Source organism: Nuphar pumila, chromosome 16 (assembly GCF_984573655.1).
Source record: "Nuphar pumila chromosome 16, dmNupPumi1.hap1.1, whole genome shotgun sequence".
NCBI lineage: Eukaryota > Viridiplantae > Streptophyta > Magnoliopsida > Nymphaeales > Nymphaeaceae > Nuphar > Nuphar pumila.
The window spans coordinates 61470667-61542755 of record NC_143264.1 but is presented as its reverse complement, the minus strand read 5'-3'; the positions used below and the strand labels follow the sequence as shown (position 1 = coordinate 61542755).

Below are 72089 nucleotides of genomic sequence, written 5' to 3'. Positions count from 1 at the left end.
ACGTAGCGACGGAACTATTCTGTCGTGAGATAGCGACGACACACTTTCTCTCGCCAAATCTGCCGCTAAAATACACGGTTATTACGACCAAACATTTTGTCGCTAAGTCGTCGTTAATTTGCGATGGATTGTGCGACGAAAACTATTCCGTCGATATTTTCGTAAATATTACGGTTCTTAGCGACGGATTTGTTTATCTCGTTAATCCGTCGATAATTAACGATGAAAAAATTTTGTCGCTAATATCCGTCGCTAATCCCCTATTTTCTTTTAGTGATTCCTACTGTTTTGAACATGTTATATTCATCTACGAGACATTTGTAAATGCAACTTTTTATAGCAAACATTTCTCACATATATATATATATATATATATATATATAGTAGTAATGATACACTGCTCGCGGAGTACTTACTATTAGCCAATGGCTAATAAGAATGCAAATAATAAGAATGCAAATCTCACTTTAACTATTCATGCATACCTTAAATGTTTCTCTCTCATCCTTTTTCTATGCAATTACCTTAGAAAGGAACTTTCTTTCTCATCCTTTCCCGTGCAAATGCCCTAAATGACTCCCTTTCTCTCATGATCATTTATCATACGGTGGTGGATATCAATTAAAATAGACATGGATGAAGCCATGTGCTGAGATATAATATTAATGTAGTTGCGTGTCTTTTTTGAGTCCTAATAAAAAAACGGTAGTCTCTCTCTACTGTTGAACGAGAGGTCCACTCATGTCTCTCTTTAATTATTTGGATCTACTATTGTCAACATCTGACCAAAATATATTTTACATCCTTACTACTTCGAATATGAATATTAACAGTATAAAAATCTACTTCTAAAATTTAGGCTTAAATCAATCCTATATCTGGTTTAAGTTTATTTTTTTTATTAAAACTCTAAAAAACATGCAAGTGAGCCCATTTTAACTAATATCCACTCCGTGTGAAAAAAGATGAGAGAGAGAGAGAGAGCAATTTAAGGCATTTGCTTAAATAAAGGATGAGAAAGAGAGTGGAATTGCATGAAAAAGGATGAGAAAGAGTGACATTTAAGGTATGCATATTTAAAGTGAGATATTTGCATTATTATTAGTCATTAGATCTCAAAAGATTCAACGACTAATAAGAAATAGGTACTTCGGGAACACCATATAATAAGAAATATGACCATCTTTGGGACATGCCTGTCAGTTTTTTGGGGCCAAGGCCTGGAGGGCAATCAGGTGCTTAATGCACAAATTTTGTGTCATGTGATTGCACCCAATCCGGACTCCCCGACCTAGGGCATGAACACTTCATTCAGTGCATAAGAAGTAGGGTTTCCATGTAGGGGTGTCAATGGATTCGGTTTACTCGATTTGACCCGAACCAAACCCTATAAGGTCCAGGTATATATGGTGACAAATAAGAAGACCCGATTAAGATCCAAGTTCAGACTCAAAGGTTCGATTAATACATGTATCCCAGTATAGATCAAGTTTCGATTAAAACCCATAAATTTTCAATGTAAAAATAATAAAAAATATTATTTTATCGTGTATGGTCGGTCTGATTTATGTAGTTCATATCGGATCCGGGTATGTTTTTTTATAATAAATCTGATTTGACTTGGGTCCAGACCTGATACCATACCCACAAATCTGATCCAAGTCTGATTCCACATGAGTTCGTTGACTCCCTACTTCCATGTTGGGCGCTCAACAAAATGACCTTTAAGTATTTAACACCACTCTTTTTGAATTGGCTCACTTTTTATATATATAATGGTTATACAAAACTTTTCTCACGTAGCCAGACTCAAAGATGATCATCTCTTTGGAAAAATAAAGAGAAAATTGTGTTACACAAGCCAATTGGTAAGGAATTTGTCAGCAACTTGCATACCCGATATGGTATAAGGACAATGATTGTAAGTACGACAAGCATAGCCACCAGTATCTAATCATGTCTTCAGTGAAAAACTTTTCATGAGATAGACAAAAAAAAATGGTGATGATGTAAATCATAGGAGGACAAAGACTACATATTATAAAATTGGTAGACTCTACTTTTCAACTTGTATTCACGATTTCTGGTTCAAGAATAATTTTCTCATGAGGCAATCTTTTCTTGAGAATTGATCGAGCATCTTTTCATGTTTCATGGTGGTATCTTTCTTTTAATTTTTGTAATAATATTTATGTGAATTCATGAAATATAGGTAAATAAATAGGATATTTATAATTTTAGTGGTAACTGGATTTGCGCAAATATATTTATGTGAATTTGTGAAGTATATGATTTCAGTTTTACTGAATGTTCAGTAATAAATTTATGCAAGCTAGTGATATCTGCATAAAAAAATGTGCAATCTTGGATTTAAGTGAGACTTTGCATTAGCCGATGAGTTGTATAATTTTTTTGCAATATCCCATCAAATCATAATTAGAAAGAATAAAAAGATTCTATCAAGGTTGAGTATTTGCGATTTGAGCATTGAGAGAATAGCAAAAATTATAAGTTTTATAAAAAATATATATCAAATTAGTCATACTGATCATTTTCTGAAGTTTGAGATCTAGTACTTAAAGCTTTGTAATGAATGGCAGCAATTTGGAGTTGTGAGGTCGCATTAATGTACCCCTAAATCTCATGGAATCATCTTTCTGAAAGGCTCTTTTCAGGATATAGCCAAAGAGAAGTGACCAATTCAAATTGTGGGAGACAAACACACACTAAAAACACAACAGATGATGAGGAAGAGGGGTGGAGATAGTGGGGCTTAAGTTAGGTTCAGGTTTTGTTAAAGCATAAAGGTTAATAAAGTTCCTGCATAATCATGAAGCCCAACTCACCAATAGACTAAAGTAAGCTGAGAGTAATGTTGCCTCTTTATCTCTTATAAATTTTATGATTAGGAGGATACACAAGCAGATATACGTGCGTGGGCTACATTTGTGGGACCATGACCAGCATAATACAATTTCAATACTGATGTTACTCATGTTACCTCCACACTTTATACTTTATATGAAACATCTAAATGATGGTACTTACAATGACAAATTCTCTTAACCTAGGGAAAATTCCATTTAAGGGCCAACCTTTTCTCCTTAATTTCAAATATGTGCCACACGTTTTCAAAATTACAAATATGGGCCAAACTTTTCTTGAAACCGGTCAAACAAAGGCCTGTATTTAGTATTATCTTTTAACTTGGGTTAAATCATAAGTCAAATTTCAATAGTGACCATCATTAAGAGTTCAAACCATAGTAGCCAGTTCCTTGGGAAGTGTCCTCTTCGGCAAATCGTGATTAATCGGTAAAAAAATGGCCAACATCATTGCTTGGGTTCCTTGGTAGATCATATGATTAATCGGCAAGATAAAAAATCATGATTAATCGGCATAAAAATCATCATTTACATTTTAATAACAAAAAACTAAAAGTAAATCTAGAAAATCTAAAAATTTTAAATTATAATGGCATATATTTAGGGGTGGCAATCGGTTCGGGTTGGCGGGTCAGCATACCTCAACCCGAACCCGACCCATTTAACAAACGGGTCGGCTGTGGCAAACACAAACTCGACCCATTTATTAAATGGGTAACCCGACACGACCCGCCAACCCGTTTAATAAATGGGTTGGGTCGGGTAAACGGGTTGGCGGGTTAGCAAGTGGGTTGGCGGGCGGGTCGGGTCGGGTAAACGGGTTGGCGGGTCGGCGGTTTGGCATACCCCTAACACGAACCTGACCCGTTTAATAAACGGGTTAGTTTAAGCCAAACCCGAACCCGCCTAAGAGTCGGGTTGGCGGGTCGTGTCAGGTTTTGCCACCCCTACATATATTCATTAAAATATTTCACAAAAGATAGCATAGAGGAAATGCACAGGTGACAATAACAAAAAGTTAGAACATGCACTTCATTGGTCACCATAAAAAAACAAATTATAAGTTTTTCTGAAAAAAAAATATTGTTATTTGGTTCAAAATATATTTCTTTGGAACCAAGGTTTTAGTAAAATAACTATTTCTTTTGCCTAGTTGTTTGAGAAAGTCTTTTGGAGGGAGAAACCTACTTTATAAAAAATGTTTAGTCACATATTTAGAAATATTCATAAGTTTAAAATGAAGAGAGTTGCCTTAGAGGGCAAGGCCCTCAAGGGGGCATTAGATCTTGGTCTTGTCAAATGTACTTTGAATATTAATATTAATGTTAATATTGATATTTATTTGGCTTTGGATTCGGTCCAAGGTTTTGGTTTGACCTATTGTAAAAAGATTTGGTGCTTGATTTTTCATTATATGTGAACTTCTTTGTTATATGCAACTTTTCTTTGTGTGCGATGTTCTTTTCTTTTTGGGTTAGCCTTGATGGTCTCTGCAAGTGGCACTTTTGTTTGGCACTTGGTTTGGGTACTTTAAAAACCAAGTTGAGAGAAAAAAAAGAGGTGTTTTTCCTCGACATTCTATTTTTTCCTATGAGGTTTTCTCCTTCATTATTGTAAAGTTGTTTAAGGTAACTATGTTGTGGTGACTAGCCTACCTCATGGCAGGGGTGGTTAGTATTGCACGAGAATGTGCAGGTTTGGTTGTATCCCAAAAGCGAAGTTGTGTACAACCCTACTTCAATCGGGTTGATTCTCGGTGGGACAACTATCACTTTTAAAAAAGCACCTTATTGTGTGCCTCCAAGCATTGTTCCCACTGATCGGAGCAAAAAGGATTTTAAATCTCCTATAATGGTTGCCATATAAATTGTGCAAAAATTTCCAACAAAAACTATATAAACTTAGAGGGAACCTGTCATGTGAAGGTATTTGGGCTTTTCATGAAAATTAATAAATCTCTCTAATCAATTTATAACACACTAAAAACTACCATTTATATGTTGAGAATTCTTTTAAAACTGAAACTTTGATAGAGACTCTGACCTCATGTGAAATCCCCTTGATTTTTCTAATTACTATGATTTACCGTAAGGAATACTAACAATTTACTGGCGAGGAACCGATCAAGTGATTTTTGGGTCTAATCGTTGTTGGTTCCTCAGCTTCAATGATTTTCCCGATTCATCGCCAATCACAATTACTATGGTTCAAACTATTTACTTTTTTATGAGGATGAATGAGTACTTTTCAATTTTAAGGGACAATACAAAAAACCAAAAATGGCAAAAAAGACTCACATTTTTCAATATGATGGATGTTGACATGAGATCTATGTTTGACACTTTCTAGGAAAAGTTTCATCGATATTTGAAATTTCAAAAACTTGTGGCCCATATTTAAAATTAAGGGGAAAATGTTGGCCCCTAAATGAAAATTTCCCTTAATCTAATAATAATGCACTTATCTAGGCATTAAATGATGTCTTAAGTACCCTAAGGCTTAGTGGGGTGGGGCCTTGGCCGCTAGATGCATGGTCAAGGTTCAATTCTCATGGTTGTCGCTCACTACAAGGATGAGGGTCAATAGTGGTGATTCTTTTAAGGCGAGAAAAAAACTCGTCGTTGTTGTTCAAGCAATAACGATGAGAGTTTTGTCCCCACTAATTGATAGGTAATAGCAACGACATAAATATCATGATATTATTACTCTACTACGACCATGAATCATGACGTTATTGCTTCATCAATAGTGGGTCTTGCCCTTGCACACATCTTGTCGTTATAAACATATCTATAGTGATGACATCTAGACGTCCTCATTAAAGACATATCTATAACAGTGAGATTCTTTGCCATTAAATATTATCATTAAAGTATTTTAATGGCAATATTTAATGACCATGGGATCTTATTGTTATAGATCAATAACGACGAGATCTGGATCATGCCGTTATAGGTTTTACTCGATAACAATGAAAGCTATGTCATCATTATAGAGTCATATTTAAAAGGGGCCTGACAGGCCCTTTATCTCTCTTTCTCTATCTCTTTGTTGTCTTGTGAGACTACCGGCCTCCTCCCTGATCGGGTGACACTGCCGACAACCACCTCCTGATCCTCCTCCCTGCTTAGGTGATACCGTCGATGAGTTCTTCCACTTTGTATTTCACTGGTTTGTGCTCTCTCTCTCTCCTTATTTTTTAGGGTTTCAACATCTCTCTCTTTGATTTTCTAGGGTTTTAAGCTTCAAACTCACTCTCAACCACCAAGTTGCCCATATCCTTCACAAAGTGGCCTAACAATCCTATCAAGACAATGCACTTGGCTAATACTTCATATCTAACTCCGACTAGAGTCTATATCTATGGAAATCATGCCATTTAAGTATATTTTAATTTGTTCTCTTATTCATAAACAGTTACAAAGCATGCCCTACTATTTTTGAATTCCTATTTTCAATAAAAATCTCTACTTTTTTGTTTGCCCAATTTTCATAATCACCATGGTCTTCAAATGAATACAAACCTAGAATTATTCCAAGTGTTTATACTTGTGTCCTTTCACTGAACCACAATAGTAAAAAAGATAAAACAAAAATAAAATAAAAATTATTTTCTCTTCAATAAGTAGCTGTGGTGAAAAAAGTGTGCCCCTTTACATTATTGGAGCCCCACCATGTGGCAACAACAACAAAAATCATCAGTTAGCTGAAGAACATAACCTAATAGAAATGGAAGGCATAATCCACATAAACCGTCACCCTAATTCTTGATTCATCAATTTCTGTTGATGCTTTGTTATTATCATCATCAATTCACACCAACCTCTCTGAGTCATTGTTGCTCGGTACATTCCAAATTTTGATCCCAAAGTCTTGCAATGGGAAAGAAAACTAAAAAGAGCGGCCTCTCTCTCTCTCTATATATATATATATATATGTATGGGGATTAAAGTTTGCTACAATCTTTGTATGTGCAAACGACTTAACAAACTCTATTTTTTGGTATAAATGACCCCATGGATGTAACCTACTTGTTAATTTTTAGTGAGAACCATATTTTGAATTGCCAGAAACTAACTTTTGTATAGGTTTTTTTTTCTTACGATATAAAAATAAGTGGTTGTAAATGAACTAATTTTTTACTCAAAAAAACATATTGTTCATTGAAAAAGAAAACGTTGCAAGCATCATCTCCCACTAAATAGAGTATGTTGAACATATCTATAAGGTTAGATTGAGTCAAAATAACTTGTATGATGAGATTTCAACAAGATTGTACTTACAATGATATTTTTCAAAGTATAGGCCATATTTGTCACATAAGATAAAGGGATGATGTCAAAGTGGTTTTCTTTTTTGAAGAATTATCCCAATCATGTCTCTAATAATCTTATTCTATTTTTTCCCAAAATCAAAGGTCTAATTACTCTTGTTGCAAAGTTCCCATGTTGAATGGTTGAATTCATTGGGCCTCTTGAGAATCTTTGTTTGTGTCAAGTGGGATAATTGGATGAATTTCGTCTGACTCATCCAATGAACCTGATTAATATGAATAGACAATTATCGGTACCAATGTTGTCTTTTGTCCATTCCCCCATGGTAAAAACTTATGATGTGGTGATTTTAGATGCTTTACTTGAGTAAAATTAAGTTGAACTTTTTTATTACTTCAACATCACGATGCATCTTGGTTATGCTAGTTAAGAATTTGAAGATGGATTTCATTTTTATAATAATAACTACTTTAATCTTCAGAGTAAAAATAAAAAAATAATTGAAATTCATAAATACGCATGTGAGATCATTTTTTAGTGTAATTCAGATAACATCTAGAGTAAATTCTCACTTCAAACAATTCTGGCAACTATGGGTAGCAAACTAGTAATGCAGGCACACTTAATATATTTTTTGAAATGAATGCTTATGTACCTATGTAATTAGGTTCATAAATATATTTTTTGAAATGAATGCTTATGTGCCTATATGCTTATGTTTTGAATATGGATTGAACTTAGTTTAGAATTTTTGTGATTTGTTATTCTTGGATGAATTTAGTTAATCTTTTGATACGTGGGCCTTAGTAGGTCACATGTGTTGTTTTGGAATTCGTAAACACTGCAACATGTCTTTATCACAAACAGAAAAGTAAGACCTTGTGTTGTCAGAAAGTCTTAATTGGTTCGAGGTCTTATGGCTAGACCCAAAAATTGATATAAGTGCAATTGAACATCTAGCTATTGAAGAGTAAACAAAGCATCTAGGGTCACAAAAGAAGTGTAATGCAAGTGCATGTGTTATTGCTCTATTTTTTGCCTTTGTGTTCTTTCTCTCTCTTGAAAATGAGTTCAAAAATATATATGGCCCTTGTTTATGTTTCATAATTGTATGCTATCTTAACTCCATGATCTTGTTGTTGTCGTTTAGTTTATATATCTGCAATTTTTAAATTGGTTCTTGGTAATATATATCACATTTAATATTATTATTATATGATAGTGAATATTCTTGTATGATTCAATTTTGTACAGTGTAGCCTGATCTAATATTATTTGATACAGATGTTAACATATTCACAATGAGGATGCGGGCATTCTTCCTTCCTCAGGATCGGTTCACCACCTGCCAGCTAAGGTAAACAACTAATCGGGATCAACTTCAGATCACAGGTGGATAATACAAGGGAGGAAGAGTTGACCCCCCATACACCACAGGCAACTGCAGTTGTAAAGTCGTCTGTGATGGTCTCAGGTAAATATTAATCCAGTATTTTTTTATTATAATTAAAAAATTATTATTGTCATTCTTATTAATATTTCTTTTGTTTCTTATTACAAATTAGCAAATGCAAAATCTTTCCAATGCAAATGCAAGAAGGGAAAATGTGTAGCTGACTAAAAGGCAAATCAAGCAACAAAAGACGTCAGTAACCATCAACCCTGAGATAAAAGAAGTCATGAGAGAGGGCTCCTTTGTATTCTCTAGAAAGCTTTCGTGAATGAGCCATACTCACTCATAACTCGTGGAAGAAGGTCCCATATGATGAGAATATAGTGTTGTGTCAGGCAGTTTATGTAAGTATATTTTTTAACTATATTTTGATAAACAAATTAATCCATAAAAGGAGTGTTACTAATTATATTTTGATAATCTGATGCAAAAAGAGTTTGATTTAGATAAAGATATACCTGAACATCAGCGGTGCATGGAGAAGCAACTTCAACTATCATACTAAAGGGTACGAGAAGGTTTCTACAAGCATTACTAGAAGTTTCAAAACCACGATGTAGCAGAATAACATCCTTTTGAGGGATTCAACTCTGAAGTGTGGAAAGATATTTGAATGTTTTTCATTGAAGACTATTTAACAGTAAATATTGGATATATATTTATATGTAAATAAATATTCAAATTTTTAGATTTTTGTCCACTTTGTATCTCCAAAGGTATCATACGAGGGTGAGTTTCTTATTTTCTAAGTTTATTTTTTTCATATAGTATATTGTTAAATATGTTTGATCTAATAGATTTTTAATTAGTTATTTGCAAACTAAAATAGATGGACAGAAATCGACAGTGAGTGCATTTTACAAAAGGATGCACACCCATTTATATTGCATGATATTCATGTGTAGCGAAGCAGAAAACACCTTTGTAAGTAACTCATACTTTATAGTGCCACATTCATTCATTCTATTTTGTATATTATCATTAGTTACTAATAACTAATTATTAATGACATGCAAACGAAGTTGCAATCTGTGGAGATTGAAAATTCAACATCTTCTTCACAAGAAAATTCGTTGATGACTTAGAGAGACATTTTTGCCAAGGTATTCAAAGATCGATATAGACATGTGAGGAGAATGAGTGCATTTTTTCTCTATCCAAACTATCCTACTCCAGCCATACCCAAACTTCATAGCTATCTACTAAGCTGAAAGCGATACAACGGAGGTCAAGCAATTAAGAGATGAAATGGCATGAGAGAGAGCAGCGACTAGGAAGCTTAGATAGAAGATGCAAGCCTTAATGGATGCATAAAGATAGAACCCCCCATCCTAGATCTAAAACTTTAAAACTCTTTGCTTATATGAGAAGTATATATGTTTTGATGAATTAACTCTTTACTACAATTACTATAATTAAATTTTGATTTATGTGAATATTAGAAGTGTATATGTTTGTTGCAGGCTTGGAAATGATGAAATAAAATGTAAGGGTTTTGTATTTGAAATGTGTTTGTTGTAGACTTGGAGAGGATGTAGTGAATTTGTATTTAAAGTGTGTTTGTTGCAGGCTTGGAGCGCATGTAGAGGGAGTTTATATTTTTGAAGTGTATATTTTTTGAGCTGTATTTGAAGTTTTTGTTGAATGTATGTTTGAAGTGTGTTGAATATTTGTGGATATATGTTGAAGTTGAATGTTTGAAGTATATATTTAAAGTGTAATGTTATTTTGTTGAATGTGCGTTTCAGTTGTTAATTTTAGTATATTTGAAGTTTTTGTTGAAGTGCATATTTGAAGTGTATGTATTTGAATGTAAATTTTTTTAAACTAATTGATAGTTTTTAATTTATAGGTTTATAGCCTATAACAACGACATTCTTGTCTCACCGTTATAGGCGAGATTCTTTTCTCGCTGTTATAGTCAACCTATAACAATGAGTTAATTCTTCCTATTATAGCCTATAACGATGAGTTAATGCTCACCGCTATAGGCTATAATGGCAACAAAAGAATGTTATAACCTATAGGTAGCCTATAACAGCGATCCAAAGATCTCGCTGTTACAGGGTATCTTGCTGTTAAAACATTCTCGTCGGTATAGGCTAACTCGCCACTATTAGTGTTCCCAGTTTCAACAAGTAATCTCGTTGGTGTTGGGTCACCTTTAATGACAACCTATAAATGTCGTTGATCAACAAAGGCCATTTTTTTACGGTGACTTATGGGCGAGAATTATTGTCGTTATAGGCCAATATCTACAAAAAATAGAGCAATAGCGATGAAAAAAAATGCCACTATTGACTCTCATCCTTGTAGTGACCCCTCTCCTCTGCGCATACCAACGCCCATCATAGGTCTCGAGGGTAGGGGTCCTAGCCTCAGAGTTTTACACTGTCGGCATTATGATCGTAGGTATGGCAAGTTGAGCCAGCACGACCAGGTCTTCATCTCGGGTGTGGCATCTTTGGGTTATAAAAAAAAATGATGTCTTAAGTTTTTCTAGACAGCGACGAGAAGAAACCACCATTATGGTTCAAATGTCCCATTATAGGCCGCGAGGTGCCATGTTGACAGTAACTCTGTTCAGTAGGAATGCACACCGAACTGAGATTGGGCTCGTCCACTTCGTAAATGAGCCAAGCTTGAACCAGTGTATGAAGCTCGAACATTCATTGCAAACCCCATATATATAATATCTTTGCAAATATAATTCAAAACTGCATTGTTATTGTAATGGGTAGGGCGTTAAGTCTTTATTAAGAAGTGTTGTGTTTGAATCCCGCCTTTTGCGCCTTTTTTCATTGAGAATTTTTAGTTTTTGTAGAATTTTTTCAGTAATAATAATTAAAAGATGTTTTGGCTTAATGGTAGGTCCCTTGGTTAACGTTAAGGAGGTCGGGGGATCAAATCCCTCCTCTGCAAAAATCTTTTATAATAAATCTTGTTTAAGCTCGGCTCAAAACTGAGCCAAGTTCGCTCAACGCCTTACAAGCTCGGCTCCGAGCTTGGACAAAGTGATTTTGAACCGAGCCAAGTTTGAACATTCCAAGCTGGGCTCGTGTGCATCCCTACTGTTCAGTTGTCAACAATGTAAAACTGTATGAGTACTCTCTTTTGCCCACTGAAGATAGTTTTCCGTTAGCTTCAACCTTATGGCAAGGGACACGCACCTCAGGTATCAAACTTGTGTCATCCTTAAGCTTGAATGCCCTGAGACAAAACCCACGTACCCCGAGCTTGGAAATCTTATGTTCAAGGATTTAAACTATGCCAACTGGTTTAAATTTAGAAAATGACCGTCGGCTAATGCTTATAATAACAATCATAATATGATATAATGATGGTGATCATGAAATATACTTATTCACCGATCGTAAACCAATCAAAGTCTTATTTTCAGGTCCTTTTGACCATGTATACAATAATGGCAAGACAAGCACTCAGTTTTTTTTTTTATCCATATGTTTCTTTTCACCGCTGCCATCATCATTATCATAAAAGGTTAAAAATGTGCCAGGAAAGAATATACGTTATAGCAGGCGTAGTTTGACCAACACATTGACAATTATACGCTTGGAGGCATGTGGGTACCGGGTAATGCTAGGCGCCAAGGTTGGTTCATCATCTTCATTGGTCTGTAGTAGCAGAAGACAACAATAGGAATAACCTGATTTGCTGGACTGCAAGAATTTGCAAGTTGGTCATGATTGTCTGATCAGACTCAGGTCTATATCTAAGCCTTGTCTGATCAGACTCAGGTCAGATATTCCCTACTAAACTCCTAGCTTTGATTATAAAGCAAAATTTACCCCTAGTCTTCATTCAAAGACCTGCAGTAGACTCATAGGATATTGCAATTCAAAATGGTGCTTTTGTTTGGTTCCAGATGCACATATGACCTCAATCATTACATTGCAATCATTTCATTCATTAAAAAAAATGAGCATGCTCTTACATTGTAATCATTTCATTTATTCAAAAAAATAAACATGCTCATACATTGCATTCATTTCATTTATTAAAAAAATGAACATACTTATTCATTGCATTCATTAAAATAAATATATTTGCTCATACATTACATTCATTAAAAAAATAAATTTGCTCATATATTGCATTCATTTCATCTATTAAAAAAAATAAACTTGCTGATATATTGCATCAATTTTATTTATTCAAAAAAATACTCTAGTATACCGTTATTTGCATTTTCACATGTGGCCAACTTCACCACATACATTGCACTTATATCACATTTTTTTTTGTCTCTCCACCTTAAGTCGCCATGCCTTACAAACTACTTTTGGTGGACAAACATGTATAAGAGTCTATAGAGCGACGTATAAGACATTATCTGCCATAAAAAAATGTATATGCATTATATATATCTCAATACGATTCAACTGTAAAGAACTTGTCACAATAATCCTCTGGTAGTTTGCCCTCATACACCGTAACCATAAGATTCGTCATGGGCTTTGTGTCGACGTCGGTGGCAATGCACTACATGCATACGTAGTTGTTGTGTCTTTCTCTCCAGTTCCTCTAGTTTTTTCTTTTATCTTTGGCACTACAACACCTGATATATGTTGCTCGATATTCTTTTTTTTTCTCAAAAAGTTTCATCAACATTAGACGAAGTCTTTCAATAAGCGGAGTTAGGGGCTTGTCACGTATGACAAAAATCCATGAATTGAAGTTCTTTAATATATTAGACGTTAAGCACTTATATCTTTTTGCTGGAAAGTGACTTTTAGCCCAATGTTTCAGTTTCACGTCAGTGACAACATAATTGTATACGACTTCGTCTTGCTCCTAAATTTTTTAAAGAAAATAATTGTATTGTCATCTTGTGGTTGTTCGAGCTGCACTCCACCAAAGTGCGTTGAGTAGTGAACCAAATTTCTTATAAAAGTTCATTGTCAAATGCTTCATGTAATATCCAACACGACGTGTAGGCTATATGTGAGAGACAACATACTTTAGACCTTATGCCTATTTGAGATAATTGTAAGTGGTATTCTCTTATTATATTTGTCGAAGCAAATGAGTTCTTCCTTTAGATACTTCAAAAACTATACACATGAATCATTTGACTCCTTATCAATAAAAACAAATGCTACCGAAAACATCTCATTATAAGAATCAATACTATAGGCTAATAACAATATGCTTGTATATCTTTCTTTTAGGAATGCGACATCTACCATAAGAACTGAAAGGCATCCTTTTAAAAACTCATCGATGCTTGGATGGTTACTTATGAGCATGAGAGTTCAAAGGATAAGAACAGGTAGTGAAATCGATATTTATGATCTGTCTCAATGTATCCTAGCAATAATCGGTTAGCTTTCATCAAATGATCCAAATAGGCGGAAAGCATCCTGAATGACTCTTTGAATAAACCATATAGCACCTCCTTAGTTCATTCTTATCCACGAGTTATTCATGATCACATGATCTTTTAAAAACTCACAAAAGTGTTAGAGATCATTAAACCTTTTGCCAAAAGTAATTTCTCGATCGTTTGAGTTTGTTGTTAGCCATTGTAATTGTTCACAATCATTAAGTTGTTCGGTATACAAGTCATCATACAAACAAGATGCCTCAATTTCAATGATTTTCAATTGATCTCCATTATAGGATAATCCATCGAACGAGAACCTATTTAAACCATGTCTCATTAGTGTAATAATATAAAACAATTATATTGTTCGACAAATATTCATATAGGTTACACAACATAGCAAGAGTTCAACTTCTCAAATGCCATTTGTCCCACGTTATCACCGTCTTTCTCTTCTCCCATCGATATGATATAGTCATCATCATCTATAGCATATGATTCTTCATCATAGACGTAATAGCTGCTACCACTAATTGACCGTTCGGTTGCACAAACTAAATTAAAATTCATTATATCTATCGCTTTTGTTGCTTTCATGCATTCAACATTCCTGCATTTTCAAGATTCAAGATTAAACATAAAAACTTTACATCCATCATAAATTATAAGTATAAATTACAAAGTTTAACTTGTATTTAGTTTTTTTATTTGTTTGAAAAAGTTGGATGTCATTCAAATTACTACTATGATCATTGTCATTCAAATTACTGCGATAAAGATTGTTTCCATTCAAATTAATGTGATGAAGATCACTGGCATTGGTTTGCCCACATGGTTCAACATCCTCTACAATGGTCTTTTGATCATGTACAACATTAATTGTTTGTTCATTGCCTACACGACATGCATCTATATCCCTAATCAGTTCAGACAATTGCATGCCCTTCGTGTGCCTAAGCTGAATGTTTGGAACATCAACATCGTTCACTATTTAGGATAGTTTGATGATCGCCAAATGACTCAGCTTGATAGATGGTGTCTTAGATATATGCATATTCTCAACTTATTCTTTAACATTGTGAGCAACTAAGTAAATGTCATCACAAAATAACATTGATTTTACATCATCATTGTCCAATATATTCATCCATATATGTTGGTTATCTAAGTTCAAAGAAAAATTGTATTGGAGGATCATCGACTCTTACACATATTTGGTTTTACGAGACATCAAAGTCATAAACTGATTATAGTTAATGTATTTGGAGACGAATATAGATCTCCAAGTAAGGTGATCAGTGTTATGGTAGTGTACTATAACTATTTTAGAGTTCATCATTAACTACTTGCACCAACCGCACAACATATCATTCATCTAATGAAAATAACATGTAAGAAAATATTGTCAATATACAATTCATATGTTCAATTAACATAATTACCTACAACAATCATTCAGAAAACCAACCACCCATAACAACACCTTAACCCCTTATTCAATGATTGTGCACAGTAAACTAAAACAAAAACATTGAATATTAACTAAAAGATAAGCACACAAACATAAATACACTACAACATAAACAAATATATATAGAGTAATGGGTAGGTGGTTAATGAAATTGGGCCTTTTTTTAAATTTTAACCATACATATGTGATCCATGTACTTGATTTTATAGGAACCAGCCCCTGAAGTGTTCAATTTCAACACATGGGTGGGTTTTTATAAGGTTTAAAAAATCTATAGTACAAAATCTTTGTAAAATTTTTAGGCTCCAAATATCATTTTTTATCAAAAACACATGAACTCGGTGTGGATTCCTCCTAAATCGACCATGCCCAACACATTTATGGGATCAAAACTGTGATATATATATGTGTGTGTGTGTGTGTGTGTGTGCACCAAAAAAAAATCTATTGGCTGCTTGTTGGTAAAAACATATGTTAAAGTAATGTGTTGGATGAGCTAACACATGCGATTTGGGTGTGGGCATGGGTACCGTCATGCACTAGGTGTTGCATGGGTCAGATCGGGTCCAAACCCAACGAGGCCCACCAAGAAGCAAAATTGTTTTTTTCTTAACCAAGATCACAAAAAAGGGAGAGGGGCAACACCTCCTTCCCTACTTCCTCCCTCTCGTCTTGGTGCATAGAGAGCAAAAAAACCTATTAAGAAGTATCATTAAGCATATTTCATTAACCACCTACCCATTTCTTTATATATATATGTGAAAAAAAATCTAAACATAGTAAAGCCTAAACGATAAATCTGGTGATAAATATTAAGTAAAACACAAGAAATACACAAAAAAAATCTACAACAAGAACAACCAAACACAAATGCACATGAAGTTAAAATGAAAAAATTCATAATAAAATATAACAATATATATATAATTTGCATAAAACCCAACTTTAGACCTAACCGGGAAAGTCGATAAGAAGGATGATATCGCAACCTTGACAAAATGCAATAAAAAATTTTCAAGGGACTCACTTGGACAGGGAGAGAAAAAATGTTTAGGATTCTAGAGAGAAGGGTTACGGTTCTTTACAAAAACAAACAAAAAAGAGAAATAAATTTTAAAAAATGACTATATATGATTCAATAAAGCATACATACTTAGCTAAGTATTTGCGAAGTTCGCATATTTGAGAGCAAATATTTGAAAGAAAATCTGCATATTTCAAAACAAATTTGCATTTTTGTGAGAAACTTTGCATATTTGGAGAAACTTCGCACATTTGAAGAAACTTTGCATATTTGAAGAATATATATGTAAATTTAGTTAGGTATTTGTGAAGCTTCAAGTTTGGATTTAAAAGGATGTTCGCAAATATTATTATACGAACTTCGTGAGGCTTGCAAAAAAAACGTGCAAAACTCCTTTTAAGTGGGAGTTTGAAATATCGGACAAGCGAAGTGATATATTACGTGAATTTTATGAGTTTCACACATGCAAAGGGTAAAGAAGTCCTAACGAAGTTGGCTATTTGTGATTTTGGTCATCGGGCAAATTTTAAGATTTTAAGGAAACACCCATTTTCCGTTTTTATTAAAAGTAAAGATAAATTTTAACCAATCCTATGCAGTTGGCATAAGATGAAATGATGATGATGAAGTAGATCAACTGTCAATAACTTTTGCATTTCAAAAGTACAGCAAGCTTGCTAAAGTATAACTAACATGAGCCAACCAATATAATGAACCATGTGGTACTTGCATAATATGAGAGGAGAGTTCAAAAAATAAAGGGGGAAAAGTGAATTTGACTATGAAATCATATCTTTGTAAAGTTTGATGATCAGAATCAGTACGTTCTTACCCATCTTAACAGAATAAGTATTAACACTACATTTGTTCAAGGTAATTTGAGAGGAGAGTACCATGATAATTATCCAACCAGTCCTTTAGTAACAGTGTTCAACAAACACTGCAGATTGGCATGTTAGCAAGGTTTCTTGACTTTGAAAAAGAAAAAAGAAAAAAAAAGGCAAACTTAGAAAATATGTAGCAACGCTTCTAGCAGAGTCAAGGTTGTCTTGAGGGAACCGTGTCCAAGAAATCTAATTACAGGTTCTTAAAGAACCAATTCATGCATAGTTTAACCATGTCAAACTAACAATTTCTGGAAAATCCACTTTTATTTTCAAGAAAGAACCACCTGACAAGCAATGGGTCAATTATGAGTTTCTGTGTTTTCATTTAAATCATATAAATAAACCTTGTTTAAATAAAGAAACAGAAAAAAGGGAACTTTGACAGCCTAGAGAGCCATGATTGGACAAGACAATTCTCAAGCAAGTTATTATCATAAAAGAATCTACAATCTTAAGTGCAGCACTTTTGTATAGATCATGTATAAAATTTGCTTAAGAACCTGTGCAAGTAGTGCCACAGCATCTAAGATTTACAAATGCTGCCGACCCACATGTTATGGCTTTTGGATGGAACCAATGACCTTCCCCATGTGAAAGAAACCAACCACTGCCATGCCTAAAAAATGTACTCTGTGGGCCTACTTGGCTTCCCACAACATCATGATGTTCTTTAATCCAATGAAGGTGAGAGATAACTATGACAGAAAACAACAAAAATGCAGGATCATTCATTTCTAATTAAAAAACATCCAAGGCTCTCTCTCTCTCTCATGATAACAGTGATCGCTGGCTGTCACTAAAAAAGGATACTTCTGTAGTAAACTTAAAGTTGTAAAAAGCATCCAAAGTTCTGCGCATATATTTGAAAGCTACAGTTGTAATTATTCATGGGAGTGGGTCTACAACTCAATAAAGAATATTTATAAGCAATAAATTACTTTAACTTACAACTGTAGTGGGCTCTAAGCCTTTAATGTGAGTTTAATTTTCAACACACCATACAAAGTTTGTATATTTTAAATTTCTCCTTTAACTCTCTTAATCTAATACTCACTCACAGCAGACTATAATATTAGGTCGGTTATACCAGTCATAATCGTCTATGAGCATAGAAACTCATGTAGAATACCCCAATTCTACATTGTTGGTCAGATTATGAACCATACACTCCAAGTTATTCTCAGATCATCAAGCACTATAGTGAAACAACAAAGGGGACCCCACCAATAGCTAGTCGGGATGTCAAGCTCAAACTCGATATGGTTCATGCTACATCCTAACCATAAATAACTTTCAACTATCCATGGTTGTCTAGAATCTCAGATACTATGTGAATATAAAACCCTAAGTCATATCTTAATTCATTACCTTGAACCTTACTCTGAAGCTTGTGTTTTACTCGTTCTCCCACAAATGTCATCGTGAAATAATCACAACGGGTCTCATTCTTAATCTCAAAATTGTACTAGGGTTCACACTTTATATCATACCAAGCATGCAACGATGTAAAGTCTCTACATCATTAAATCTGACGGCCCACTCTCTAATTTGGTTGCACTCTGGCCATGAACCAGATAGCCATTTTTACAAGTCGTCACTTCTGGGATTTAAGGGATTAAGCATGCTAATCTAAATTTAAATTCAAACAGCATGGCTAAACTCAAGGGACTTAAGGCTAATCATAATTTTCATTACAATTCATGTCATCCAGAGCATATAACATAGATATGTTGTCAAAAAATAATCTTTTTTTTAGTATGCATGACATATCACGACCGATATTGTATATATTCATCTCATTGTAATTAACTCATACATGGTCATTCTATACATATCATGTTCACACTCAAGATACACATTTCTAAACATGCTAATATATAACAAACAATGCTAATATGCAAATATATAACAAACAATGCTAACATGCAACGCAACATAATTTATTCACAACTAAGGTTACTTATAATATCCCTTACCTCGAATGTGGATGTTGTACTCTAATTGCAATCGAGTATCAAGTGGCTCCAACAATAAAATCTAATCATCACGCATGCATGTTCATATTAATATATATACATTTTTTATATTTTAAAAAAAAATACCAAAATACTCCTCTAAAGGTGATCTGTCATAGCTCAATTTTTGTGCTCATGGTTTGATCAGAATCATAGGACAGGAAGATTATTCTATATAATACGAATCCAATGAACTAAACCTCGCTCAATTCTGAGTTTGGGGTGCGAAGTTATGCCCATTTTACCTAATTGATATTGGGTATACAAGGGTAATTTGGTCATTGCAACTTTGTGATTTGACCTGACTCATCCTAGGTCAAAACAAGTTTGCTCTGAGTTTAGAATATTAGGTTTACTAAACCTAGTCCAGACCCAACTGGGTTTGGGTTCAAACTCAATTGAATTCTCAAAAAAAATTATAATGGATCTGCTTACTAACATGTGTGGATCCATATCCAGTTTGGTGTAACTGAACTTGACCCAACTGATTCAACTAGGTTCAGTTCTATTTTAGTCAGGGACAAACTAGACTAATTCAGTTTTGTCTCAATCAGGAACAAAAACTAGATCCATACAAAATTACAAACTAGATCTAGATCCAGTTCTGACCTGGATCCAACACTATCAGACTTGATCCAGACCTAGTTCTGATTTTGATCCGGAACAAATCCATCCAGTTATGGATTGAATCTAGATCTAGTTATATGCTGGAGCCAGAACTGATCCAAATGGTTTTGAATTGGATCCAAATCTAGTTGTGATCTGGATCCAAGACTAACCCATCTAACTTTATACTAGATCCGAACCCAGTTCTATCTGGATCTGGTTCAACTAAGATCAGTCCAGGTCAACTGTCGGTGCAGCCTGAATGACCTAAAACGATCCAGCTTTAGTTTGAGCATATCCTTCTAGAACATTTTCTTAACATCCTTCTAGTTTGGTGAGCTTGAGTTGAGGCTCGAGAATAGTGCTCATCAAATATACCCAAAACTTTTTTCCCTTAAGGTTGTTCTCCATAGAAGAGGCCTACATCATGTAGTTGGTACCATTGAGTTTAAAGGAGAGATCAATTTTGTGATCATGCTCCATTTTGAATGAGAAAGAGAAAAGTTGAGAAGAATATGTCTGTTAGAATTTGGGACATTCAAAGTTCTATCATACGAGAAGAATGGAGGACACAAAGAGAAGGTGCTGCGGCATAAACCCATGATTCCCAATTCAGGAATCGACATAAACTATTCTCATTATATGTTATGACTAACATAAAGTTTAGGGTACTAAAATACCCTTTTACAACACAACGAAATTACAGGTAAGCCATTAATAAAGTGTGTCAACCCGATTTGGACTAAAATACATACATGACTTCTTTTCACCCTACCTCAAGTTGTACATGGTTTTGAACCATGAACAACTTGCTTTTTAACATCCAAAACATGTCATTGGTTAATCCTTTTGTGAACAGATCGACAACTTGATCAGTAGTTTGTATAAATTCAAGCTCAATCTCCTTTTCTTCCACCTTTTGCCTCACAAAGTGTTGATCTATCTCGATGTGTTTGGCACGACTGTGGTAAATAGGATTGAAGGACATATTGATGGTGCTTTGATTATCACATAAGAGAAGAGATCGAGAGACTGATTCTCCTACCTCTGTCAGTAGGTGCCTAATCCATGTAGCCTCAGTAGTGGCGGCTGCCATTGATCTATATTCGGCCTCTGTACTTGACCTGGCAATTGCTTTTTGTTTCTTACTATTCCATGATACCAGATTCATTCCAACAAAAACGCAATAGCCTGAGACTGACCTACGTTCATCTGGATCTCCCGCCCAGTCTGCATCAATGTAAACAATGAGCTCATGTGCATTCTGCCCCATTCATCCTCTTTCTATACAAAAGACCATCCCCAATGGTTCCCTTCAAATACCAAAGTATTCGTTTAACAACTTCCATATGCCCCACATGCGGCTCATGCATGAACTGGGATACTTGATTAATTGAGTAAACAATATCAGGTCGAATGAAAGTGAGATATTACATCATCCAGACTATGCAGCGATACTTCGTAGGATCCTCATATAAATCTCCATATTGAGAACTGAGTTTCTGGTGAAGAACACTGGGAGTTCCTAAAGGTTTGCACTCTTTCATATCCGCCTTGCTGAGAATATCGATGGTGTACTTATGTTGGGTGAGAGTCATTCCTTTAATGGTTCTATCAACTTCAACTCTAAAGAAGTATCGCAGTTTCCCAAGATCCTTCATTTTAAATCTCTGATTCAAGAGCTGCTTGACCTCTTCAACATGATCTTTGGAGTTACTTGTAATGATAATATCATCTACATATATCAATAACAGAGTAACTACGTCTTGGCTCTTGAATATAAACAGAGAGTGGTCAAGAAGAGATCGACTAAAGCCATATTTTTTTATTTTAAGAGAAAAACTGTCAAACCAAGAATGGGATGCCTGCTTCAACCCGTATATTGCTCTTTTTAGTTTGCACACGTATTTCTTAGGATCTCCTTCTGCATATCCAGTGGGTTGCTCCATGTATACTTTCTCTTTCAGATCTCCATGTAGAAAAGCATTTTTGACATCAAGTTGACTAAGTGTCCACTGATGTTCAATATCTAAGGATAATATGACTCTGATTGTCCCCATTTTTACAACTAGACTGAATCATAATCTTGTCCTTTCTCCTGTGTAAAACCCTTTGCAACAAGTCTCGCCTTATACCATTCGATAGTGTCATATGGTTTGTACTTTATTTTGTACACCCACTTGGACCCAACTACATTTCTATCAGGTGGTTTGAGAACAACATCCGAAGTACCATATTCATGAAGGGTCTCCATTTCTTCATTCATCGCTTCAATCCATCTTCTGGCATTTGTTGCCTGATAAAATATTATAGGCTCATTTTCCTTGCCCAAAGAAGTTAGAAAGAGTTGAAAATTCATCAAAAAAATTTCATAATTGACCCATCTTTCAATCGGATGACGAGAGCAAGTGGATCTTTTAACATCAAAAGTTAGGGAAGAAGTAGAAGGTGTATCCATCTCCTGATTAAAAATGGAGGGCACCTCTCTTTTTTATCGAGTATAAAGAGACACCTTTATACCTTTCTGGTTCCAAAGATGGTTCAATACTCTCTTGTGCAGTCAACTTATTAGCAGCATAGTCCCCCTATCCCTTTGAGCACAATCTGAAGGACAAACATCATTAATATTAGAGAAAAACTCAGAATTCAACCAGGGGTGATAGACTTCAACTCTATAATTTAATTCAGAAGAAGTGGCAGGTTGATGATCGAAGTTCAGTTGATCAAAGACAACATTTCTTGATATCTTGATGCGCTTACTCATAGGATCATAACACCATTATCCCTTATAATCATCTGCATATCCCACAAACCTGCATTTCAAGGTCTTGTCCTGAAACTTATGTCTCATTGAACTGTCAATATAAACATAACATGCATAACCAAACACACGCAAATCATGATAATTGGGATGAACTCCAAACAGGGAAAAGTAGAGATATTTGTTCTCCAAAATAGTCATGAGCAATCGATTTATCACATGAACTGCCGAATGAAAAACTTTTGCCCAAAGAGTAATGGGAAGATTGTTATTATTCATCATACTCATTGCACTCTCAGTAATATGGCGATGCTTCCTTTCAGCAATCACATTTTGTTGAGGTGTAAGAGGGCAAGGCATCCTTCTACTTATTCCATTACTTTGGAGAAAAGTAATAAAGTCATTTGAAAAGAACTCACCCCCTCCATCACATTGGAAACAGAGAATATTTTCAAAGAAATGATTTTTGACAAAGGAGTGAAAATTTTGAAACAACTTGAAAGTCTCAAACTTATATTTCATAAAGAAAATCCAGGTGTAACAAGAATAATTGTCAACAAATATAAGATAATATCTAATTCCAGATATAGAGGCAATTGGGACAGACCCTCAAACATCAGATCAGATAACTTCAAAAGGTCTTGCAGCTCTTTTATTAATAGAATGAAAAGGTAGAACATGACTCTTACATAAAAGATAGCTAGAAAATTTTTTGTCATCGACATTTAGCCTTAAACTAGACTTGGGAATGAAACTATCTGAGACAAGATTTTCAATGAAATGACTACTACAATGACCATGCCAAAGATTTGGCTTATTAGATTTAGAGACACTAAAGACACATTTAGGAATAACTGAAGATGACGATAAGGAGAGCTTCAAGTTGGGATCAACAGGGCGAACACGAGTAGAAGGATCTTCTTGAATAACATACATATTGCCCTGTCATTTTTCTTCAGCAAACGTCTCCCTCGTGCAAAGGTCCTTAACATGAATAGAAAAGAGAGTAAATTCAACTGAAGCATTGATATCATCAACAAGCTTAGAAACAGAAACAATATTTTTCTTGATATTAGGAGCATGAAGAACATTTGAAAGACTGAGAGAGGACTTAGACATAGGAATAACAGAGTTTCCAATGTGAGAAATAGAATAATGAGATCCATCTCCAGTGACTATGTTATTTCTACCAATGTAAGGAACAAGATTTAGGAGCTTACCAGCATCATCAGTAACATGAGTATCTGCCTTGGAGTCCACATACCAAGTACATTGATCATTCTGTTTCAGATTTAATCCTGTCAAAGCTAACAATAGCAACTCCTTTACTTCTCCACGGGCCTTTGAACTATCTATCCCCTTCTTCGCTTCTGTCTACGGTGATTTTCCTTTATTTTGAGGGTTGAAACAATCGTTAGCCTTGTTGTGCCCCTTTTTATTGCACAGAAAACAAGAAGTAATTGGCCTTTGTTTCTGTGAGTTGGGAGGTATATTGGGCGTAGGTAATATTCCACGACCTCCTTGTCCATTCCTTCCTTGTCCTCCCCTTCCTTGAAAATCATAACTTCCTCGTCCTCGTCCATAGGCTAGCCTTGTGGCAAGAACATCTTGTGTGCCTGCATGTACATGTGATTCTTCAGAGAACCCTTTCAAGGTTATCTCATATTGTAAAAGTTTTGCACGCAGATCTTCAAATTTGGGTAGATCAGGTAAACACAATAAGAAAATAACAATCATATGATAGTCAGGCCCTAACCCACTCAGAGTTTGTTGTACCATCTCTTTATCACTCGCTACACAACCCATCATTGTTAGTTGATCTGTAATAGTTTTCATTTTGTTCAAGTACTCCATGATAGTCATGGAGTCCTTTCTCAACATCTGAAATTCTCTTTTAAGAAACACCACCCTGGCTTGAGAAACCTGTGAATATGTCTGAACCAATCTATCCCACAGTTGCATGGCCGAACAGTCATCTGGAATTGTCACAAGCACCTCTTATGACAGTGTATAAGTGATATAAGCAACCAGCGCCTGGTTCCTTTTCATTCAGGTTATATACTCTAGGTTTCTGACATACACTATGGTAGATGCTCTGTTACTGTCCTTTTCTTCCTATGATATAAACTCTGTAGGGACTAGAATAGATTCATCCAGATGTCCAGAAAGATCTTGACTCCTTATGAAAGGAATTATCTGTCTCTTTCAAGTCAAGAAATTAGAATTATTCAACTTTTCAGACACAAGTTGACTAAGAAAACTTGAAGAAAGACCAGATTGGGAAGGGAACGAGTCCATGTTTCAAAAGGAAGAAGAATACAAGAAATGCAGATAAAAAAAAAGTAGAATGTCCGACACACAGCCCAACGATAACTTGAGAAATCAATATATCAAAGGCAACTTTTAGTCTCAAAGGAAATTCTACCACCTTTTTTTTTACAGGGACAAACTTTAATATTCTCCTTTTACAAACTGCAAGCAGTCATGCAAACGGATGAATGTAGTTAGAAATTCAATTTCCTTTGTAAAAAAAAATTCTTCAAGAATCAACTATATTGGGCTAAGTGAAGGGAAGTGGACAATCTGCAATTTTAGAGGACAGTGAAAGAAGCACAAGACTCAAGATAAGAGGAATAGGAAAATCAGAAAAAAAAATCACAAGAAACAAACCATAAAGCCTTTAGAATAAGAAAGTGTTCAGATTCAAACACGATGGGAAAATATGCAGATCATGGGCAGAAAGCAATGGATTGGGTGTATCAAAGAAAGGAAGAATCTCAGACTGACGTGAAGAACAGAAGAGTTTTAGGCACGTTAGAGGCAGAATAACAAAATTTCAGATTGACGTCAGGAATAAAAAGATTTCAAGAAAGAAGATATCAGCAATCAATAAGAGATAAAATGAAGAAAGGAATGTAGACTCAAGAAAAAGATACAGATGCAGATAAATTGAAGAAAGAGATGCAGTCGTAGGTTGGAAGAAAACAGAACAGAAAGAAGGATTAATTCTTGACTTGGGAGATTAGAAGATCTCTCTGGTCATACCTTTTGGAAGCAATCCCAGATCCAGATCTAGCGTGGCTATGATACCATGTTAGAATTTGGGACATCCAGAGTTCTATCATACAACAAGAAGGGAGGACACAAAGAGAAGGAGCTGCGGCAAAAACCCACGATTCCCAATTCAGGAATCGGCATAAACTATTCTCATTATATGTTATGACTAACACAAAGTTTAGGGTACTAAAATACCCTTTTACAACATAATGAAATTACAAGCCATTAATGAAGTGCATCAGCCCTGTACAAAATATCTTGTTTATGACAATTTTCAGAATCAGAACCTCTGACAAAAATTCTTAGAAACAGAACCTTGTTTTTGAAAATCAAGGAGGTCCCTAATAGAAAATAACAGAAACTATGTAGACTAAAATTATAATATAATCATAAACAATATTAAATAACACTTTAAAAGAGAAAAATGGAAGGGGAGGGGTTCTCGGCCCTTCTACTTCTCAAATGAAAAACCTTAAACCCCTTCTCTCTATTGTCCCTCTCTCATTCTTTTGGTCGATCATCCCTCTTCAGTAACCAAGATTTACCATTGGAGAATCCTTCCGACCGACGACCCTATTATGGGGATGTTGTTCACCCGTAATTGAGGATGGTGGCACCTTTTTTGGGCATTGAGGTTTTCTTGTTTCAAGGAAATCAACAAAGCTCTTTTTTCGTCTATATGGCCAGACAACGGGCACAGTTGAGCAGATGGGGGTTGATCACCCTCAACTCTCCAGTGGTAACAGTGCATCCGCTGGCGGTGATCAATGCATGTTACAACGTCTGCTTTATTTTTTCTTTTTCCCTTTGAGAATGTGGTTTTTCAAACCTTAGATCGATGGTGTCCGATTTGTTTGACTATCTGAACCCTATTCCAGGATTTGAAAAAAAAAATTGGCAACCTTGAGATTGAACCCTTTGTCGTTGATTGTCAACGACCAAAGGAGTGAATCCTTCTAGTCGTTTAGCCTCACCGCTTTCAATTTTTTGTAAAATAAAATTTTTGTTTGACAGGAAAACGAATGTGGCGGGTATTGTCAGACAATATTACTAACCCGAGAGAATATCGATCACCAGGAAAACAAAAATACGAGTACATTTTTTTTTGTACCCTAAATCAAAACTGGGTTTTCGCAATGGGAACCCCTGGTTCACCATTTGCCAAAACAAAAAATTACATGACATTTTTCATTAAATTTACCATTTTTTGTTTTTGTTTTTGGATTTTTATTTTTTCGGTGATGAATAATAATAATAATAAATCATCCATAATCTCGTCGATGAATAACCCAAGTTAAATTTCAAGGACGAAATTTTTTTGAGGAAAATATGTAAAACCCATAATTTTTCAAGATTTTACGATAAATAATAACAGATTAAGGTTAAAAATTTTTAAAATTAAGCTATAAATTTAATTATAATTCAAATATTATTTGGGGTTTAGAATAAAGTTCGAGTTGAGAATTTAGCCTGATCAGGGTTTTAAGTTTTACCAAATCTAATCTGAGTTTTAATGTTAGTCAAGATTCGAACTAAGTATATATTTTAATTTGAAATCTTATTGAATTTCGATTTCAATTTCTGAAGTTTTATTAATCTGAATTTTGATTCAGAAATTCAAATTCGGATCGGATTTGGATTTGAATTCAGATTCAATAATTGTCTAGAATATTATAATTGGATTTGGAGTTGATTCATATCTAATTTAAGACTTAATCGAATATTAGTTCCAGTTTGAAACCTAATGTACAAAAGCAAAATGAAATCAAATAGTCAATACGACAACAAGTCCTGCCAACTCAGGTAGTAATCGTTTCGAAGTGAATTATTGAGAAAATGATATTTTCAGAAGAAAATTTTTATAGTGATAATGCTATAGGGTCTATAGGGTTTAGAAAAAATTATTAATATGTAAAAGAAACCCCTACACGCCCCTAGGTCTCATCGACCCCATTGAGTTTCAAATTTTCCAGAAATTATTTTTGAAGAAGTTGAATTAACCCTTAAGAAATATAAATAATTTATATAAATGGACATTTACATTTGAATTTGTAAAGATTTGAATTTGAATTTAATTGAAATTCAAAGTTAATTTAGGCTTAAATGATATTTAGAATTTAAGTACAATTTAAGGTGAATGTGGAATTTTGAATTATATTTTTTTATAAAATTCGGAGTTAGCCCTAATGGAATTAATTAAAAATAAATAATTTAAAATGTTTAAGACTTTAAAATATATATTAATAAAATTTAATTAGGCATGGTTTAATTAAATTTCATTAGGCTTTTCTATCTTTGAAAATTCTCTGTTCTCTTAGAAATAAAAGAAGAAATAGAAAATTGAAATATCTATTGCAAAGGTAAAGTATCAAGCCATGATGCAACTACAGCTGTCATGGTTCAACTTCTTAAATATATGGGTGTTATGATCTTCTACAGCTTTATATTATGATAATCAAAGTGTTATGTATAACTAAGAATCATGAGTTCATAAGCGTAAAAATATATTGAGATAGATTGCCATTATGTGCATCAAGAGTATCTCAAGAGCACCATCTGTTCGCCATCTGTTTGTTTTGTATATCAGATTGTTAATATATTCACTAAAGCACAACCAAGAGCTCAACTTTCCAACTTCATCTCCAAACATGTGATGTTCATCATTAGTGTCTTGAGTTTGAGGGGAAGTGTGAAATTTACAGGTTGAATGTGCTTAGCAACATACTCCAACCATTTAATATAACTAGGGATATTCTAGACATCTTTTTTGTTCTTTTGCTATGGAACCCTAATAAAGAGGGTGTATATCATTGTACCATTATCTTTTCATGTTATGGAATAATAGAATGAGCCATCATCCTCTACCACTTTCCATTTTGCTCTTCTATATACATCACTGAACAGTTTACACAAGAAACTGCGATTAAGGCTTTAAAATATTAATTAACAACAATTTTGCCCATCTGAAAATGAACATTTTGCCCTCTTTAATAACTGTAAACAAAAATCTGTGAATACAAACTATAGATCCTGCCATATTTATGGCAAATAAATACAAAGTTTAGGAACCTTAATCCAAAATGGTCTATGGCATAAATTTCCATGGCATTCAGCTTGTGATTTTCCTTTACTTGCCAGCAGCAAGATCATGGAAGATCAAGAACTTTATCGATTGTGGAATCCAAAGCATCTACATTCCTTCTCAAGGACTTCCTTTACATCATATTAAGGAATAACATAGCAAAATACAGGTACTTACCATATTAACAAAAAAACTAACTTGAAGAAAAACACAATAACGGCCACACACCCACATCCATCTCATGGTTAGACAAATAAACATATCGGTTGATTGCACAGTCAACCAATCATTAGCCTATATACAAGTTATATCAAAGTATCCACACTAGTTTTTTATTGTATTCACGTATATGAATGTGTATGGGGTTGGATTATGATGTTACTACTACTTCCTGTAGTAAGATATTTTGGTTATCTATTTTTTACTTTGTTTTATTTTGCTCAGTCACACTCAACAAGGAGTTTAACATATTCTAACATTTATGGCTATTAATGCATATGCTAATGATATTGCTGATTTAAGAGTCACATGTTACCATTTTCAGGTCAAATCAAATTCTCTTAAATTGGCAGAGCAGGAAAATTATGTCCAAGTAGATGAGCTTTCATGATCTTATGAAATTAACAATAAGCCTATCAAGACAACAATTATATAGCACAATTACTCATTAAAAAAAGAGCCGAACACTAAACTGGATTACTGTTGCTAGGCTAAAAACGTATGTTCAAGTAGATGAGCTTTCTTGATCCCATGAAATTAACTCCAGGTCTATCCAGACAACAATTATGTATCACAATTACCCATTAAGAACGAGTTTCAATGTGTATTTGACAAAGTATTCACTAAAAAATTACCATGTCAGGCAAAAGGATACAATTGGATTGCTAGAATTTCAGTGCCTTTCATTTCTTCATTTAATCTGCAACAAACATGAAATATTTAAAACTAAATGAGTATGAAATAGATCAATAGTGTTGCTTATTAACATTACAGGAAGGAAACATAGTGCACGTTAAGATTCTTCCTATTTAAGGAGACGAATAAAGTTCAAAAATGAAGACAGCCAAAATAGAAAAGAAAATTCCCAGGAGTCCTTGTTACATCCTCTTCTCTAACAACCAACCATGAAGGTAATTACTAATAATGATTAAATAAAATATGCAACAGAAGATAATGATCTGAAGGTAAAACTGGTCAGACAGCACGAACAAATAAGCCAAGTGTTATATTACAATCACGTCTTTGTGCCTCGTATCATTAAACACAAGGTAGACAACAGAACAATTGTACACTTCTTTGTATTGATTTCTGGCAAAAAAAAGTGATTTGCAATGTCCTTGTCGGTTTTATATGCTCTCTTCCAGAGAATTTATCTATTAAATAGAGGCCATTTCAGAATCTCTGATTTGAATTTGAATATAAGCATCTTTTCAATACATATCCCCTTAGAACAATAATCTTTGGTGCACCACAATGGAGGCAAGTGATGTTTTAGTTCTCTCATTAGTAGAGCCTTTAAGATTGCTTGGCTGCTTTGAATCTCTTAAGAAATTTAGAAGATCAACTTATATTACATTAGGAGAAAGGTCCATTTTGAACCAAGATTGGTCGGAAGAAATGAAGTTTTAGGGCCCGTTTGTTTCATGGGTATGGGCATGTTGTTCAAAAAACCACCCCATGCACCTTTTCCATATGAAATGGCTTCCCCACCCCCTCTTAGTAGGGAAGCCATTTCATATGAAATGGTGAGCCCCACGAGAAAATGCAGGCCCCAACACAGTGCCACGTACATGTGGGCCCCACTTTTCTCACAGGGAGAACTTCCTTGTGTTGGTTTCTAGCAAAAATAGTGAATTGCAACGTCCTTGTTGATTTCATATGCTTTCCTCCAGAGGAACTCATCTATTCGTCAGAGGCTGTCTCAGAATCTCTGATTGAAATTTGAATATCAGAACTGCCCCATAATGATGGCCTCCTAGAACACTAACCTTTGGAGCACGCAATGGAGGCAAGAGATGTTTTAGCTCTCTCATTAGTAGAACCATTGCAGATTTCTTGGTTGCTTTGAATCTCTGAAGAAAATTACAAGCTCGAGTTATATTACATTAGGACGAAGGTCCATTTTGAACCCAGATACATGGAAGATATGAAGTTTTAGGGCCCGTTTAATACATGGGAGGGAGAGAATCCCCTTTCATGTGAAACAAGAAGGTGGTTCGAATCTGGCTTCCCTCATCCATCAAGACTCTAGCTTCTTATGTAATATCTCATGAATTTTTGCTTAAATTAAAATTTAATCAAAGTTATCTTTATTAAATAAATATACATTTTATTATTAAATTGATATAATATATTATATATATGTGGATAACGAAATATGGATCTTTGACCCTTTGGGTCAAGATCCAAGATCCATATGAGGTAAGATGGATCTGGATATGGATCTTGGACCCTTTGGATCAAGATCCAATATCCAATTGTAATGGAATAGATAAGTGGCTGAGGTTGAGTTTGGACACACATATGGTTCTTGGATCTGTTGCTGAGATCCATGATCCATAAAGATCCATATGGGTGTGGATAAATAAGTTTTAAAAAAATGAATTTTTAATTAAAATAGTAAAATAATATATATATATATATATATTAGATATTTATATATATATATATATATTAGATATATATGGAGAGTTTGGTTAGAAGAGGGTTTCTAGTTCCTTGAGGAAATAGAATACCTTCTATTTCCAAAAAAGAAAAGAAACATGGACATCCCTTTTTGAGGAGTCCTAGTTCTTTTATAAAAGAGGCGTGAGCCTCTCTTTCTCAAAAACACATCAACGTGTTTTGAGAGAGAGAGAGAGAGCTGAATCTAGTGATAGAGAGAGAGAGAGGAAGGGCTGCGACATAGGCTGCAGGCCAGCGTGTTCCTTCTTCTTCAGCGTCTCCATCTTCTTCTCCTTCGTTGTTCGCATCGTACGGGTTCTTCTCTTACTCCGATGGTCGAGGGGTTTAGCATGGACCGAATCATGCATGGGTAATAAGAGGACCAAATTTGTGTTTGATGCACAGTTTTTTATCTTCCAGATCTTGTTTCCTTGATTTTTACCGATCTGCCTTGATGGGATTTAGTTAACTTAAAAAGATTAAGTTACTTTATGATGTATTGTTGTAATTAAATCCTGTTAAGTTGGGCATATATATATATATATATATATATGTCTGTGTATTTTTGTTCGTGAACAAGGTTCGCGGCATGTATATATATCTGTGTTTTCCTGCGTTTTTCTGCATTCTTAAACAGGGTTCGCAGTGGGTTTATCATATATATATATATATATATATATATATATATATATATATATATATATATATATATATATATATATATATGTCTGTGTTTTCTGTTCTTGAACCGAGTACACAGGGGATTTATAAGTATTTGGGTTTAAGATAAAAATCTGTGTTTCTTTTGCAGAACCAGTTTCGGAAATCTAAATTTCTGGTTGAGTTTAATACAAATCTGTGTAAATTTTGGTTGGGTTTAATACACGCATATATTTTTTTTCTGCACGTGTGTTGACATGACCACAAGCAGACCTGTCATTATTTTTGTGTGTGTAGACAGGAACCACACACTATTCTGTAATTTTTCTTTATGTGCAAGATAGTGTCAAAAAATCAAAATCGATTTATCTGTTTAAGTCGGTTAGAACCGATTGAATCCTGTCTATACAATAATATGTACCTTGCTGCACCAGAAATGAATTTTTGTGGGAATCTATTAAAACAGACCAGTCACTGTTAAGGAATTGATTGAAACAGCATCAGTTCCTTTGTTTGAAATCTATTTGTGAAAGCTGATCAATCGAATCTATCTCTGACTGAATTCCGTCAGTTAGCATAGACACGGTTTGCATTGACAGCAAGAGATTGACCTGCAGCGATATTAACTGTGGGGTGATATCATCAGCGCCATTGCTAAATTTTGTTTCTCTATAACCTGTGAACCATAATTGATGTCTTATCTGTCCATGAGTTTTTGCAATTCCAAGCAAACTCCATTTGAGTTCTTGTTGATTAAACAAAGTCAATATACTGATTGTGTTTGAATCTGTTCTAGACAAGCTTGAGTTTTGAAATCTGATTTGAGATATATATATATATATATATATATATATATATTGACAGCAAACTTGAGAGTTTCTGTCTCAGTTTGGCTGCAAGTATAAACCTGTTTTTACTCTCTATGTCATTTGGTTTTTCTTAACCTGATTAGCTTAACATATATATATATATATATGTGTGTGTGTGTGTGTGTGTGTGTGTGTGTCATTAAGCATTGGGCCTAAGAGACTGTCAAAAATAGTTCAGTGTCGTATGTACCTGAATTAAAAAAAAAATTGATTTGAAACCTGAATTTTTTTTTAAGTTGCCTAAAAATCTGATTTTTATTAGAAGTTGTCAAATCTGATCAGTTTTGGATATTTAGACAAATCTGAAATTTTTAGATGTTAAATCTGGTCGGTTACAAAAGTTTGGATTGTTAGCCGATTTGATAAATCAGATTTGCTTGGTTCAATGTGCATTCATTTATTTGATGTGAATATGCATTAATGTTACATTCTGAACACCAATTTAAATATCTTTGTGTGATTTATGTTCACTGGAATTTACAATGTCATTTAAATTGTCATTAGATTGTATAGTGGTTATGTGTAAACCACTTATGGACCTTTTGAGGCTAGGAACACCTGGTGCTCATGGAATAGTAAATTGTAAATACATTGCAAAACAATTTTGGTATTGTTTTTTAATTAATTACACTATCGAATTAAAAGGGGCAAAGGCTCGAAATATGTTATTGTATGATGATTTGCAAAACTATAAATTAAGACTGGTAAAAGTTTAACGACCCCAACTTATCCTCGTGAAAAGTGAAAAAAAAAATTAAGCAATTACAGAAACCATAACCCAAGGATCTGGGGTCTCACAGACTTAACATACATTGAATCAACCAACGAATAACCAACTTTATTAATCAAATACTAAATGTCATAAAACAGAAATAAAATGATGAATGCAATCCAGAGCCATACTATCAAGAATAACATAAATAAGCCACACGATCTCGCAGGCTCCATGTGGCAGTCACTCCCATCACTGAGTTCCAGGTCCTGAGAAAACATTTGAGACACCAGGTAAGAACCAGAGATTCTTTGTACGAATTCCTGTAAAAATCCAAACAAAAAATAAAAAAGAATAAATCAAATTCATGCAAATATTCAAAAGAATATAACAACAATCTCATAATTCATTTCCCATTCGAGCAATTAAAAGCAAGTGTCATGCACTAACAATTTCTCACATGAGACAAAAACAAGTACGAATGAATATACTAATGCAAAACAGTAAAGATACATGATTCAATGCACATGCATGAATAAATTATTAAGTTATTATCAGAGTTTTCTTTTGCATGACCTTATTAAATGCACACAATTTTTAGTTTCACTTTTCATTAACCCGTAGATACTCAAAATGGGCACAACAATTCTCGAAGTCCAAGTTAGGTTCACAGTTGTAGCTTAACATACAATTTGTATTTTATTACTGGGTTTTACACTTGTTCTTCAACCGATATCAAGAATCACTATCATCCATCAAAACATTAGAAATGAACATTTAATGTCGAGACATCAGAAAAATCAATATCCACTGATGTCACTTTCTTAGTATATCAATAACAACAGTTGTGTCACACAACCACCCCCAGACAAAGTGGCTGAAAACTCTCTAAAACTGTTGTCAGGAGGCTAACCAACATATCAAGTTCAAGGGCACAAATGCACACAGAGTTTTAGTATCCTCACAATTTCTGCAAAATCGCCATCCAGGATTCCCACACTGTGGAAGGGACATCTAGGAAGAGAATTAATTACATTGTTTGTCGCTTTTATCTTTTTAACAAAATCAAGTTTTTTACACAAGAACCATTTTGCAAATCAACATGCAAAACCCAACACGGGACTTGGCCCGCTACAATTTAACAGTAAAATTAAATTAGAAAGCTAATAATTTTAGAGTGAATTTTGCAATGCATAAAACAAGTCTTGGAGCAACACATGCTCCCGACCCACATGGCCTACTGATGCAGCGAAAGAAGGACCGAAGCTTCACGTTAATGGGTGTCGCGTCTACCCACCTTGACGCAGTGAAGGAGTCGACGCAGATGCGCAGATGGGGGTTATCATTGATGTTGACTCTTCAATGCACGATAGTGCAGCCCACAGTAACTCAATGGCACGTTGAATCAAAGGCTCGGATCAATGGGTCCGAGTAACATGTTATTAAACAAAAAAAGGACTGACAGGGCATACAGGGAAAACAACCATTAACTAACAGAAAATAAAGAATGACAGTGCGTTAGGAAAGAGGAAGAATAAAAAAAACTGACAGCAATGGACGTGAGTTGTAAAGAAAAACAAAAAAAATAGCAAAGAAAATTGCGGAGGAAAGATGGCTTCTGCCAAAAAATGAATGTTCTCTTTTTTTTTCTTCACTGTCACACGCAAACCTAAGTTGGGTTATTTAAAAGGGTTTGGCTGGATCCGGGTCTCGGGTTCGGACCCGAGACAAACTTTGCCTATTGCTGGATTTGGAACGTGCTCTGCATCATTGTTCGGGGCCTGCTCTGCATCATTCTCCCCGGATTGGGAAGAAATCGGCTCCAACAACTGATCTTCTCCACAGTAAGCATATAGATCAAACACACCGAAGATAGGCGCTTTCATTTGAAATTGTGATCTGCTCCTGACTCTGCAAACTTACCCATGACCACATCTCCAGCTTGCAAGTTGGCACCAATAAATGGGAATCCATCATCATCAAGGTTGGCTACCCTACCATACCCACGGAGCGTTTTTCCAAAATCTACCGCCCCTTTCATTTTGCAACGCTCCCCTGTCTCCTTCACAACGTCAACTTCAGATTTATAACTTCTGATATGCTCAGCCCTGAACATGCCACGCGGATGGGGAGAACTACCGCAACCTGCATCCCTGTACAAGGTTTCCTCAACGCCTTCTCGTCGTGCCCTGTGTTGGAGCGTCATCGGGGCTGGATCGACGATGGTAGTATCAACAGGGTTAATCGCGCGCGCGCCTAACTGATTCAATTGCACTGCGTGCGCATCCACCTTGGATTCAAGCGCATTCATCCGTGCTTCAACCCCATCCATGCGCTTTGACAGACCGGCTACCTCCTTTTGTAGGTATAGCATATCTTCCTGCATCTCCGTCAACTTGTTGAGTAGCCTCTTCATGATCTCCTCTCGTGCCTTTCCGCTCATAGAATCGTTCCTCGCTTCTTGCGTCATGTCATTGACGAAGGAAGAGGGGTTGGGCTCTGATACCACTTTGATGTAGCAAAAGAAGGACTGAAGCTTCACGTTAATGGGTGTCCCGTCTACCCACCTTGACGCAGTGAAGGAGTCGACGCAGATGCGCAGATGGGGGGTTATCGTTGATGTTGACTCTTCAATGCACGATGGTGCAACACACAGTAATTCAATGGCATGTTGAATCAAAGGCTCGAATCAATGGGTCCGAGTAACATGTTATTAAACAAAAAAAGGACCGACAAGGCTTACAGGGAAAACAACCATTAACTAACAGAAAATAAAGAATGACAGTGCATTGGAAAAGAGGAAGAATAAAAAAACTGACAGCAATGGACATCAGCTGTAAAGGAAAACAAAAAATAGCAAAGAAAACTTCAGAGGAAAGACGGTTGCGGCCAAAAAATGAATGTTCTCTTTTTTTTCTTCACTGCCGCACGTAACCCTAAGTTGGGTTATTTAAAAGGGTTTGGCTGAATCCGGGTCTCGGGTCCAGACTCAGACCCGAGACGAACTTTGCCTGTTGTTGGATCTGGAACGTGCTCTGCATCATTGTTCTGGGCCTACTCTGCATACACCAATGCATTTCATGCAAAATCCTTAGTGAACATGCACATACACAGTTGTTCAAAACATGTCCACAATGCACATTCAATCATACATAACAATTATGTACATAAAAACAATTTGCATATGCACGTGAACAAATGCTTGCAACATACATTTGTCTTGATCCATTTTATGTATATAAGCTCTCAAATATGTGCATGATCATATTCATGCATACAATAAATTTCATTTTTTTCGTGCATATGACATAAGCATTGCAACAAAATAATTCAATGAATAATATATAAGCAACAAGTACTCCGCAATTCATATGGATTAGATCTGAACATACTACATAGTTCAGGAAGCATACCATACAAACTGTGTCACACCTATGCCACAGCCCATGCACAAGACAGCATGCTTCCCCTGGGCATTGGTATGTTGTTGGCAGCATGTTCATGCAACCACATGTTGTGGACAACATACAGTCTTGCACAAATATGTGCAACACTGTTCTGCCCTAAAACGGCTCACTAAAATCATAAATAGAACACATTTAACAACATTAGGATAACTCATTTGGCAGCATTGAGAACAAATAAAATTCAATCAATCATGACAGCATGAAGAGAATATTTTAACAGGGTGCCAACATGGATCAGAAATCATGATATCAAGGTTGTTTCGATGCCAACCAATATGGTAGCATCAACAACATAGTATGTAAAACCCAAAAAAAATACTTAGATTCCCTCGCGCCCTGACCCAACCCGGACCCGACCCGGACCCATTGGAGGCACCGCCTCCCTCGCGCCCTTTAAGGACAGCGAGGCAAAGGGGGGAGGTTTCTCGAAACCTCCTTCTCCTCTGCTCTCGCTCTCTCCTCACTCTCTCCGCCGACCGCCTCTCTCACTCTCCTCGTGTCTGCCGACTACCAGGCCACCGGCGACGCTCGCACGTCGGCGACCCTCCCTCCGGCAGCCCCCAGGTACGCCTCCCTCGTCCTTCTCCTTTTCTTTCTGTCTCTCTCTCCCTCACTCTCCGTTTGCGCAGGGAGGGGTTGAGCCACCTCCCTCGATCACAAGGGAGGGGCAAAGCCCCCTCCTTGCTGCCTTAAATCGCAGGGGAGGGCAGAGCCCCCTCCCTGCGATGTGTTTTGCGAGGGAGGGGCCCAACCCCCTCCCGATATCTCGTTTTGGCATGGAAGGGGCCGAGCCCTCCCTGTGCTCCCTGCGGCCAAGGGAGGGGTCGAGCCCCTCCATGCCCCCTTTTACGGCAGGGGAGGGGGTCGAGCCCCTCCCTGCTCCTTGTTACGGCAGGGGAGGAGGTCAAGCCCCTCCTTGCACCCTCGTTGTTCAGGGAAGGGGTTGCGACCATCCCTGCACCTCCCAGCGACAGGGAAGGGGCGGAGCCCCCTCCCTGTACCCCCTGTATGCAAGGGAGGGGCGGAGCCCCTTCCCTACGTACCCTTTGGCAGGGATGGGGCGAAGCCCTCCCTATAAACTCGTTTTGCAGGAGAGGGGCCGAGCCCCTCCCTGCACCCTCAGTTTGGCGAGGGAGGGGCCAAGCCCCCTCCCTGCGCCTTCTCCTTCCAGTAGGCAAGGGCGCCCCTGTCTCCGCTAACTTCGGCAGGCAGGGGCGAAGCCCCTTGCCTCCCCCTTTGTGGCTAACGGGCTGGGGCCTAGCCCTTGCCTCTTTGCTTTTCTGCTGGGAGGGACATAGCCCCCTTCCTCTCCCCTGGCATCAGGCAAGGGCTTCGTCCCCTTCCTGTTCGCATAATCGCCAGGTAGGGGACAAGTCCCTGCCTCCTTGCATGCTCGACAGATATGGGCGAAGCCCCCTGCCTCCCCTTCGTTGCTCTCTTCTACTTTGTCAGGCAGAGGCGCAACCCTGACTGCCCTCGCTTTCTGAGGGCAGGGGTGCAACTCCCTGCCTCCTCGTAAGTTGCTGACAGCAGGTCAGCAAGGGCTCGCAATCCCTACTTATTTCGCGTTAAGCATGTTCGCAAGGGCAAGCTCCCCCTGCCTCTGCTTCCTTCACGTCAGGTTAGCGGCAATGCCCTGATCTTCTATTTTTTGAATTAGCTTGTTAAGACTGTCACTTTTGCAGCTCGTACAACGGATCCTGCTCGTGCTCTGCAACCCGAGTCGTCAATCGTTTATACTCGCAGACGCCAACAAGCTTGCAACTCCCCAAGGTAGGGGAAGATTGCATGGAAGACTTGGACAATTGAATTGAGTTCAATTAACTAAAAAGGACAATTAAATAAATATATATGCATATATATATCATATATATTTATACGAGTATGCATGTAACTCAAGGACGTGGTTTCGCGATCCATCCTTTACTTTATGTCATGTCTTTCCTTTGCCGTCGTGCTTTGCGCCCAGAGTCTTGCTTTTGCAAATATTTCGTTATTGCCTTGCCATTGCAGATGACGCTCAGGTTTTCGCTCCTTGCATGTGCTATAAAGGCATCCTCGTAGAGGATGCAAAGGCATTTATCGCTCTCCCTCTTGCGACAAGAGTTGAGTCGAGAGCTTAGCGATACATCCTCGTCTAAGGAGAGGAATCCCTAGCAGGGATCTTGGCTTTTCGAGCGAGCAGTCCTGTAAGTTGACTTAAGAATTTAGGGAGCTGCACAAAAGCATCAAACTGCCCAAATCAAAGTATTTGGAAGAATGTGTTTTGGTTGGTTTTGTTCGTCTATTTGACATAGCTCGGGTAACCCCGAATTGGAGCTTAAGCTAACCTCTTAGCAGGGGGGTATGTTGAGAAACATGTATCCCGTCTATTAAGGCCGGTATCGAGTCATGCAAGGCATGTAGATACCCCGATAACGGATGAGATTCTAAAAAATCGCATGTCAAATGTTGGCATAAGTTATTGGTTGTTTCAAAAGATAAAGAATGTCAAAAGTAAAGTTTGAGAAACATTACATCTTTGTGAAACACTTTTGTTGAGGCTCCTACTGAGGAACTATACCCCTTTCATCCTAGAGTACTTGTAGTCGTGCACTACACGCTAGTACTGCGATGATCGGATGAGATGGTCGTGCGACCTTGAACAGTGCTAAATGCACAATGTTGTAAACACATAAAAATGGGATCGCCTTCACAGACAAGATGCTCATTTGGTCAAAAGATCAGAACATATAGAATGAGTCGTCAGATAATTTACCCCTGACGCACTCATTCGCCCTTGTGTTTCTGCCAAGGGAGAGGATGGATCGGTACAAAACTCTAATGGACAGGTTGTTAACAACCACCCCACGAGCAAAGATCCGGCCTCCCCAGTCATTGGAGTTAGGGGAAGGGACTACCAGACATTATCCTAGGTGGTAGATCTCATGGACTTCTGCAGAAGTTGGATGCATCCGTTGTCAAGTGCCTGCCTTTGAGACATCCCCTCTCGGCTAAAGTCGCCCCCTTAAGAGCAGACTCAACTAGCTATTCGGATTATTAAAAATACATAGAATAACAGACGCCAGAACTAGTCTCAGTTGTTTCTACGTTTTGTCTGCGCGTACCTGCAGGCCAGTAATATCGAAACATAAAGTATGTTCACACTAGTTGATGGGTCATGAGACTTGCTTGTTGCATGGTAATTCACAGTTTATAATCAAATGAATCGTCATGTTGTGTTTGACAATTGCACTGCTTACCTGTTTTGAACTGCTTACCTGCTTGAGCTGCTTAACTGTTTTGCACTGCTTACCTATTTAACTGCATGTCTGCTTTAAACTGCTTTGCATGCCGAATTAAATGCTCTTAATTCAGTTTTTTGTAGTCTCTCTTATGCACCTACTAGTTTTTCGTGAAACTAACTCATTTTATGGGTACATGTGATAATTAGGTACACCACGGGCGACGGCGCGATGGCAAGATGGCTTCAAGACTTCTTTTTTCCTGCTCTTAGCTCGCGTCCTGGACGTTTTTGGGTTTTGTAACAAATTTCCCTTGGATATCCGAATTTTGTACTATTTGGTAAACTTCTTAAATGAAAGTGAAGAGTAACATGGATTGTGTGTTTTAGTTCTTTTCGCTAACGTACCTAAGGTCATCATCTTGCCTTCCTGAATTTAACAAAAGAATAGTCTTTCGCTGATTTCATAAACAAACTCTGAAGGAAAGAGATTTTTTCTAGACTCTTACCTGTTTTCTGAAAGGTTTGAAAGTTTGAAATTTTGGGGCATTACAGTAACAGCCATAAAATATACACAAAACTGAGCTCAAACAATCTACTCATGACCCTTACAAGGGTCAGTTCAACGTACTCAAGCCATATAACAGTGATTTTAACGAAATCAAGAAATAACCGGCAAATTTAAATGGGAAACAACACTATCGGCACATCCAATTTTTTTTTCTGCATAACAGCCCATGAATTGCCTGTATAGGAATTTTGGACAGGCCTTACACAGGTCAACATAATAGGCAAACCAAAATATGATTTGTGTATTCGGTTTTAGAGAACTGACATACCGAGCCAGTTGGCCGGCACAAAAAGAACAACCCGGACAGATCTGGACCAGATCTGTCCAAGCGAAATAAAGTGACAGATCTGTCTAAATTTGCCTGCATAAACGCTGATGCTGCAGATCTGATCCAGATCTGTCCACTAGGAAAGGCCTGCAAGTCTGTCTAGATTTGCTTGTGTAAACACAGTAAATTCGAACCAGATTTGCTATATGCAGTTAACAAATTTCTAAAATAAAACAAAAACTGCACTACAGCAGATTTTAAGCCAAAATGAAAATCAGTTTTGATTCTTAACTGCATCAAAATACAGTTTTAAATATGAAAACTATGACAGCCTGCAAACATTTTTAATATAAAACAAACATTGATGATGCTGGAAAATAATTTTGTTATCCATCTAACAGAAAATCAGCTCTCAATAATTTTGTACAGCCAACAAAATTTCAGCATAAGCAGATATGTTTGACAGTCGATCAAACATAATCATATCAGCAATCAAATGAAAGAAAAACAGCATGCTGGAAAAAAATAAATCTGCTACACAGTCATACCAGAAATTTGGTTCTTCTATTATCTTTAACAACCAACAGATGTTTTTTTGCAGGTACATATGCCTTAAGGTTGGGTAGATGAAATGGAAAAGTGCAACTGGAGTGTTGTGCGATCGTAGAATGCCATTGCGGTTGAAGGGAAAGTTTTATAGAACGACTATTAGGCCCCGCTTTACTATATGGTAAAGAATGTTGGGCTGCCAAGAGACATCATATTCAAAAAATGAGTGTAGCTGAGATGCGTATGCTTAGATGGATGTGTGGAAATACAATAAAAGATAAGATTTGAAACGAGGAGATACCTAAGAAGGTAGGTGTTGCACCCATTGAAAATAAGATGAGAGAGAATCGGTTACGGTGGTTTGGACATATTCGGCGAAGGCCTAATGATGCTCCAGTTAGAAGGATGGAGAAATGGGAAAATATATTAGTTAAAAGAGGTCGAGGTAGGCCTAGGAAGACTTGGATGGAGATGATAGGAAAGGATATGAATGCTTTGAACCTCACTGAGGACATGGCATTGGATAGCAATGATTGGAGGAGAAGGATTCATGTGGAAGACCCAGAATGATTTTCTTTGTTGGTTCATATCGCTGACCCCAATTGTTTTGGGATGTTGTTGTTGTTGTTGTTGTTGTTGCACGTACATATGCCTTAATGGCAGTTTTAAAAACACATTCGATACATGCTGAAAATATGTGACAGGTCTGGTTTGGATCCAAACCATACCACGATAGGGCAGCCAAACGCACAGTCAACCCCCCCCCCCACACACACACACATATATATATATAGGTCCCTACGGCAGGCCTGGTTTTGAGTCAGATCTTATTCATCCAGGTTTATGGCCGACCCCCATATATATCCAGCATGTTTTTGCTTTATCAATAATTTAGACATGGGTTTACACATGAATAAACAAGAAATAAAACATGCTTTCATCAAAAAATTCGAGTTACATGCAACCGTGCATTGAGGCATGTGTTTGTATAAGCTTTAAAAAACCAAATTTCGTATTTTCCAACTAAAATCTCACACAAACCTAATTTAGCATATTTTTTCCCGTTTGAATCAAGAGAGGAACCCATATCTTGGATCAAGACCGGAAAAAGGTTGTCAGACAATCAGCACTAGAGATGGACTCCCTCCTCACCTTCTTCTTCTTCCCTCTCTGTTCTCTTTTTTTTTTCCTTCTTCTCTCTCTCTCTCTCTCTCTCTCTCTCTCTCTCTCTCGAAAATGAAATCTAGAGAGAGGGACGAGTTAGACACTTATATTTTTTTTTGTCTTCTAAAGAGAGGGTGACGTCCCCTCTAGATTCCTTCTATAGATGATAGAGTTATACAAAATGTAGAATTTTATCTCTAACTACTACTGTTTATCCTTTTATTATCACTTATTTATTTTTATTTTTATTAATTAATTTGGGATCTATCTAGAACACCTATCTAGGTAGAGTTCTACCAAACGTGGAGCTCCACCATATCCAGATAAATAAAATTTCGAAATTAAATTAATTAATATTTTTATTAATTATTTAATATTAAATTATTAAATAATTATTTTTTTAGAATATTTTAAAGGGTGTCTTCCCCCTCTGAGAGTCCTCTTAATATAGAATTTACTCAATTTAACCTTTTTAATTGAATTTAAAACTTTAAATTGGTTGGACTTGGATTTTGGATCTGGATTCAAGATCCAAAATCCATACGGATCTCGACCTAAACCAGATCCTAATTAATATGGGTCTTGGATTGAGTCTGGATCCATATCAACCTGGATCAAACGGACCTGATATGATCCGATCCAATCTAATCCAAAACTAGTCACGTTGAGTTGAGTCATTTTTTAAATAATGCGATTTTCGGGTCAACCATAGCCCGAATTCAGAAAAACAAAATATCAATGTTTTCATAATTATGAGACGCATCTAATGATATACTACCTGATTTTTGCCTCCGAATTTTGCTTGAATTTAACCCGAATTTCGCTCCATTTTCGCTTGATTTTAAAGGTCAAAAACAGAAAGTTTTACAAATCTTATTTACCGCATTTTGGTCAAGGGCGAGCAAGTGTTACGACCGTGCAACGTGTGTCGTACTTAGTGCGCAAACCGTGAACTTGCCTACCGACACAAGGCAGGAGCAAGTGTTGCAACCATGCAACACTTAGAGGCGTTCAGTCATAATCATGCCGATCCATAGCAGGGCCGCATCACAAGTGTGGCAGACGCAGACGCGCAAAACCATGACCTTGCCTACGAACACAAGGGACGAGCAAGTGTTGCGACCGTGCAACGTGTGCCGTACTTAGTGCGCAAACCGTGAACTTGCCTACCGACACAAGGCACGAGCAAGTGTTGCAACCATGCAACACTTAGAGGCGTTCAGTCATAATCATGCCGATCCATAGCAGGGCCGCATCACAAGTGTCGCAGACGCAGATGCGCAAAACCATGACCTTGCCTACGAACACAAAGGGACGAGCGAGTGTTGCGGCCGTGCAACATGTGCCATACTTGGTGCACACAAAGTGCCGTCAATGGGTTATGGTCACGCCCAAACTCAGCTGACGCCACCTAAAATCGAAGATTTCTATCAACTTACAAAATACTTAGCCAAATTTTCAGAAATCTCAGAATCTACAATGAAGGAAAAAAACATGATATTACAAAAAGAGACCAAACAATATAATAACTTATCTTCCTTGGTGTCGCTCTGAAAGGTTGGGAACTATGAATGGCGGTCATGGGAGACTGTGAGGATACTAAACACTGTGTGCATTTGTTGTCCTCAAGAACCCAATCTGTGGTTTGTGTTCTCAGCCGCGGTTGTAGAAAACATCTGCCACTTTGTCTGGGGTTGATGTTGTTGACTCAACTGTAGTTATTGATATAACAAAAAAGTAGCGTCAATGGATCTTGATTTATTTGTCGTCTCAACATTAAGTGATGATTCTTAATATTCAAATTGATGATAATGATTCTTGATATCGGTCGGAAAACAAGTACAGGACCCAGTAAATAAAATACAAATTATATGTTAAGCTACCACTGGGAACTACCTTAAAACCTTGGAAATTTTACTCATTTTTTAGTATCTACGGGTTTTTAAGAAAGTGAAAATTAATATTTATGTTCATTAAATAGAGACATGCATGCACAAGAAATACTGATAATTTAACTTAAAATGTTATTCATGCATGTTGTATTGATCCATGCATCCCTAAATGTTTAATTTAGCTTGAGATTATTGATTTTTTTGTTTAAACTGCTTATATTTCAAGCCTCCTCTAAATGTGCGATGGTTGTAAAGCCCTCTGAAACTTGTGTTTAATTTGATCTATATTAAATTCTTTACTATTGGATTTTGAGAGGGTCTCGTATGAGAACTTTGATTCTTACTCAATTTTTTAAAAATCTTTTTCAAGTACTGAGGCACCATGATGAAGAGACCAGCTGACTGGAGGGCACGAGGGTTATGATTTGGTGGCCCGAGATCTGACATATATGAGATATTCTGTTTTTGTTTTGAAAATTGTGTGAACCTTCATTAAGACTATTTGATTAAGTCAATTCAATTTCAGTTCATGGATTAAATTTTTATTCTATGCCTAAATGCTTGTTGGGGTTATGTATATTAAATTTGTAATGTGTCCCGGATCCCTCAAATGTTTTCCGCAATGTTTAAAAAAAAAATCCACATTTTTTGAGGGTTAGTGTGGAATCATTACGTCTTATGCTATGATAGACCTATTACCCAACCCAGCATTATGACACCATGGTCTGAAATAGTCCTGGGTAACATCTGTTAAAATACATGTAATCTATATATATATATATATAGTCTAATATACCCAATAGGGATATTTTAGTCATTTCACAAGTACCCGATAGGTGTACTTGTTATTTTCCCTTTCTTTTCTTTCTTTTGTATTTATTTTTTGCACTTTATTCTTTCTTTTTATTTTTGTTTTTTTACTCACATAAGGGGCCCCACCATGGAGTCGATGGGGCCCCCAACGGTCACATTTGTGACCGTTGGGGGCTCCCAATGACTCCATAGGGAGCCCCCTATGTGGCTCTTCTTTTAAGGCCATAAGGCCATACCTCTCTCTCCTTTTTCTTGTGTATATATAGGGGTGAACCCCTCTTGTATTCTTCACTCTTGAGAGCTCTCTCTCTTTTCAATAAGAGACATTTATATTTTTATATTGTGTTGTCTCTTTGTGGATTTGGGTGTTATCCCTTTTGTTTGTCTATTGGTGGATGTTGTAAGTGCTTATCGCACTCTTTGTTTTTCCGCATATCTCATTACATGGTATCAGAGCCTTGTGTATGCTCTTCTTCTTAATATAGCTAGTTGAGTAGTTAAATATTGTTGTTTTCTTTTTGTATCTCTCTTCGTTTGTCCTCTTGTGAGTGATTAAATGAAAGGGGAACAAAAGATTGATCTCTCCTTCAAGTTCAATGGCTCCAACTACATGATGTGGGCCGCCGCCATGGAGAACAACCTCAAAGGTAAAAAACTTTGGGAATATATTATGGGCATCATTCCGGAACCGCAACTCCAACTCACCAAGATGAATGGTGATCAAGAAAAAGCTCTTGAAGGAAATGCCCGCATGAAGGCCATTGAAGATCACCAATCTAAAGTGGAAGATTGGGAAAGTAAGCATATGAAGATTCTTGCTTGGTTCATGAACAATGTGGAGCTCAAAATTTGCGCCAACATTGCTAAGTTTCGGATGGCTAATGAAACATGGTTCTTTATGAAAGATATGTTTACTCAAAAAGACCTTGCTCGTCAATTCTTTCTCCAAGAAAAAATCCGGACTATCAAGCAAGGAGAAATGAGTGTAAGGGATTACTTTAGCACTCTTGGACCCTTTGAGCTATCTTTACTAGAACCAAAGTGGGTTTCTAGTGTGGATGTGGAACTAAGAAGAAAACAAATGGAAAAAGAACACTTTTTCCAATTTCTACATGGGCTTAGGCCCGAATATGAACAAGTTAGATCTTCCAATCTTCGTAGATCTAAGCCTCTTCCCTTGGAAGATGTCATAGCCGAAATATGCCAAGAAGAAACTCGTCTTGGCATGATTAAAGGAGGAGATGATGTTTTGGCCGTATCTAAACCCGACAACCATGTGAAAGCCTATAAGCCTCCACACTTTGGAAGGCAAAATAATTATAATGGCAACTATAGAAAAGCCATTTGCCATCATTGCCAAGAACAGGGTCATATAAGACCTAATTGCCCTAAGTTGAATGAGGCACCTAAAAATAAGGTTGCCTCCGTTGAAGAAGCTACTCAAAAGAAGGAGGAAACTATCAAAGGGAAGGAGTATTTTTCTCTTGCTCAACTATCGGAAGCACTACAAACTCTACTCAAGATACCATCTACCTCGGGTGCCGCCATAGCTTTTTCCTCTCCTCCAGGTATGTCTTCTTGGATCCTTGACTCTGGAGCTTCCTTTCATATGACTCCTTTTGAAAATGAGCTTTCCGATTTGTGTGATAACTCTAAAAACTCCTATGTTTCAACTGCCGATGGCACATCTCTACAAGTAAAAAGTTTTGGAACTTTAAATTTTTTCAAAGATTTCTTTGTTCCAAACGTGAGAGTGGTACCTCGAGTTAATTTAAAACTCCTCTCTGTTGCTCAAATATGTGATCATGGATGTGAAATCTCCTTCTCAACTAAGGATTGCTCTATACAGGATCTTCGGTCCGGGAAGCAGATTGGGCAAGGCCATAGGAGGGGAGATCTCTATTACATGAGCAACTTGATAAAAATATTGAAATTTGGCATCAAAGACTTGGACATCCAAGTTTCTCAAAAATGTATTCCTTTTCATTTGGAAAGAAATTTTGTAATGAGAAACATTTTGTTTGCGAGAGTTGTATTTTTGGCAAAATGAAATCCACTCCTTTTCCAAATCGAACTTTTGTGTCCATAAAACCATTTGAGTTAGACCATTCGGACGTTTGGGGTCCTTCTCCGGTCATGTCTAAAGGAGGATACTCCTATTACGTTAACTTTCATTGATGACTACACTAGGTATGTGTGGATCTACTTTCTCAATTTAAAATCCGAAGTCTTTGACTTCTTCAAGAAATTTCATATGATAGTCAAAAATCAATTTTCAATTAATATCTCTACTCTTAGATCCGATTCGAGTGGAGAATATCTATCAAATGAATTTCAAAATTATTTAGAAATAAATAGAATTTATCATCAAAGATCGTGTCCTAGGACTCCTCAACAAAATGGTTTAGCCGAAAGAAAGCATAGACACATCATGAAAACCACTAAGACACTCCTTATTTCCAAGGAAATTCCAAAGAGTTTTTGGGCCGAAGCCGCCTTAACCTCAACTTACTTGATAAATAGAATGATATCTTCAACCTTACAAAATACATCTCCATATGAAAAACTATTTGAAAGAACACCCGATTTCAATAGATTAAGAATTTTTGGGTGTAAATGTTTTGTCCTTACGCATAAAAGAGACAAATTATCTCCTAAAGCTATTGAATGTGTTTCTTAGGATATGGAGAAAATCAAAAGGGTTTTAGATGTTTTGACTTGAAAAATAACAAACTCTATGTATCCAAAGATGTAACCTTTTTGAAAAATGAAAATGGGTTTATGAAAACTAAAGATATTGACGAAAGTGAATATGCTTTCTTATTTGATCTTCTCTCCCAAGAAGATGAGACTCCTCAAGAAGAGGAAATCTCTAATGAGTCGTTGAATGACCTAGAGGATAGACCAATCCAAACCTATGTTAGGCGTGGTCAACAAGCTCAAATGAGCGCCTTAGAAAAATACTTTCAAGGGTCCAACATAGAAGAAACCTCTTTAAGAAGATCCAGCCGAATCTCCAATCCTCCTAATAGGTTTGTTTCCTATGAGTCTCTAACTCCAAGGAATAGAGCGTGTTTAATTGCGTTACACTCATTTCATGAACCTTCACATTATAATGAAGCCAAAAACATTCCTCAATGGGTTGAAGCCATGAACTTAGAGCTTAGTGCCCTTGAAAAGGCAAAAACTTGGGAAATAACTTCATTACCCACTGGAAAAAAATTGATTGGATGTAGATGGGTTTTCAAAATTAAAACTAAAAGTGATGGTTCATTAGAACGCTATAAAGCCCGATTAGTAGCAAAAGGATATGCTCAAGAATACGGTATAGATTATGAAAAAACTTTCGCACTCGTAGCTAGGATGACCAGTGTTAGAACTCTTATCGTCGTTGCGTCAGTTAAAAAATGGCCTATCTATCAACTAGATGTTAAGAATGCATTCTTAAATGGTGAATTAAATGAAGAGGTTTACATGGATCCTCCACCAGGGGTATGTATTGGTAAAAATAAAACTCTTAAACTTAAAAAGGCATTATATGGTTTGAAACAAGCCCCAAAGGCTTGGCATGATAGATTTAGTAATGTAATGACAAGTTTGAATTTTCGTTCATGTTATACTGACACTGCTTTGTTTGTAAAAAGTGCAGGGTCTTCAATAGTTATTTTACTACTTTATATTGATGACATGATCATCATTGGAAATGATGAGAAAAGAATTAATGATATTAAGAAAGTTTTAAAAGAAAATTTTGACATGTCTGACCTTGGTTTCTTAAGATATTTTTTAGGAATTGAAGTGGCGTACTCTCCTCGAGGGTACATTCTCTCTCAGATAAAACTTGTTGCTGACATTTGTTCCAAGTCTGGTATCTCCGATGATAAGAAGACAGAAACCCCTGAAGTCATCAATGCAAAGTTAAGATTGGAAGATGGAACACCTCTCGAGGATCCTACTCCCTATCGACAACTTGTTGGGTCTCTAACCTACTTGTCCATCACTCGGCCAGACATAGCTCATGTCGTCCACTCTGTCAGTCAGTTTCAACATGCACCTACAACCGTGCATATGAGTGCAGTCTTAAGGATCGTCAGATACATCAAGAACACCATCACTAAGGGAGTTTTTCTTTCCTCCTCCTCATCACTTGATTTAATTGCTTATACTGATGCTGATTGGGGAGGAAATCCCAATGACAGAGTCTCAACTACGGTTTTTTGTGTTTTCTTAGGTGACTCTATGATTTCTTGGAGATGCAAGAAGCAGCACAAAGTATCCTTGTCCTCAACAGAAGCGGAATATCGTGCTATGGCCACTACAACCATGGAACTTGTATGGCTAAGAAGTCTCCTCAGTGATATAGGCATTGTCATCTTTACTCCTTCGAAAATGTGTTGTGACAACAAAAGCGCAATTTATATTGCAAGCAATCACACCTTCCATGAGCGTACTAAGCATATCGAGATGGACTGTCATTACGTACGTGATGAATGAAATGAAATGGGGATCTTTGAAACACGAGCTTAGATTAACAAGAGCAAGTGTCAAGAATGACACTAAAGCATAACCCTTAAAAAGGGTATAACTGGAAACAAAATAAAAATAAAAATGTATTCTTTATTGATATGAAAAACCAATTGCTTAAGAAGCATTGGGGTAAAATACAAGAGGGGCTGCACCCCTTTATATACACAGCTGAAAGAGGACTCAATAGAGCTGTTGGGCACAGTCCAACAGCTCTATTTAGAGCTGTTGGAATGTGTCAGTCCAACAGCTCTATTAAGAGATGTTGGACTGTGTCAGTCCAACAGCTCTATTGCTAGTGACAGGACTTGACTAGCAACAGTCATTCTAGTTCAAACTGAACTAGATGACATAAAGACAAAAAATAAAAATAAAGGAAAAAAATTACAGAAAAGAAAGAAATGAAAAATGTATTTATATATATATATATAATATTATTATATATACATATATGTACAGTTTTACATTTTAACACTCCCCCTCAAACTTACGGTACAATGAGCGAAAGTTTGTCTAAGAGAAAGTGAAATCGGGGAGCAGCGAGAGGCTTTGTAAAGAAGTCTGCTAACTGATATTCTGAAGTGACATATGGCAGATCAATTATCCCGTGTAGATATTCCTCTCTGACGTAGTGACAATCCATTTCGATGTGTTTGGTGCGTTCGTGGAATGTTCTGTTACTGGCAATGTAGATCGCACTTTTGTTGTCACAACACATTTGTGAAGCCTTTGTTGCTTCAACTCCCATGTCAGCAAGCAGTCGTCAGAGCCAAACTACTTCCATGGTCGTGGTTGCCATGGCTCTGTATTCAGCTTCGGTGGATGAGAGAGATACCTTCTGCTGCTTTTTACACCTCCACGAGATTAATGATTCCCCTAAAAAGACACAAAAGCCAGTGGTTGAGTGTTTGTTATTGGGATCACCTCCCCAATCAGCATCAGTATATGCAATTAAATCAAGAGAAGAGGAGGAAGATAAGAAAAGTCCTCGTGAAAAAGAGGACTTGATGTATCTGATAATACGCATGACTGTTCCCATATGAACAGAAGTAGGAGCATGTTGAAATTGACTTGCTGTATGAACAGCATGTGCTATATCTGGTCTGGTAATGGATAGATAGGAAAGTGCCCCGACAAGCTGTCTGTAAGGAGTAGGGTCTGCAAGAAGTTCTCCATCATCAATCTTCATTTTAACATTAACAACTTCTGGAGTGTCGACTTTCTTATCATCATTAATACCAGACCTGAAAACAATATCAAAAGCAAATTTAGTCTGAGATAATAAATATCCTCTAGGAGAATAAGCAACTTCAATGCCTAAAAAATATCTCAACAAACCCAAATCAGTCATTTCAAAATGAGATTTAAGAAGTGTTTTGATTGTTTCAACTCCCTGTTTATCGCTTCCGGTGATGATCATATCATCCACATAGAGAAGAAGCACAATGATCCCTGCATCAGAATTCTTAATAAACAAAGCAGTGTCAGTTAAACAGAATTGAAAACCAATATCAATCATAACACGACTAAACCTATCATACCAAGCTTTTGGTGCTTGTTTAAGTCCATAAAGAGCTTTTTCTAAGCGAAGGACTTTACCCTTAGGAATACTTAGACCAGGAGGGGGTTCCATATATACTTCTTCAACTAGCTTTCCATTTAAAAAAGCATTTTTGACATCCATTTGAAAAATAGACCATTTTTTTATAGAAGCTAAGGCAATTAAGGTTCGGACAGTAGTCATACGAGCCACCGGAGCAAAGGTTTCTTCATAATCAATCCCATATTCTTGGGCATAACCTTTGGCTACTAAACGGGCTTTATATCTTTCAAGAGTACCATCACTCTTGGTTTTAATTTTATAAACCCATCGACATCCTATAGTTTTCTTCCCTGGAGGAAGATCTTGAATATTCCATGTAGAAGCCTTTTCAAGTGCATCTAATTCAGCTTTCATGGCTTCTATCCATTTGATATCATTTTTTGCTTGAAAATATGTGAATGGTTCTTCATATGAGTGAATTAATGCAATAACTGCCCTATATGTGGGTGAGAAAGACTCGTATGATACAAACTTTCCTGGAGGCCTCGAGATTCGGGTTGATTGTCTAGTTGGAATGTTAGAATATTTCTCAAGTGCACATGGAGGATTAGACTCTTGTCGCCTGGAATATTGAATACTAGTATCTCTATGAACTTCTTCATTTTCAACATTAAGATCAATAATTCTTTAATCATCATCAAAGTTACAGTCAAGGTCATATTCATTAGATGTTGATGTTAGATCTAGCAAAAAGAAGTACTCAGTGACGTCTTTTAATTTTCTAAAATCAAAGAAGCTCTCCTTTTCAAGAAAAAAAACATTTCTAAACACATATAGTTTATTATTTTTGAAGTCAAAACATCTATAACCTTTCTGGTTTTCAGCATATCCTAAAAAGGCACAGGGAATCGCACGAGGGGAAAGTTTATCATTTTTGTCAGTAAATATGAAACATTTGCACCCAAATATTCTTAGTCTAGAGTAGTATGGAGAAATGTTCATAAGTTTTTCAATGGGAGTGATATTTTGTAACGAAGAAGATGGCATCCTATTAATGAGATATGTGGCAGTTAAGGCAGCTTCTGCCCAAGTCTTTCGGGACTTGATTTGCTATTAATAAAGTCCTAGTGGTTTCTATAATATGGCGATGTTTTCGTTCTGCCAGTCCATTTTGTTGAGGTGTATAAGGACAAGATCTTTGATGTGTGATGCCATGCAATTTAAGATAATTTTGAAAATCTGTGGATAAGAACTCTCCCCCTGAATCTGTACGAAAAATAGTAATATCATTTTGAAACTTGTTTTTAACCATATTATGAAAAATTTGAAAGTATGAAAATACTTCAGACTTATGTTTGAGAAAGTACATCCACGTATGTCGGGAGAAATCATCGACAAAAATAACATAGTAAACAAATCCTCCTTTAGAAATTACTGGTGCAGGACCCCAAACATCCGAGTGTATTAATTCAAGTGGTCTTGAAGAGAAAAAGGTTCTGTTCTGAAATGGTAATCTTTTCATTTTGCCGAGAATACAATCTTTACAATCAAATGATTCAGAGTTACAAAATTTCCCTAGATTTGGAAAATGTTGGATTTTGGCTATATGTGGGTGACCAAGTCTCTTATGCCACATTTCCAACTCTATTTTTTGAATATTATAACAAAAAGCTTTCTTCGGCATTTCCAAAAAATCCATGTAATAGAGTCCTCCTTCTCTATGGCCTTCTCCAATCAGCTTGCCTGACTGGCGATCCTGTACCCAACAACCATGAGAAGAAAAAGAAATATTACACCCATAATCAGAAATTTGAGATACAGATAAAAGATTTAAATTTAATTTGGGAACATGTCTAATTTCTGTAATAAAAAAATTTTTTGTTTTATAAATTTTTTCAAAATTTTTTATTCCTTCTATTTCAAGAGAAGTCCCATCAGCAGTAAAGACCTTTGACACACTTGTTTTATTTTTAACACATTTGGATAGACTTTGATTATTTGGGGTCATATGAAAATATGCACCAGAGTCAAGAAGCCAAGAAATTTTACCTAGATCAGAAAAAGATGAGGCTGCTGCACCGGTTGAAGCTTCAGATGAGGAAGAGGCACCTTTGATGAGAGGCTGAAGAATCTCCATTAGTTGGGCCAGGGAAACTGGTGCATCCTGATCTTTAGGCTCCGATCCAGCAATTGCAGCTTTTTTTTCTCTCAGCTCCTTAAGTTTGGGACATTGTGGCCTGTAGTGTCCCGGTTCATGACAGTGATGACAAATAACTTTCTTCTTATCATAGTCACCATTTTGTCGGTTAAAGTGAGGAGGCCTATATGATCGAACATGATTCCCTGGTCTAGACACGGCTAAAACAGAATCATCTTCAATTTTTAAAGAACCTTTCCGGAGACGATTTTCTTCCATTGTTAACTCTTCAATAGTTTCAACAATAGAAGGAATTTTTCCCCGGTGAAGTAGGGCCGATTTAGTGGTTTCAAATTCCGGCCTTAATCCAGTGATAAACTGGTAAAAATGTTCGGCATCGAGTTGTTTCTGACGAAGCTCGATGTCTTCGGCACAATGCCACTTTGGTTCCAAAAGGGAAAGTTCTTCCCAAAGTTCGGACAACCCATTGTAATATTCACGAATAGTTTTGTCTTCTTGTGTCATCATTCGAACTTTTTCTTGGAGGTTGCACACGTGTGCAATATCTTTAAGGGAATACATATTCTTAAGGTATTCCCATGCCTTATCGGCATGATCAAATTTGGCAAGACTTGAGCATTTTTTAATGTCAACGCTATTGATAAGCCATGACATTATCTTCGCATGAGATATTCTCCATTCTTTCCATTTCTTCTCGTATGAGGCAATAGCCTTGATTTTCTCTTCTTCCGATAGAGGGACCTCTTTATCTCCCTCCTTTTTAGTAAGAGATAGCTTAGGTTCTGAATCGGAACCATCCACAATCCCCCATAAGCCTTTTCCCCATATATGGTGCTTCATGATTGAAGCCCATGTTACATAGTTCGTATCGCTTAGTTTCATAGGCATGATGGTGACTTTATCATTGTCATCCATCGATTACAAGGAGAGAAAGAATAGGAATAGAAGAGAAACAAGAAGGAAAATGAAAAAGAAAGAAAAAAAACAATACAACAAGATGTAAAATCTTCTCTAATGAAGTGATAAAACACTTCTCTTCAAGTGGCGAACACTTTTGCAAACGGGCACGGAAACCGAGGCAGCTTTTCCTCAAGATTTAATACTTCCGCGGCTCTGATACCATGAAATGAAATGGGGATCTTCGAAACACGAGCTTAGATTAACAAGAGCAAGTCTCAAGAATGACACTAAAGCATAACCCTTAAAAAGGGTATAACTGGAAACAAAATAAAAATAAAAATGTATTCTTTATTGATATGAAAAACCAATTGCTTAAGAAGCATTGGAGTAAAATACAAGAGGGGTTGCACCCCTTTATATACACAGCTGAAAGAGGACTCAATAGAGCTGTTGGGCACAGTCCAACAACTCTATTTAGAGTTGTTGGAATGTGTCAGTCCAACAGCTCTATTAAGAGTTGTTGGACTGTGTCAGTCCAACAGCTCTATTGCTAGTCAAGTCTGGACAGGACTTGACTAGCAACAGTCATTCTAGTTCAAACTGAACTAGATGACATAAAGACAAAAAATAAAAAAAAATTACAGAAAAGAAAGAAATGAAAAATGTATTTATATATATATAATAATATAATATTATTATATATACATATATGTACAGTTTTACATTTTAACAATGAATACCTAAGAGGAACCATAGCACTACCTTACGTCATATCCAAGTACCAGTTGGCGGACTTCTTCACTAAAGCCCTTGCTACTCCTGGTTTTTTGTTTCTCCTTAACAAGCTTTCGATTATATCCCCGTAAAGCTTAAGAGAGGGTGTTAAAATACATGTAATCTATATATATATAGTCTAATATACCCAATAGGGGTATTTTAGTCATTTCACAAGTACCCGATAGGGGTACTTGTTATTTTCTCTTTCTTTTCTTTCTTTTCTTTCTTTTCTTTCTTTTCTTTCTTTTGTATTTATTTTTTGCACTTTATTCTTTCTTTTTATTTTTGTTTTTTTACTCACATAAGGGGCCCCACCATGGAGTCGATGGGACCTAGGGATGGCAGTGGGGTGGGGTGGGGCGGGGCGGGGCGGAGGACAAGGTCTCCACCCCCGCCCCGCCTCAAGATTTTATCCTCCACCCCCGCCCCGCCTCCCTGGCAGGGATGGATTTTATCCTCCACCCCCGCCTTCATCCCGGTTTCATGTCCTCCATCCCCGGTTCAAACGGGGATGAGGCGGGGCGGGGCGGGGATATTGCGGGGAAAAGTGGTCGGGGCGGGGTTGGGCGGGGATCGTGGCGGGGACGGGGCGGGGCGGGGAAAAGTGCACGTCCATCCCCGCCTCCACCCCCGGACGGGGATGGATTTTAACCTTCGTCCCCGCCTCCATCCCCGTTTCATACCCTTCATCCCCGATCCAAACGGGGCGAGGAGGGGCCCCGCTTTCCCCCGGTCCACTGCCATCCCTAATGGGACCCCCAATGGTCACATTTGTGACCGTTGGGGGCTCCCAACGACTCCATGGGGAGCCCCCTATGTGGCTCTTCTTTTAAGGCCATACCTCTCTCTCCTTTTTCTTGTGTATATATAGGGGTGAACCCCTCTTGTATTCTTCACTCTTGAGAGCTCTCTCTCTCTTCAATAAGAGACATTTATATTTTTATGTTGTGTTGTCTCTTTGTGGATTTGGGTGTTATCCCTTTTGTTTGTCCATTGGTGGATGTTGTAAGTGCTCATCGCACTCTTTGTTTTTCCGCATATCTCATTACAACATCCACGGAAACCAAACTTTAACTAAGCTAGCAAAATTCTGAAAAAAAAAATTGTCTATGAGGACATCAAAATAGTGTTAGATAAGAAAAGTTGATCTGACACATCAAATCATTGCCCTTGAACATGGAACATATAATCTATAAATATGCAATCAATAGTGGTCAAATGATGCCATGAAATTGCAACAAAAAATTAATACCCCAAAAAAGAAAAGAAAATGAACTTTAAAATGTTCATATAAGATCCCCATGATCGACATATGAAAAATCTGGTTGAACACCTTGAAACTAGATGTTAAATAAGTATTGAAAAGATTGTGACTACAGTCTGTCCGTAATTATATAAAAGATCAGCCAGAGTAAGTTAGAAAACTATGTAGCTCCAAAACCTGAATGGTTTATCTATGGGTGCATCAAAATAATATCAGATCAAAGAAAATTGAGATGATACATTAAAATTATTGTCCTTCCATTGGCATGAATGGAATTAAAAATCTATGTTAAGGCAGGCAGCAATCATCAGATGACACCACGCAACCAGAATTATGTAAGAACAAATGAAAAAGGAAAGGAAAGAAAAAGGTATGAAAGAGCTAACCTTAAGCAAGAGTTTATAAAATGGTTTCCCTTGGTTGCAGCATCAAGTGCTACAAAACAAAAAATAATAATATCCATATCAGAAACATATTCTAACAAAGATGGAATATGGCATATCCATTGTGCCAATTAGTGATCCATTGTGCCTATGGTCCCATTTAAAGCATAAATGCGGTGTTGGGACCTATGTAATATGGGTACACGGCCAGGCCCCAAGTACCCACTACCCATGTCGACACAGACATGAGTTTGGGTACAGGTTACATGTTGGATCAGGCCTAACTTGACCCACTACCCAACCAAAACTTTTTTTTAAGTTGTTTTAGTCAACGGGGTGAGACCAAAAAATGGTCCAGCCCCTGACCCAACCCCACAAGCCCCTCACTCACAAACCCCCATCCCGACAATCATTCATTTAGAGAGAGAGAGAGAGAGATTCCACTCCCCACCTATTGTTTGTTTCTATTAAAAAACCCTCCCCTTACTGAAAAAACCTTTTCATATGTATGTATAAGTATGGATCTTGATTGATCAATATCCATAACATATTTTTATTTATTTATTTATTTATTTATTTATTTATTTATTTATATTAGTTTACCCGTACCCACATTTTTGTAAACTGCCTTGTCATACCCTATATACCTATACCCAAACTCACACCCCTACCTGTACCTATGTGACATAAGTTGGGAATTGTCAAAAGAGATTTAAGCTTTAACAAGATAGTGCAAAATAAATGTCACCAAAAGGTTATAAACCTCCAATAACCAAGTCAAATGCCAGAACAGATAAAGTGCTGGAGACCAGAGTTACCGGAAGCTTCTTAGGTAGGTGGGAAGCTCGCTTCTGAAGCACGATACTCCTCGCTTCCGAAACTTCTCACGCTTTTTTTTATGCTTTTCATGTATTTCCTCTCACTTCCCATGTACTTTCTTTAAATTGGTAACCTTCATTGTTAGATTTTAACAAAAAATTTAACTCTTTTAGTGAAAAATCAGAAATATAAGAATGATCAATTTTATTTTAGTTTTTATTTGTTTCTTGTTCGATTCTTATTCAGTTACCATATTGCTTCATTTTTTATTCATATTTTTCTTTCAAATTGATATTTCGCTTCCCGCTTCCTATAAATTTTAAAATGCCTCGCTTCTCGCTTTCGCTTCCCGTATCGTTTCCCGCTTCTGCTTCCTAGTTTGGCAACCTTGCTTGCGACAAACGAGTGGCTAATTAATTGCTTAGAGCTCAATCAAATGAACAGATTTAAAAGACTTTAAAACCCCTCAGAACACTGAATACTGAATAGAGTTTATGCAGACTATGGTTAAAAGGTTTGGTTATGTAGGATATTTGGATAGTACCAAATCCAAGCCAAAGAAGGGTGGTGCAAACTATGATACTGTTATTGTAGAATGAGAGAATGACAATGCCAGAGTCAAATCATGGTTCTTGGGCTCCGTTGAGCAAAACATTGCAATCAATATACTGAAGTATTCAAATTATTGGTGTGTGGATTGGAGAATCTTGTCATCAACATCATCATGTTTTTTTAAGTAAAGTTGTTGGTACAACAATTTATTTCTATGTTTTGTGTGTTGTAGTAGTGATATATACAATGTATACTGGTTTTCGCTTGGGTGTGCTTATTGGCTTTGTGCAGGGTTTGAGGTGCAGCCTTGGATTATAGTTTGTGGGTTAGTGTGAGATGAAGAAGGAATTTATTCAAATCATTTTGGTCAAGCTAGACGTAACAAATTATGCCTATTGGATAGAGTTTATGCAGACTATGGCTAAAGGGTTTGGTTATGTAGGAGATTTGGATAATACCAAATCCAAGCCAAAGAAGGGTGATGCAAACTATGATACTGATATTGTAGAATGAGAGAATGACAATGCCAGAGTAAAATCATGGTTCTTGGGGTTCCGTTGAGCAAAACATTGCAATCAATATACTGAAGTATTCAAATTATTGGTGTGTGGATTGGAATACCTTGTCATCAACATCATCATAGTTTTTTTTAGTAAAGTTGTTGGTACAACAATTTCTTTGTATGTTTTGTGTGTTGTAATAGTGATATATACAGCATATATTGGTTTTCGCTTGGCTGTGCTTATTGGCTTTGTGCAGGGTTTTGAGGTGTAGTTGAGGTGCAGCCTTGGATTATAGTTTGTGTGTTAGTAGGAGATGAAGAAGAAGGAATCTATTCAAATCATTTTGGTCAAGCTAGATGGAACAAATTATGCCTATTCCCTATTGGATAGAGTTTATGCCGACTATGGTTAAAGGGTTTGATTATGTAGGATATTTGGATAGTATCAAATCCAAGCCAAAGAAGGGTGATGCAAACTATGATATTGATATTGTAGAATGAGAGAATGACAATGCCAGAGTAAAATCATGGTTTTTGGGCTCCGTTGAGCATAGCATTGCAATCAATATACTGAAGTATGAAGCAGCTAAGGATGCTTTGGTGTACTTAAGGAAAATTTATTAGCAATATAATTAGGCCTGAAGGTATCAGCTGGAGCAAGAGATGAAGGCATCAAGGAAGGAAATGAGTTTATTCAGGTTTTCTTTTGCTAGATTCTAGCATCTATCTGATGCCTTAGCCTAAATGATGCTTAACACCAAGTGCACCAAGTATGATCTGTGCATAAAGTGCAAGAATCGTGATAGTAAGGGACCAACAGCAGGTTATTGATTTTCTGATGGCAATTCATCCTAAGTTTGATAGTATTCATAGCATCATATTTCACCATTCTTTACTTCCTACCCAATATGAGAAATGCCCCCTTTATTGTTGTATTGTATTCTATTCTTACATTGAATGAAGTTTCCTTTTGTGCTTCCTCTCAACTTCTCTCTTCTAGAGATAATCTTCTTGCTTTGATAAACATCACACTGTTGACATCAGCAAGGACACTATAGAGGTTGGTTTATAATCAAAGACTAGAAACTCTAGATCTGGTGATTAAAAATGGAGAGTAAGAAAGAAGATTAGGGGAAGAAGAGAAGAGTAGAGGAAAATGGAAACTCAGGGAGCAAGAAAGACAATGAGAGAAAAAAAGAGAAAGAAGCAGACATGAGAAAGAAGGAAGAGAAAAGATAAGATACTACCTCAAATTGATTCCACACAAGGAAAGGATTGGCTCTAATAGCATAATAATCATTGGATGAAGTGAGAGGATGAATCTTCTCGAATAGAGGAAACTATTAACCCCAAATGACCTCTTGTGTAGGGCAGCCCATGCACCCTTTCATTAATATGAGAAGCCCTAATAAGGGTCAACACAAAAAAGCCAACATGAACTGCAACATTATAACAATACCACTCTAAGGTGGCATCTCATTATATATAGATATAAACAATAGAAAAGAAGAAAAACTACAACACTATTAAGGAAATAATATACAATATCATAAGAAGATTTGATGTGAGCCTGAGGCTGTCTCATGGTGAAATTACAAAAAATACCCTAGCTAATAGTTTCCAATACAGAAATGAGCAATGTCTAGAACAGTATCAAATCCCATTGGCCACAAAGTTGCATGAGACTTAGAATTTTGTTAGCACAAGAAAATACAATCTGTTTCTAAGATGGCTTCCCTAGCCATAGGCTACTAAGAATCCAAAACAGACAAATTACCATGGATTTCACATAATTGCAATGTGTGATGAATCAACTGGAGGCCGCACATAGTTAGTTGTGACTCAAATGAATTAACAAATTATGTTAACACTGTGATACTTGACAATTAGCAAAATGTATTTCCAAAATGGCAATTGATCCTAGAAACTGATAAAATTCTGATAACACTTTACATATGTGTCAAAATAACTAAATGACATTAAAGACAAATGGCACATCACAAACGGAGATCCAGATTTCAGCATGATATCACTGTCTGCAGTAATAGAAGTAGGAATAATGCCAACATAAACATGAAATTAGATCACAACCTATTGAATTATATTTTAAGGAGAGAACTAAATTCTCTGAAAAGATGTTTTAACATGATATTACCAACTATTGTGACACTCAACTTCAATAACATTGAAGAATGAGTATGAAATCAGATCTCTGCTGATTCCAATTAGGGGACAATCTAAAATAGCACCTAAAAGATGGACAATAATAAAAAACACACCTAAGGTTTTTAGATTGTTTAAAACACACCTAAACTTTTATCAGTTAATCAAAAACAAACTTCATGGTAGTTTAACTGGGGTTTTTATCAAACCAACTGTGGTTAAGATCTTATATTTATGTTTTTACCCTTGATGTGCTCTCTCTCTCTCTCTCTCTCTCTCTCTCTCTCTCTCTCTCTCTCTCTCTCTCTCTCTCTCTCTCTCTCACACACACACACACACACACACACACACAAGGTAACAAAATGAGACGAGTAATGGTTGTTACTCATAAGAAGGTTTTTTCCCCCATTCTACCTGCCACTGGAGTATCTGTCACTATCAAGTTTTTGGTTACATAAAAAGATGGAAAAGAAGGGGGAAAACAAAGGTGAGTTGTGATAGATCATAAAAGGAGGTAGATGGTAATAGTGATAGCAGTGGAAGAATGTTAATAATGGTGATTGATGGGTGGTTGTGAAAGGAAGTAAGGGAATGAACTATGTATCAGAAGAAAATTTGGGTGGTAGGAGGTCATGGTGGCAGTGTAGAAAAAATGGGAAGGATGGGTGGCTAATGGTAGATGATGTGAAGGACTGAAGAACTAGATAGTGGTTGTTCAAAAGAAAGGGGAAAAGACATGGTAAGGTAGTGGCAGATGATGAAAAAGAAAGGAGAATATGGTGCTTTTTTAAAAATTTCCCTTCCAATTTCTAGGGAAATGAAATAGATCATTCCAATTTTATTGTCTTTTTGGGTAATTTTTTATGATAATGTCAACAAGCTAAGTAGAAAATATTAAAAGATGCCCACAGAAATGTTCAATATCTAATTTTGTGGAGAAATCAATGAAAGCAGCATTAGCTATGCATACTAAAACTCTAGTTCTATAACTAACAGAGCTGGTAAGAAGTCATTAAATAACTTTACATGCAATAATGTTGGGAATACATTACTCCATAATTTCCATGTCAATTGTGTACAAACTCAAAGCTAATAAAAAGTTTCTCAAAATAAACAGAAGCAAAGGAATTCCCACAAATTGGGAAAATTAGTTTCCTGTTCATAATGTATTACCAGCTTCTTGTACACGACCTGCAACATCGTTGAAGCAATGCATGTGTTCTACTGAGGCACCAGTAACCTAAAAACATTGAGAGAAATCATTATATAGCTTTATAAGAAGATTCAAGAAAATGCACATTAGAGACAGCCAACCAAGCTAATGAATACAAATAGGTTGAGAATACTCTAAAAGGTGTCATTTGGGCCCTAAAGTTATGCTTGATTGAAATTATTATATAGCTTTATAAGAAGATTCAAGAAAATGCACATTAGAGAACCAAGCTAATGATTACAAATAGGTTGAGAATACTCTAAAAGGTGTCATTTGGGCCCCAAAGTTATGCTTGATTCCAGTTGTCTAATACATCATCAGATTAAACTATTTGATTTCTTATCGTTCAAATAGTGGGTGTTTTCCGTTGCTTTAAAAGGGGGTGTTGGGGTGGGGAGAGGCAGAGGGCAGGGATGGATGCCAGATAAACTTGTTCTCCTCCCTTGAAAAAACAGGTGGAGTTGCTTTCAGAAAACTAAGTTTTAACCCAGTTTTGTAAAAGCCAGGTTACATCCAAGCCTGGATTTGATGGCATCCAAATAGGCACCAAACCCAGTCTAAACCAAGTAATACTTAACAAGGCATCCATGTCCAACCAAAGCCACTTAAATGCGATGGATCACTACCATTTCCTCGAGAGTTACATTTCCATTACCCACTAATGATATCATCGATGTAAAGTGTAGCACAAAGGAACTTTTCAAAATAAACATGGCTTTGGGACATTGTATCATGCAACTCTATCCTTTCACTACATATCTTGAACTTACACATTCATCACAAGGCATACATGTAGTAAAATGAAGCATTACATCATATATTCACATACACCAAGATCATGGATGACAGGACATGTGATAGATGTGCATCCCTTAAATCAAGTTGGATTTGACAAACATAGATTTCTCGGTCCTAACCTATTGAATTCCTTTGCAGTTTTCACAAAATATCATAGGAAGCAAGTTCTGTAAACAAGGCCCCATAGTAGACAACGACAGCAAAGTGATCATCCATACTCTTCCACAAGAGCTTGACTTTGCAAGAAAGTTTGTTGCAAGCAGCGAACAAGAGAAAGCAAGAGAGACAAGACAAGATAAGCCATGAGTCGCCTATCAGTAACGCTGTCTTACTTCACTGAACTGAGTCACCAAGGCCCAAACCAGCACTGACTTTTTCTTTTCTTTTTAACGAGATTTCAGCTCTTCTTGAAATATCATTTCATACCGATTCTGAAGTCTTCAACTATTGCTTTATCTAAGTAGCAGCCAGCAGCAACATATAGAATTCTAAAATGCATTTCGGAATCAACAAACAAGGTATTATTCCCTCTATAAAGACCAACCCTAAGGTTGAGAATCTATGAAGGCAAAGAAAATGGGGCACCTATATTTCTTCCGGCAAAAGAAAAATAAAGAACTGGTCCTAATAGGCATGTTTATTTGGTGAAAGCACCAAGCAGCGACACGTCCTATTGTTACAATAGTTTATATTATTATTAGAAATTTAGAACAGTTTGCATTTCCCTCTGCAACTTGAACGAAATTCGGTCTTTGTTGGCAAAGGCACAGGGACCATTACCATCACTATCTACTCTCTTATTAAAATGGTTTTTCTTTCATTTATCCCCGAACTTAAAGATGTCTTTCGAAGCTCTAACTATAGAAATGCAGAAGTAGGTGGAAGGTTTTTGTGCATTTTTCTATTGTATGCCTTGTTACTTGCTGAAAATCCCATAGAAAAGATGGTACAATTATGGCTATTGAGGTGGCCTAACTGTTTTCTAAAAAGAATTAAAAGGGTTTCTTCCATTATCAATCTTCACAAACGCTCGTGAAAATTTGATGATATCAATAGAGGACCAACCACAAAGAAGTAGGCGCGCGGGATTGGTTTATTGTAAAGTGACCCAAGTTGTAGCTCTAGATAGACAGGAATAGGGTTAGCGAAGCGGACCCCATGTAATTGGGATAAGGCTTGATGATGATGATGACCAACCACATTGAAAATAACCAATCGCACGGCCCAACTCCCATCACGACAATGAATATGAAACTAGTACACTTCAACTATGACCACGATACGAAATGCTCATAAACAATTCCACAAAGAAGCATTGGTGCATCTCGTCTAGCTTTCAATGCACACAATTAGCTGAAAATCGCAGGCGTCGATTAAACACACAAGTCGGGCTGCATTCTTCTGCCTCCGAAGAATCGGCTGCCATTTGGCACATGCAGATCATCCACATTTTCGCCATAGCTTCCTTCAAAGGCATCCATTTCCAGTAAGTAAATCTTAACCTTCACTGTCCAATGGTATATATAACCAGCACCCCAGAAGCGATGCGCGTAAAACACCTTCTTTCATCAAGAATCTCTCAATATTCGATGTTGGTTTCCTTCGCCGTGGAAATCGAAAGCCTCCAATGAATCATAGGAACTAAATCAATAAAATCACTATGTTTACATGAAATAGAGCTATCAAATCCAGCTCTTCATCTCACTAATCGAGACCGAGAGAGAGAGAGAGAGAGACCTCGGAGAGTGCGGAACGGAGGGAGGAGAGGAGAGAGGTGAAGCTGTGGGCGATGGCGACGGCGTCCCTCTCGAACGTCTCTAGGGTTTTCAGGACTTCCCCTTCTTCCAACGGAGGAGGGGATTCCCTCCTCTCGCCGTCGGCGATATGGGTTCCCGGATTCTCCATGGACCGACGTCCGCTACCGTTACCCTCTCTGTCCTCTTTCCTCCCCTTGTTTGCTGTTGTTCAGGCCTTTTACACGTGACAACATGTATTAATGGGGCTTGACTTACTGTTTTCCTGTGATTTGTTCTGCCGTAGTAAATCACAAAACCTTATGAAGTAAAGGGTCCGAATGGTACTGAATATCGGGAAAAAAAAAAGTACAAAGGGACCAGATTCGGTCTGACTGACCTCCAACCGAATTGGATATTGTTTTGGGATATGGATCGTAAATTTGAGTTTGAATGTGTTTTGAGATCGGATTCGGGCTCATATGGGTCAGACAAACTCATTTTTGGATTTAAATTGACATTAGTTGTGGACTCTGTGTTTGGTTCCAAGTTCGATCGGTTTGTACTTGGAATGTAACCTATTATAAGATATTTGCGAGTATTATGCAATTTCATTGGATTATTCCACCTTTTTATCTTTGTCTTGTAAGCTGTAACTTGAATTTGGGTTATATATTGGGCCAGTGTATCACTGTTTTAAAAGAAGGGAGTTTTTTAAGAACACAAATAATGTTTGAGAGGTAAGTGTTTAACACACTTTTTTTTTAACAGGGTGCCCCCTCGGCCTCTCCAAGTGACTAGTGGCTTTTGCCACTTGGCTGCCTCTCCTCCCTCTCTACATCCTATACATACCCTCCCTCTCCAAGTGACTAGTGGCTTTTGCCACTTGGCTGCCTCTCCTCCCTCTCTACATCCTATACATACCCTCCCCTCTCCTCTATTTTCTCTCATTCTCAGCCCAAGCTCCTCTCTCCCCTAGCTCCCTTTGACGCTGCTCTCCTTGTGGTTTCTCCCCTCTCTTAGCTATCTTCTCTCCTTCTTAGCTATTAGGCTAACCCAACCCTTAGGTTATGACATAATTAAACTTGGATATGAACCCAGCCTTAACCTAGCTTACCTAATAACAGCCACCCCCATGTGGCAGAAGAATTTGATCTTGGGCCTTCAGCTTGACACAGGATCCTGCTTACCGCATGGGATACCACCTCTGTGGTAGAAGTCACACTTAAATTTATGCTCTATTAATAAAAATGCATCTCTACCCATTTAACTTGGTCAATCATTAACTGAAGTTGAGTTAATAGGACCTAAGTCTTTTTTTTTTTGTTTGATGATCTAAGGAAAAAAAACCTGCATCACCTACCGCACCTTGGCTGGCGTCCTGTTGGTAAAACCATTGATGTTCCTCGGTGAGTACACCTAGCTTTGACCTTGCAGCAAGGGATGTCACCCATGGGTTTTGAGATCAACTTGATGACATTCACAAGTGGCCCTAATAGGATCAAGTTATTGCATGACTATAATAAAAAAACATATCTACTTTTGGTTATTGCAGTACCCATGCTAACTTTTCTCCAGCATCGGCTTTGACAAGATGGCAGCTTCTCAGTGCCGGCAAATATGCTATGGTCTCTCTGTTTGCAATAAAACATGATCCACCCTTAAAAAAAACTGTCGGGTCAAGCCTGATGGAACCATAGCTGATTTGTTCGCAACCCTAAACATGGTTGACACGAATTTGAGTTTTAAGATAATAAATCCAAAATGAGCCCAAAGATAAGCTAGATTTTCATCTAGAAGCATAAAATAGATTAGATTGATGTGAACAAAAATTTGATAAAATTATTGATCTAATTTCAATGTATTCAGGTTTAGTAATACAATATTAACTCAATTTGAATACTAAAATGGATCCTTTTTTTGTTTCATACCCAAAAAAAGTGCTATATTTGGATTAAAGATTTGATAAAATGTGATATGGATTGATATGTAATTTGGATTTATCATTGCCATATAGAATAATATTTGAGTTCAATGTACTACATTGGATCTAACCCAAGTTTGAGTTCAAAATCGAACTTGAAGCTCAAAGTTCTTCGAATTGTGCCCTTTGAAGCAAAATACAAATTCCTTCTCTTTCATGTCCAAAATTATATGAATGAAATAAAAAAAAATGGCATATTCAATTACTTATTTAAATAAACTTGATCTTATTTTTTATCTTAATTAAAACCATGTCAATGATTGTTAATTATAATTACATATTTGTTTCTAATCAAAAAGTGTATTTATTCTCTTTTATTGAAAGATGTAATGAAAAAGATTTGATTTGTGAAGATTGTATTCTTGAAAAAATGAAATATTTACCTTTTGGAACTAGTCATTTTGTATCTAAAGAACCATTAGAGTTAATACATTTGGATGTATGGGGACCGACACCAATTATGTCTAAAAAAAGAGTTTCTTATTGTGTCATATTTGTGAATGATTATAGTGGGCACACATGGATTTATTTTTTTAGACTCAAATTCAAAGTATTTGATTATTTTTAAATATTCTGTAGTTATGTCAAAATCATTTTAAAGCCTCCATCAAAATATTTAGATTCGATTTTGGAGGAAAATTTTTATCAAATAATTTTAAAAATTACCTTGATCAACAAGGGATTAACCATCAAAGATCTTGCTCCTACACCCTACAACAAAATGGTTTAGCCGAAATAAAGCATCGGTACATTATTGAAACTAATAGGACTCTTTTAATATCCAAAAGCATTCAAAAAAAAAAATTGGCCAAAGCCGCCCTCACAAGAGTTTATTTGATTAATAGAATGCCTTCTACTATTCTTGAAAATACTTCACCTATTGAAAAATTATTTAAAATTCCTCCTGATTATACTAGATTGAGAATCTTTGGTTGTAAATGTTTTGTCCTTTCTAACAAAAATGATAAGCTTTCCCCCAAAGCCATTCCTTGTGTTTTCTTAGGCTATGCCGAAAACTAAAAAGGATTTATGTATTATGATAATGAAAAGGACAAACTTTATGTTTCAAGGAATGTCACTTTTCTTGAAAAGGAAAATGGTTTTGGAAAATTAAGTCTAAGAAACCATGTGAGTACTCTTTTTTATTTGATTTAATGCATGAGCATAATAATGCTATTATTGATGATTATGTGAATGTTGATATTCATGATATGCATGAGAGTGATCGTGATGACACTCATGATAGTGATATTTCTAATATTGAACCTAACAATGAAATTCAAGTCTATTCTTATCGTACTCAAGACCAACCACCATTTAATGAAACAAGAACAAGAACAATAGGATGTCTCTTATGAGCTAACAAGAACACAATATGAAAACACAATGGACCACTTATGGGTCAAGCACAAATAAGCCACTAAAGGGCAAAGAACACAACTTGAAATATAGGATCTTGTATATTGCTGAAATGCTTAAAAAAACATTGAAGAATACATGGGAAGAACCCCTATTTATAACAATAAAAGAGGAGTGGGGCAACCCAACTAGCTTTTGGGTTGGACCGTTGGGAGCAGCTCCAACAACTAGTTGGAGTTGTCCCATCAAACCCATGTTTCAATAAAAATAAAAAAATATAAAAGAAGACAAAGTCAGCCCCTAATTGGTTGACCATTATTATATTGTGAAATAACCAAAATACCCTTGATGGGTATTTGGTTTACATACATTTGAATATACAAAAAAATGATTATATATATATATATATATTGTAGATACAGATTCTTAACACCCCCTCTCAAACTCATGGTCTAACAATCGAGAGTTTGTCAAGGAGGAAGTGAAATCTAAGTGACTGGAGCACTTTAGTGAAAAAGTCTACTAGTTGATACTCAGATGGTACATATGGAAAGGTGATGGTTTTCTTCAAAAAAATTTCACGAACGTAGTGGCAATCAATTTCAATGTGTTGGTCTTTTCATGGAATGTTTGATTGCTTGCAATGTATATTGTGCTTTTGTTGTCACAATATAATCTCAAGGGTTCTGCAATGTGAACTCCCAAGTCTTTTAACAATTGTCTCAGCCATACTAATTCAAAAGTAGTTGTCGTCATAACATGATATCAATGGAAGAGAGAGACACCTTCTATTACTTCTTGCATCTCCATGAAATTGGAGAATTACCTAAAAAACACATAAACTGGTAATTGAGTGTCTATCATTTACATCCTCTCTCCAATCAGAATCAGAATATTCAATAACTTCTAACATGGAAGAGGATGAAAGAAATAACCCATAATTAATAGAGATTCTAATATATCTAATAATCCTCATTACAACATTTATATGTACTATAGTGGGAGCATGCTTAAATTGGCTAACAAAATGAATGATATGAAAAAATATCAGGATGAGAAATAGAAAGATAAGATAAAGCTTCAATCATTTGTCTATATGGAATTGGATCCTTCAAAGGTTCTCCATCATCTTTCTTCATCTTTGCATTCATGACCTCTAAAGTATCAAGTCATTTTTTATTAGAAAAATCCGAACCATTTTATGATCTCTGTTGCATACTTAGTCTATGAAAAAAAATAACAATGAGTGAGTAAGTCACTTCTATTCTAAGAAAGTATCGTAAAAAACCAAGATTTGTCATATCCTTTGAGCACATCTTTGATATAGCTAATTGTAAACACCCCAAATTTTCCAAATCCATTCCAGACATCCTCATTTCACAGATGCCAGCCCTCTGCAGAGTGATATAGAGTCTCCCCTAGGTCTACCTCAGTCTAGAGGTCAGTCTTACCTCGTTTGGCCAATAAAATTACTATTTTACCCCTAGGTCACCCTTAGACCTTTCATCAGCTAGGTCCAACCAAACTCATCTCAAGTTTAGAGAAGTTAGAATGTCTATCATTTCTAGCTCTCTTGAGCTCGCGAGGAGCGAACCCTGGCCATTTTTTACCATTTTCAGCTAATTTGGCCCATTTCGGGCAAAATGAGCTCATTTTTAGCTCAAAATTTAGCCAGACTGTCCCTGAGTCAGCCAAATCTAGTAGATCCTATCCCCAGGAGTTTAACATGAGTGCATCAAGAGTTTGAACAGTTCAATTTCAATTTAAAGTCACATTTTACACACTCAGACTTTCTTTTTAACTCATTTTAGCTATTTTTTAGCTCATTTGAGTTCAATACAGCCCAGACCAAGATGATTCTAACTGGTTGAGCTAGTGTTTTAGCTTCAAATTTAGTTCATTTGAGTATAACTGGCTTCGGATTCAATTCATTCTAATTCAATCTAGTTCAAATTAGTTCAGACCAATCTAGTACCGTGTTTCTGCCCCTGCAGGGCGAAGACCCAAAAAAATAAAATTATTCAGGACACTGTTTCTAACAATTTTTAAACTAAGACAGACCCCAAATTCAGACTCGGATCAATTCCTTCATCCAATATTTTATCAATATCCGAGATCCGCTAGCTCCATTTCAATTTGGATATTAGATCCAATGCTGGATCTGGTGTCTAATTTCCTCTCGGACCTGGATTTTTTATGTGATTCATTCAGAAATCTATATCCAGATTCCAATTCGTTCTTTGAACCTGAAATATCTCATCAGATATCCAAGATCAAATTAAACCATTTCAGATCTATTTCAGTCTGGATCCACCTTCTGATCCATTCAGAAGTTCAGTTTAATTAAATTCTGAACTCAGATTAATCTAACATCTGATATCCAATTTCAATTCTGGGATTTTTATTCAAATCTAGATTCAATTTCATTCTCTAAACTAGATCTAGATCCAAAATCTCAATTTTATTATGAATTCAGGGCTTTTTTCATTCTTCAAAAATCCATATTCAGGGTTTGATTTCCATTTTCGAATCAATTTCCTTCATATTGAGATCCAAATCCAATCTTTTTTAAAACTTTGGATCCAGATCCTTTTCAAAACTCAATTTTTATTCTAATTTCAAAATCAATCTTTGGATTTTCAAATTCAAATCCACCATTTTGTAAAAATCTTTTGAAAAATACCCTGAATCCAGTTCAAAATTCAGTTTGGATTTCGAAATGTTAAAATAGATCCAGATCCAATTTTAAAATCCAATTTTTATTCAAAATCAATTTGGGGATTTCAAATTCAAAATCAAAATTTTATCCCCAAATCCAAAAACAAACCTTTGAATTTCAAAATTCCTTTAAAAAATACCTTGGATCCAGTTCAAAATTTAGTTTGGATTTTAAAATGTTAAAATGGATCCAGATCCAATTTCAAAATCTATTTTTTATTCAAAATCAATTTGAGGATTTCAAATTCAAAATCCAAATCCAAATCCAATTTTTATCCTCCATTTCAAAATAAACTTTAAAATTTCAGAGATCAAAAATCAGTGTTTTGCAAAAAATCTCAAATTTTCAATCTGGATCCGATTTTGCCCAATTCAGATTGTATAAATCAAAAATTGAATTTTGAAGTTCAATTATTTTCAAAAATTCCCCTTTTCCACTTTCATATTTCATTCTCTTTTTTCTTAATTTTCAAAATCAAAAGGAAAAAAAATATTGTTTTCAAAGAGGGGCACCAGTGGGCATTTTTGAAATTCAAAATAAAAATCATTTTTTGCAAAACTTTAAAAGCCCTCTTGCCTTTAAAAACCCACATGAGCATCACCCACAAGGTGATGCCATGTGTCAAAATTTTCATGAAAATCTCATTTTTACCCATCTATAAAAAAAAAAATACACATGGGCACCTCCTTGGAAGAGGGTGCCATGTGTCAAAGGATTTCACAAAGGGCTATTTTTTCCATTTACAAAATTGGAAAAAGACCCACATGGGGTTGGCGCCAACCCCATGTGAGTCCCCTTTGCCACATGGGCACCCATGTGCAAGCAAGGGTGCCATGTGCCTAAGCTTTTCTAAAAAGGTCATTTCATCCATTTACAAAAAAGGAAAATGCCCACATGGGTTTGGCTCCTCCTTCTTGAGATTTTTAGTCCCATATCTAAAGTTTTGCAAAAACCAGCCCCATTCTCAAACTATAAATAAACCCC

The 72089-nt window shown here is 36.5% G+C and overlaps 1 protein-coding gene across 1 annotated transcript; it reads right to left on the bottom strand.

Annotated features, from left to right (window-relative positions):
• Positions 1–28684: 28684 nt before the first annotated feature.
• LOC149813324 (uncharacterized) lies at positions 28685–65265 on the bottom strand. Its single transcript, XM_089992109.1, has 5 exons — positions 65048–65265; positions 62473–62539; positions 57267–57315; positions 29737–29781; positions 28685–28993 (listed from the first exon to the last, which is right to left on the bottom strand). Exons 1-5 carry the CDS (start codon positions 65213–65215, stop codon positions 28927–28929), a joined length of 396 nt encoding a protein of 131 aa, XP_089848235.1. The 5' UTR covers positions 65216–65265; the 3' UTR covers positions 28685–28926.
• Positions 65266–72089: the final 6824 nt, after the last annotated feature.

Bases quoted from the DNA above. Each gene is read 5' to 3' on its own strand.
- LOC149813324 (XM_089992109.1), bottom strand. From the start codon at position 65,215: ATGGAGAATCCGGGAACCCATATCGCCGACGGCGAGAGGAGGGAATCC. The intron at 57,316-62,472 runs GTAATACATTAT...TTTGTTTTGTAG, and splicing joins AGGTCGTGTACAAGAAGCTG to CACTTGATGCTGCAACCAAG. The intron at 29,782-57,266 runs GTTAGCTCTTTC...TGTTTGTTGCAG, and splicing joins TTTATAAACTCTTGCTTAAG to ATTAAATGAAGAAATGAAAG.